We start from the raw sequence: 72,089 nt of genomic DNA, 5'->3' as shown, positions 1-72,089 counted from the left end.
CAACAAACATGACGACCTAACTTTGAACTGAACAAGAACAACAATAATAGACATGCAAAAGTGAATAGGAGAAAGTCCATGAGACCTCAACCCAACCCAAAGAACTCCAGGCAACTAAGAAATGCTGAGAGTGGGAGAGATACAGATCTCAGAGACAGCCCTGAAAACATACATACAAGGAACGTTGTACAGATTGACCAGGTTATATTTAGGAATAACAGTTAATGAAGAAAGAGACCATGAATTTGAACAAGAGCAAGTACAGGTGTATGGCATAAGTTATTTGGAGGAAGAAAAAGCAAAGGAGAAAAGTTATAATTAAACTATAATCTCAAAAATAAAAATGCCTTGATGAATTCCACCAAAAATGAAAAGCAAACCAAGATTTGTAATAATAAAACCACTGAAAAGGTAATCATAAAGAGCAAATAATAAGTTTATAAATTCAGCTATATGAATTGATAATATATCCCTGGGGGATATAAATGACCTTTAAATTTAATTAACAGTATAGCCAGAAATTTAATAAAGTACAAAAAGAAAATAACACCCTCAAAGATGAATTCATTATCCAGTGAAAATATCGTTCAGTGATAAATACAGAAGAGAGACAGTTTCATACAAAACAAACATAAGAGTATCACCAGCAAACCTCCACTTCAGGAAACAGCAGGTGCACTTCTCTGTACTGAAAGAAAATAAAACTACTGAAAAACCAAAAGCTATATGTAGAGCACTGGAGACGAACAACACTGGCAATGCCTAAAGACATTCCTTTGTTTGTTGTCTATGAAGATAACTACTTTTTAACTCAAAAATCACAATAGCATCTTGTAAATAATTTCACATATGAATAATTTTGTATATGAATAAATAGTCACATGACAATAAGAGCAAATAACAGAGATAATGGTACTCCATTTTTTAAATTCATTATAAAATGCAAGGAATAGTAAAAATATTTTTCTCAACCAACTGTTAAATTAAGGGTGCCTGGTGTAAATCTTAGACTATAGCAGAAATATTTTTCTTTTTTGTCATTTTTTTATTAAAAATTTCCATCTCCTCCCCTCCTCCTCCCCCTTCCCTCCCCTCCCTTCCACCCATACCCCCACTCCACCCCTCTCCAAGACAAAGAGCCATCAGAGTTCCCTTCACTATGTTAAGTCCAAGGTCCTCCCAGCTCCCCCTAAGTCCAGGAAGGTGAGCAACCAAACTGACAAGGCTCACAGTGAGCCCGTCCATGCTGTAGAGTTCATGCTCATCGCCGTTGTCCTTGGTTTCTCAGTCCTCCTCCACCGTCAGCCACATTCAGAGAGTCCGGTTTGGTCCCCTGTTCCATCAGTCCCATTCCAACTGGACTTGGTGGTCTCCCGTTAGATCTGTCCCACCGTCTCAATGGGTGAACGCACCCCACCACGGTCCTGACTTCCTTGCTCATGATCTCCCTCCTTTTGCTCCTCATCAGGACCTTGGGAGCTCAGTCCGGTGCTCCTATGTGGGGCTCTGTCATTTTCTCCATCCAATGACAGGTGACGGTTCTATGGTGATATGCAAGATATTCATGAGTATGGCAATAGGATCTGGACATTTCTGGCACCCTCTCCTCAGCTGCCCAAGGAACTAGCTGGGGGCGTCTTCCTGGACACCTGGGAACCGCTCTAGAGTCAAGTCTCTGCCAACCCTAGAATGTGCATGGTGGATCACACCTTTAAACTCAGCAATTGGTAGACTAAGATATCATTAGTTCAAGGCCAGCCTGAGCTGAGCTAAATAGTAATTTACAGGCTAGCCTGGTCTATACTGTAAGCCCCAAATATATATATACATATACATATACATATACATATACATATACATATACATATACATATACATATATATATGCCATTAACTGTGACCAATTTCAAAACTAAGAGATAATTATCTTTTTTAAAAAGTTTAAAGACAAGAAAAAAGGAAACAATATGATAAAGGAGAAAAGAAACAGTAACAATCATATTAATAACTACATTAAATGTAAATAAGCATGGCAAGAGGAGTCAAACATTAAATGTAATTTCATACTGTCTGTTTAAAATTTCTGTCAAATAGTAGAAATAGTAAGAGCAAAATGGTGCAAGAAAGTGTCAGCACAAATAAATGTAAGAAATTTGAATTAGCTCTTTTGAAATTATAAAAAATTACATACCACTAAAAACAGTCACACAAAGAATAAAGGTTTTCTAAGGAGAGAAATTCCAACTCATATGGCAATTTCAACACTGCTTTCAGTAACTGCTGGAAAATGTAGTCAGAAAGTCAGTAATGTTATAGAAGCTTTGGATAATATCAACCACTTTATTTTAATTGAACTACAGAGAACACTGCAACTTAGAACTGTTGAATACTGTTTCAAATGCATATGAAACATTTAGAAGTATAGACGACATGTTGTGCAAATTTTAAGTGGCCTTCATAAATTTGTAAGTTAAAAAATGCACACAGTATGTTATCTAATTATAATGGGCTTACATGAAAAATCAATTGCAGACTAATAACTCTTAAACCCCTGAATATTTAGAAAGTAAAACTCATTTATGTATCTTGGGAATTGAAAAAAGAAATGATAGGGAAAATTGTGAAATATTTTGAAACAATGATAATAAAAATACAGCATATCAAAATTTGTGGACTGTAACTTAAGCAAATCTTAAATAGAAATATATTGCTTTAAGTGCTTAAAATAAAAAGAAACATTTGAAAACAACTGCTTTGATTTCCAACCTGTAAGACTAAGATAAAAAAGAGTAATTTAAGCCCAGAGTGAGTAAAAAAGAAGGAAATAATAAAAATAAGATTGGAAATCAATGAGATATAAAATTAACAACCAATAAAAATCAACAATGTCAAAGCAGAACTGAAAAAGTTGTTTCTTTGACGTAATTAATGAAACAGATAAAATGCTTATAAGACTAGTTGAGTGGAAAGAAACCAACAACACAAATTGCAGCTATGGGTACTAAATAAGATACACATACAGACAGCACAGACAATAAGGAGATAATAAAAATGACTCTACTCCAATACAGTCAGTAACTGAGATGAATAGATCCAATTGTTTAAAGGCACGAGTATTTTTTTAAATATCACAAAGAAAATAAAAATATCAAGGAGACTATATGGACTTGAGAAATGGAATTTGTAACAAAATCCTTTCCTAGACTCATAAAGAAAATATCAAGCCTTCATACCTTTGAGCTTGTATTGTAAAAATTAAAAGAATGAAGAATATCAAGTTTACTCAAATTTATTTAGAAAAGCCAAAAGAGGGAAATGCTCATCAATGCTCCAAGATAATGATCCTTAAACAATTGCCAATGAAATATAACTGATATAGGCACCACTATTTTCATAAGCCTAATCAAAAGAAATATATAACATAATGTTATAGATTTCAATTCAAAAATATGCAAAAGAGCAACCCAATATGGGAAACTAGGATTTATTCTGAGCATACAAAGTTGATTTAAAGCATGTAAAACCAGCTAATGCAATTGATCATATTTATATAATTTCAAACATAGTTGTCTTAATTTCAATAAACAGAAAGTATGTGAAAATTACAATTTTTTTTAAAAATAGGAAACTAGATATGGATTAAATGCTTTCAACCAATGAGGGGATTTTTAAAGTTACATCATATTATTAATTAGAATTGAAATCTTCCTATAATAGGGAACAGCAGTAATATTTTCTTTACCACTCATATAATGAGTTTCTTGGTCTTCCTATCCAGTACAATATGACAATGAGAAATGTATAATTAAAGGCAAACAGATTGTAACTAAAAAAGTAAACCACTCATTTACAGAAAATTATGTGAAAACATAAGTGTGTGTGTGTGTGTGTGTGTGTGTGTGTGTGTGTGGTATGCATGTGTAAATGTCTCTGTGGTATGTACCTGTGTATAGAGGCCAGAGGTCATCTCATATGGTTTCCTCTGTCACCCTTCCCCTTGATGTTTCAGAAATCTCTCACTGAACCTGGAGATCACCAACCAGGTGATAGTAGCTGGCTGGGGAGCCTCGGAGCATCCTCCTATTACTCACTTGCCAGAGGTAGGATTATAGGCATATGCCACTGGGGCCAGCTTTTACATAGGTCTGAATTCAGGTCCTCATGCTTGCATGGCAGGTCCTTTATCAACTGAGTTGTTTTTCTAGTCTGAAACCTAAAAATCTTAAAAATCAATAAATTTAAGAAAGTTGAAGGATATAATATTAATAGTGAAAGATAAAATATGTTTCTATGTGTTAGCAATATACAACTGGAACTCCAAAAGTATCAATAAACATTAAGCATTAAGGATTAAATTTGTCTAATATATGAAAAATACGTGAAAGTATTAAGTATTTGTTATTAAAAATAAGTAAAACCAATTTTTTTTCAAGATGGGGTTTCTCTGTAGCTTTGGAGTCTGTCCTAGAACTAGCTCTTGTAAACCAGGCTGGCCTTGAACTCACAGAGATCTGACTGCCTCTGTCTCCCAAGTGCTGGGATTAAAGACGTGCACCACCACCGCCCGGAAAAATTGAATTTTTAAAGATATATTTAATCCCGCATGAAATATTCAGTATTAAAATATCAACTTATGCCATTAAAAGAGCCAGTATACTTCATAGAACACTGATATAAATGACTGCACATTTTCTTAGAATTTAATATACTTATTTTCAAGTCTATACAAAAAGCAAGGAATTTGGAATAATAAACACAATCACTTATTAAAAAGAACACAGTTGAATATATGCAAAATGAGTTCAAGGCTACAGTCAGCAAGATTTTATAATAGTTTTATCATTGACATATATGTGAATAGAAACAAATAGAGGAAAATAGATTTACACATATATAGCCAATTAGTTATCTAGTTTTTAACAAAATTGTCAAGGACATACGATGAAGAAAAACTCGTCCTTTAATCACATCATGTTGAAAATAACAGATGTTCATAGGAAATCAATAGTTAATCACACTACTTACTATACTTGGGAGTCAACAGTCTTCTTGCCAAGAAACCCTAATTAAATGAAAGTGAGTGACCTCATAGATACGTGTACATGAATATGTATGAGTTCAATTTATAATAAACCCAAACTAAAAAAATAAAAAAATCTGCAAAGGTTATCATTGGTGTTTTGGATTTTAGCCAATCTGACAGGTGTAAGATGATATCTCAAAGTTGTTTTGATTTGCATTTCCCTGATAGCTAAGGAGGTTGAGCATATTGTGGGGTAAGGGGTACACTCATCCATTGCTGGTGAGAATGCACACTTGTGCAACCACTTTGGAAAGCAGTGTGGCGGTTTCTCAGGAAATTCGGGATCAGCCTACCCCAGGACCCAGCAATTCCACTATTGGGAATTGTATCAATATCAAAAAAAGAGATGCCCAATCATACTACAAAAGCATTTGCTCAACTATGTTCATAGCAGCATTATTTGTAATAGCCAGATCCTGGAAACAACCTAGATGCCCTTCAGTGGAAGAATGGATGAAGAAACTGTGGAATATATACATGTTAGAGTACTACTCAGCGGTAAAAAACAATGACATCTTGAATTTTGCATGCAAATGGATGGAAATAGAAAACACTATTCTGAGTGAAGTAACCCAGACCCAAAAAGATGAACATGGGATGTACTCACTCATAATCGGTTTCTAGCCATAATTAAAGGACATCGAGCCTATAATTCGGGATCCTTGAGAAGATAATAAGAAGAACTTCCACCTGGCGATAGATGAAGAAAATGACTGAGCCACACATTGGAGCACCGGACTGAGCTCCCAAGGTCCTGATGAGGAGCAGAAGGAGAGAGAACATGAGAAAGAAAGTCAGGACCGTGAAGGGTGCGTTCACCCATGGAGATGGTGGGACAGAACTAACGGGAGATCACCAACTCCAGTTGGATTGGGACTGATGGAACATGAGACCAAACCAGACTCTCTGAATGTGGCCAACGGTGGAGGCTGACTGAGAAGCCAAGGACAAAGGCACTGAGCTTTGACTCTTCTGCATGGACAGGCTCTGTGGGAGCCTTCTCAGCTTGGTTGATCACCTTCCTGGACCTGGGGGGAGTTGGGAGGACCTTGGTCTTAACATAGAGTAGGGAACCCCGATGGCTCCTTGGCCTGAAGAGGGAGGGAGGGGGGTATGGGTGGAGGGGAGGGGAGGGAAGGGGGAGGAAGAGGGGAGGAGATGGAAATTTTTAAATATAAAAAATAAACCAAAAAAACAAAAAAAAACAAAAAAAAATGAAAGTGAGTGACCTCATAGATACGTGTACATGAATATATATAAGAGTTCAATTTATAATAAACCCAAACTAAAATAATTCAAAAATAAATCAATTATTATACAAATTATGGAATATATAATATATATAATCATAATTATAAATAATCCTATACAATGAAATAACATTTGGCAAATAAGAAGGAAGAAAACATTGAAACAGCCAATTGAAAATGATGAACATCAAAAGCAGTATGCTGCACAAAACTATACTGACAAACCAAAGATGTACTGTCCAATTCCAATTGAGTATATTCAGAAGTATAAAAATGATGCTATAATGATGAGAAGCATATAATTAGATGTTGAAAAGAATTAAATCTACAAGGACATGATGAAAAGCAGAGGGTAATGAAAATTCTCTGTATCATAGTAGTTAAACTAATGGATTAATTAATGGCATCAAACTGGGCATGGAAAATGAATTTACTTTGTAAATTATATAGCTTATAATTCAATAAAGATGATTTTGAATAGTATATATTTAAATATATTTAAATGATAGGAAGAAATTGGAAAACTCATACAGTGGTTTTTAGGGATACAAATGACACAATTCTTAAGAAGTATTGGGTAGTTTCTCAAAAAAATATGAAGTTGCTATATGCTGCAAATTGCTTACTTATGAATATATACTTGAATGAAAATATCTGCATGAAAAATAGCATGTTCATAATAGTATTATTAACAATAGAAAAATACAATGGCTCTCAATTAAGGATTTGAAAGACAATAGAAAATTTTCTGGAACAAAGCAAGACAAAATAACACCAAAAATGGTGTGATAAAAACCATTAAAGGGGACATAGGACAGAGTGGGCCTGAGAAAGCAAGCTCCATGTGAGCGGGATCTGGGAGCCAATCCAGTCCCAGGACACTGGTGGACCAGGATTGAGCCAGTGACCTGGTTAAGAGCAGACCTGAGACAGAAAACTCTGCCAGAACAGGTAGAAGGGAGTAACTGCTGAGCAAATGAGCCAAAGCCAGTGACCACTGAGGGTCCTGACATGAATCTGGGACCTTCAAGGAAATAGACATAAGCCAGAACCCCTGTGGGTGTGGGTGTGAGTTTAGGACCTCCTAGGAACAAGGCCTGAGCCAGGACCTCTGTGGGTCTGGGCATGAATCTTGAACCTCCAAGGGAGTAGGCAGGAACCAAAGATCTCTGCAGGTCCAGGAGTGAATCTGGGACCTCAGGAAATACAAAATAATTGAAATAACCCTATGTATCAGATCAGATCACCATGGTTTAAAACTATAAGTCAACATCAATACTAAATCCAGAAAACCCACAAACACATGGAAATTAAAGAATTCTCACCTGAATCATCAATGGGTCAAGGAAGAAATAAAGGAAGAGATTAAAAACTTCCTAAAATTCAATGAAAATAACCACACAACATACCCAAATTTATGGGACACAATGAAAGCAGAATTAAGATTAAAGTTCATAGCATTAAATGCCTACATAAAGAAGCTGGAAAAATTCCACACTAGTGAATTAACAGAACATTTGAAAACTTTAGTAATATTTATTTTAAAAATATGAGTGCCCTTGTATTTAGGGCATAGATGTTTAAAATTGAGACTTCATCTTGATGGATTTTTCCTTTTATCAGTATGAAATGTCCTCCATCTCCTTTGATTAATTTTAGTTTGAAGTATAGTATATTTTTTATATATTAGTATAGCTACACTGGCTTGCTTCTTACATCCATTTTATTGGAAATATTTTCCCTACCCTTTACTCTGAGGTAATATCTATCTTTGAAGTTGATGCGTGTTTCTTGTATGCAGCAGAAGGATGGATACTGTTTTCCTACCCATTCTATTATCCTGTGTCTCTTTTATTGGTGAACTGAGTACATTGATAATAAGATATTAGTGACTAATGATTTTCTTTTCTCTTTTTTATTTTTTTCTCTTTTTAAATAAATCTTATTTTACATACCAAAAAAAAAAAAACAACCAAACTCACCCAAGAGAACTAGATGGCAGGAAATAATCAAATTGAGAGCTGAAATCAATAAAATAGAAACAAAGAAAACAATACAAAGAATAAATGAAACAAAGAGTTGGTTCTTCAAGAAAATCAACAAAATAGACCTTTATCCAAACTAACCAAAAGGCAGAGAAGAGACTATCCAAATTAACAAATTCAGAAATGAAAAGGGGGACATAACAACAGACATGGAGGAAATACAGAGAATGATCAGGTCATATTTAGAAAATCTGTACTTCACAAAATTGGAAAACTTAAAGGAAATGGACAACTTTCTGAATAAATATCACTTAGACCAAAATTAAATCAACACCAGATAAGCAAATTAAATAGACTTATAATGACTGAAGAAATAGAAACAGTCATCAAAAGTCTCCCAACCAAAAAGAGCCTAGGACCAGATAGTTTCAGCTCAGAATTCTACAGGATTTTCAGAGAAGAACTAATACCAATACTCCTCAAATTATTCCACACAATAGAAACAGAAGGAACACTGCCAAACTCTTTTTATGAAGCTACAATTACCCTGATACCCAAGCCACAGAAAGACATTACTAAGAAAGAGAATTATAGACCAATCTCACTCATAAACAATGATGCAAAACTACTCAATAAAATACTGGCAAATCAAATCCAAGAACACAACAGAACCATCATCCACCATGATCAAGTTGGCTTCATCCCAGGAATGTAGGGATGGTTCAACATACAAAAATCTGTCAACATAATCCACAATATAAACAAACTGAAAAATACAAACCACATGATCATCTTATTATTTGCTGAAAAAGCTTGCAACAAAATACAACAACCTTTCATGATAAAGATCTTGGAGAGCGCAGGAATACAAGAAACATACCTAAACACAATAAAAGCAATATACAGCAAGCCAACCGCCAACACCAAACTAAATGGAGAGAAACTCCCAGCGATTCCACTGAAATCAGGAACAAGATAAGGTTTTCCACTCTCTCCATATCTATTCAACATAGTTCTTGAGGTCCTAGCTAGAGCAATAAGACACCAAAAGGAGATCAAGGGGACACAAATCAGAAAAGAAGTCAAACTCTCACTGTTTGCTGATAATATGATAGTTTACATAAGTGGTCCCAAAATTTCTACCAAGGAACTTCTGTAACTCATTAACACTTCCAGTAATGTAGCAGGATACAAGATTAACTCAAAAAAATGAGTAGCCCTCCTATACACAGATGAAAAAAGGGCTGGGGAAAGAAATAAGAGAAGCAACACCCTTCACAATATAGCATAAAATATCTCTGTGTAACTTTAACCAAACAAATGGAAGACTTGTATAAGAACTTTAAATCTTTGAAGAAAGAAGTTGAAAAAGATACCAGAAAGTAGAAAGATCTCCCATGCTCTTTGGTAAGTAGAATTAACATAGTAAAAATGGCAATCTACAGATTCAATGCAATGCCCATCAAAATCCCAGCAAAAGTCTTCACAGACCTTGAAAGAATGGTACTCAACTTCATATGGAAAAGCAAAAACCCAGGATACCCAAAACAATCCTGTGCAATAAAAGAACTTCTGGGTTACCTCATTCAAATTAATATTTTCTAGCTCTATCCATTTTCCTGTGAAATTCAAGATATAGTTATTTTTCTGCTGTGTAGTGCTCACTCATAGTTTTTAAAAATAAAGCAAAGAAAACCAGTTTACAAATCACAATCCCAGAGAAGTTAGACAACAATGAGGACACTGAGAGACACATAATAGTTCTAATCTACATGGGAAATAGAAAAAGACAAGATCTCCTTAGTAAATTGGGAGCATGGAGACCTTGGGAGAGAGCTGAAGGGAAGGGGAGAGGCAGGGAGAGGAGCAAACAGAGAAAAATGTAGAGCACAATAAAAATCAATAAAAATAGAATTTCTGGAGTCATCACAATCCCTGACTTCAAAATCTACTAAAGAGCTACAGTACTGAAAACTGCCTGGTATTGGCATAAGAAGAGACAGGAGGACCAAGGAAACCAAATCAAAGACCCAGATATTAAACCACATACCTTTGAACACCTGATTTTTAACAAAGAAGCAAAAAAATATCAACTGGAAAAAAACATATTTAACAAATGGTGCTGGCAAAACTGGCTATCAATATATAGAAGGATGAAAATAGACCCATATCTATGAGCATGCACAAAACTCAAGTCCAAATGAACCAAAGACCTCAACATAAAGTCAGTCACATTGAACCTTATAGAAGAGATGGTGTGGGATGTCCCTCTGTCCCTGTGCATCTTTCACTTGTTAATTAATAAAGAAACTGCCCTACCCTGTTGATAGGGCAGAACTTAGAAAGGCAAGGAAGATGGAACTGAATTCTGGAAGGAAGAAAGCAGAGTCAGGAAGACGCCATGGATCTGCCAGAGACAAATGCTGAGAATTTTACCTAGTAAGTCACTGCCATGTGGCGATACACAGATTAATAGAAATGGGTTAGATTAAGATGTAAGAATTAGCCAATAAGAAACTAGAGCTAGTGGGCCAAGCAGTGATTTAATTAGTACAGTTTCTGTGTGATTATATTGGGGCTAAGCTAGCCAGGTGTCCAGGATGAAGAAGCAGGCCCTACTCCTACAGAATGGTGTCCAATATGCGGACTACTGCATCCACATAAAGCCTGAGAGAGATTGGGAAGTAACTCTAGACAGAAAATAACAGCATTGTGCATTGTTTCTTGGTATCAGCAATTTCTCAGGTCTGCTCTGCTTGCTAGCATGCAGAGTGCTCTCATTTAAGAGATGCTTCCTGACTCAGCTTTAGCTACAAAATCTTGCCACTCTTTTAAAGAGGTCTTGCCATTAAACACTTAAATGGTGTTGATGAAAAGCCGACTGCATGATTTTTGGTTTTAGCAGAGACTTTGAATTGCCATAGAGTTGTAGCAATAAACAGGGCTCTATCCGGTACCTCTGCCATGAGGTTGGACTCTCAGAAAGCTAAAAAATGGGCTGGATCTACCTGTCAAAGTCATGGCTTTGACCCTACCCATATTGCTTAGCAAATTAAAGACTCATGTGGTCAGAAAAAGAAAGAAATATACAGTAAAGATAGATTCAAAGACTCAAAAAAAAAACCTCTAAATGATTTACTGTGTGTTTAAAAATATATGTAGGCTTGGGAGAGAAGAAAAGCATAAAGTCTCTAAAAGAAAAAAGAAAGTAGTTGGGTATGGTGGCACACACCTTTAATCCCAACACTTAGGAGGCAAAGGTAGATGGACCTCTGTGAGTTTAAGGTGTGGCAGCACACGCATTTAATCCCAGCACTTGGGAGGCAGAGGCAGACATACCTCTGTGAGTTCCAGGTGTGTTGACACACACCTTTAATCCCAGTCCTTTGGAGGCAGAGGCAGGTGGATCTCTGTGAGTTCAAGGACAGCCTGGTCTACAGAGTGAGTTCTAGGACAAAGATACACAGAGAAACACTGTCTCAAAAAGCCAAAAATTGAAAACAAAAATAAAAGAAATAGAGGTTAAAATAAAGCCATGTAAAGGTGAAAAATACACAGAGAATCTGGATACTGTATATTATTATGTTCTCTTTGAATTGTTTGAATTCTGAGGAAGGAACGGCAGCTGCCAAAAAATATTTGTTTATAAATGCTGCTTAATTAATCCAAAATAAGCATTTTAAAAATACTTTGACTTCAAAATTGAAGTCAAAAGGTATATTACTTTTGAGAAGAGGTTTTGTTTTTGTTTCTATAGTAAATGAGAGGCTGAGGATTCATTCTGAGTTAAGAAAATCAGGTTTCATCAAAGAAGACCACCTGGGAAATCTCTGGTAGGAGCAGATGGCTTCTACCAGATGTCTGAGTTCTACATCCAGAACAGATTCCAAACTGCTGCCTGAGATGATCAAGCCTCACAGGCTACTCTAGTCATGACTTGATGATAATTCTAAATTTTCTTTAGGTCTTCATATGATTATCAGCGCCCTGAACCAGCAGGAAGTAGCCTGGAAAACTACACCCACATTACCAAAAAATGAACTATGGATATTTTCTTTTGTTTAGAATGTTGGTTATAAGTTGTTATGGATAATGGTCAGGAGAAAAGCTAAATAGAGGATATTAGATTCAGAGTTCTTGTTACTTAAAAAAAAGGTGGGGGGAAGTGCTGTGGGAAAATGGATTGTACCCTGTCAATTATGTTTTAATAAAACACTAATTGGCCAGTAGCCAGGCAGGAAGTACAGGTGGGACAACCAGACAGAAAGTAGAGGTGGGTCAACGAGAACAGGAGAATTCTGGGAAGAAGGAAGTCCTAGTCTGAAGTCATGACCTAGCCTCAGAGGAAGTAAGATGTGACTGCCATGCTGAATAAGGCACCGAGCTATGTGGCTAACATAGGCAAGAATAATGAGCTAATATAAGTTCTAAGAGTTCATAAGAAGCTTGAGCTAATGGGCCAATCAGTTTATAGTTAATGTAGACCTCTGTGTGATTTCATTGGGACTTAATGACTTTGCGAACCAGGCAGGACAAAAACCTAAGTCAACAAAGAGAAAGTGAGAAGTACACTTGAACACATTGGCTCAGGAGATGACTTCCTAAATATAACCCTAGCAGTATAGACACTGAGAGAAACAACTAATAAATGGGACTTCCTAAAATTGAAAAGCTTCTTTAAAGAAAAGGACACAGTCAACAAGACAAAACAACAGTCTACAGAATGGGAAAAGATCTTCACTAACCCCACATCAGACAGAGGTCTGATCTCCAAAATATACAAAGAACTCAAGAAATTGGTCATCAAGAGAACAAATAATCCAATAAAAAATGGAGTACAGACCTAAACAGAGAACTCTCCACAGAAGAAACTAAAATGGTTGAAAGATACTCAAGGAAATGCTCAACATCCTTACTCATCAGAGAAATGCAAATCAAAACAACTCTGAGATTGTATCTTACACCTGTAAGAATGACCAAGATCAAAAGCACTGATAACAACTTATGCTGGAGAGGTTGTGGGGAAAAGGGAACACTTATGCATTGCTGGTGGGAATGCAAGCTGGTTCAGCTCCTTTGGATGTCAGTATGGCAATTTCTCGGAAAATTAGGAACCAACCTTCCTCAAGACCCAGTAATACCACTTTTGGGTATATATACAAAAGATTCTCAATCGTGCCACAAGGACATGTGCTCAGCTATGTTCATAGCAGCACTGTTTGTCATAGCCAAAATTGGAAACAACCTAAATGCTCCCATCCCTATGAATGGATAAGGAAAATGTAGTACAATTACACAATGGAGTAGTACACAGCAGAAAAAAATAACATCTTGAATTTTGCAGGAAAATGGATGGAGCTAGAAACATCATTTTGAGTGAGGTAACCCAGACACAGAAAGACAATTATCACGTGTACTCACTCATAAGTGGTTTTTAAACATAAAGCAAAGAAAACCAGACTAAAATTACAATCCCAGAGAACTTAGACAACAATGAGGACACTAAGAGAGACATACATTGATCTAATCTACATAGGAAGTAGAAAAAGACAAGATCTCCTAAGTAAATTGGGAGCATGGGGACCTTGGGGGAGAGTTGAAGGGGATGGGAGAGGCAGGGCGGGGAGCATAGAAAATGTAGAGAGCAATAAAAATCAATAAAAGAACATTTAAGGGTGCAAAATTTTGAGATTCTGTCACTCTCTAAAACTTAAACACTCCAGAGAGTTAGTTCCTACTGAAATTCATGATTTACATCATCTTTCTCCTCACTCTGTTGTCAACCCTGAATAATATGTCTTATGATCCTGAGTTAAGCAGATTTCTTAGCAATGTTATCAAAAAAAAAAAGATTCACAGAATTTTTAAATGATACAATAGACTTTACAGGGAAATTTAAATTCCACTTCTTAAAAGACACAAGAGAATGAAAGTTGAGTCACAAACTGGAAAGAATTATTCAGATTACACAAAAGTAATTGATACTCTGTTTAAAATGCCAGTTAAAATGACAGCAAAAGATTTGGACAGATACATTACCAAAGAATGGAGGAAAATATGAAGAATGTTAAGCATAATTATTTCTAGTTAAATGCAAATTAAACATGGAATAGCTATACAATGTAATATTAGTCAGTATTAAAAAGGAATGAAGTTCTGATTCAACATAGAGGAATATAGAAAATATGCTAACCGGAACGAAATCACTTACAGAAGATCATATACTACATGATTTTGCTATGGATGAAATACTTAATGGGCACTAGTAGAAAACAGAAAGTTTGGTAGTTACATAGACTTGTGAGTTGAGAAGAATGGGCAGTGGAACCTAATAAGTCCATGGATTCTTTTGGGGATGATGAGAGTAATTATTTTAAATTATAGGAATGTAAGTCTTCACATATTCTAAAACTTGAATTATACATTATAAATTGTATATTACAGAAATTACCTAAATATTTTTTAAATGTCCCCAAGGGAAAAAAATCATAAGAACGTTTCTTTATAAGTATTTCTATACTAAGTACTAAGTATAAGCCCTGCAAATAAGTGATAAATTAAGTGAGAGCTTTGAAAGATGGAAAAGGGTGTACCAGTTTTGGACCCTCCCCATCATGACTAGGTAAACAACACAGAAACAGAGCATCAGTGAGCTCCCATTCAACAGAAATCTGTAATCCAAGCCTTCCACTTTTTTAGCAATAGAAAGTGGCCCACCATAGCCTTATTACTCCTCTAGAACATGTGTGGCACATAGAATGGATGAAACAGTACTACAAATCAGTAACAGCAAAATGAGAGAAAGTACAAATGATGAGAAAATACTTGCATACTTAAGTAAGCACCTAAACAAACCATGGATCAATTACAATGTCTCAGAGGTAATAAAAAGGTATCATCAGAATAACAATGAAAAAAAAACAAATCAAAACACATGTTGCAATATACCAACAACCCTAAAGTAAACACATGAAGTATAAAATGCTTGCATAAGAAAAAAAACAAAAAAGGAACAAAGCTCTTGTCTAAAGAAACTAGAAAACAAAGAGGAAACAAAACTGGAACTAAGCAGAAAGAAGAAATAATAAAAAAACACAGAAATAAATAAAATAAAAACAGCAAGACAACAGAAATCATAATAAAACACTGTATTTTAAACAATGATAAATGTGAAAAAATCTTTAGGAAGACTGAAAACCAGAAAAGGAGAAGCCTATTGTTGATATTATTAGTGAAAGATGCTGTATCATAGAAAACCCTTTGGATATTTACAGGCTAATAAGGTGAAGCTATGAAAAACTTTATAGCTGTAAACTCTTCAACTTTGCAAACCTCATTCTTTGCAAACCAAAAAATTAAATGAAATGAAATGGATAATCTGAATATTTCTATCATCATTAAATTAATTAGATTCTTAATTTTAAGAAGTCGTACCCAGGTTCTGGTTATGACAAACAATGCTGCTATGAACATAGTTGAACACATGACCTTGTGACACGATTGAGCATTCGTTGGATATATACCCAAAAGTGGTATTACTGGGTCTTGAGGAAGGTTGGTTCCTAATCTTCTGAGAAATTGCCACACTGACATCCAAAGGGGCTATACCAGCTTGCATTCCCACCAACAATGCAGGAGTGTTTCCTTGTTTGTCATAGCCAGAACCTGGAAACAACCTAAATGCCCCTCAAACTAAGAGTTGAAAAGGAAAGTATGGTACGTTTACACAATGGAGTACTGCACAGCAGAAAAAAATAATGATATCTTGAATTTTACAGGCGAATAGATGGAGTCAGAGAATGGTGTGTGAATCTGTGTGCTGTGATTACCATTAATGAATAAAGAAAGTGCCTTAGTCTGTTGATAGGGCAGAACTTAGGTAGGCGAGGGAAACTGGACTGAATGCTGGGATGAGGAAGATGGAGAGATAGACACCATGGAACTGCCAGAGGCAGATGCAGAACCTTGCCAATAAACCACAACCATGTGGGGAAACACAGATTAGTAGAAATGGGTTAAACTAAAATGTAAGAGTTAGCCAATAAGAAGGTAGAGCTAATGGGCCAAGCAGTGATTTAATTAATACAGTTTCTGTGTGATTATTTCAGTTCTGGGCAGATGAGATGAACAAGCAGGCCCTCCTCTTACAAGAAAACATCATTTTGAGTGAGGTAATCTACACCCAGAAAGACAATTATCCCATGTACTCAGTCATAAGTGGTTTTTATGTCTCACTTTCCTGCCTTTTCTTAATCTGTCAGTCTAGCCTCTGGCATCTAGCTAGAGTCTCCCTGGGCAACTCTTTTTCTTTGTTCCCCCTAGCCTAAATTCCTTCTCTTACATACTCTGCCTCCCTGGAAGTCCCACCTATAACTTTTTAAATTGAACAATCGGGTGCCTTAAGCAGGCAAGGTAAAACAGCAATACATCTTTACATAAGCAAACAATACAACACATCTTTACATAGTTAAACAAATGTTCTGCAACATAAATGAATGTCATACCTTTTATATAGTTAAATAAATGCAACATATCTTTGCATAGATAAACATATATTCTGCAACATTTCACCCCTTTTGTCTAAATAAAAGGGAAAAAAATTAGCTTTAACATAGTACAAATGTATACAATAAGAACTTTTATCAAGTAAGAAGTGCATTTACAATATCCAGTTCATTTGTATTTGGCAAATTCAGAGAAAATACTTCATTGTCTACTCTATCTTGGTAAGTTCAAAGTTGTATACCTAATTTACTTTCTTTCCTAACTTGTATTACCAACCCCAAATTATGTTTTTAGACTATGACTACAAGTTTAATTGTTGTAAATTACTAAACACTAAGATACATTTCTTAATTATCCTAAACAGTTTGTAATAATAACTTGCAAGGACTAGAACTTCATATTAAATTTTTAAATGAGCTGCATAGGTAAAATACTTTAAACAAGAGTAAAACACATATATGGTATAACAAAAATAACCTTAAATTTGTATCAATATACAAAAGTCCATACCACTATAAAATATTTGAAATGGATAGTTGTCTTTTTACCCTGTATTCCTATATCCCAACCAAACGATGACAAATGTCCATAACCCACTGAATCACCAAAAACCACCTCTTGGGAATGTGGTCATTGCATTCTCTAGACTGCTTCCTGTTTTCTGGAGACAATAACATACCCAGGGGACCCTGAGAAAAAATGAAATAATTGTTAAGTCCTAAGAAAACCAGCTGTAACATTTGCTATCCAGTCTGTGTAATGGAAAAGTTCAGGGCTTACCTGTAGTCCTGGCTAGAAGAGTCTGTGAGGTTGAGCCAACTCAGCTAACAGTTTTGAGGTTGTTCTGAATGCAGAACTCTGAGGAAACTGAAACAGAAGCACTCTGAAGGTTGAATCACCTGGGCCACACATTTTCATTGGTATCTGGTCCCCTTTCTCTGAAAACACACAAACTTTCAAAGGTAACGTTATGTATCTGCACTCCATGATGACTAAGCACTCAAACATACCAATATATAGGGATCATTCTTATTCAAACAAAACAGCTATAAACTTACAATATTTGTGACATCGTGCAAAAGAGCAAGTAAAAATCAGATCACATTCCAGCATGGACTGGAGTTAAGAATGAAATACTCTGCCTTTACTATCTTCAGCCCAGAGAAGCTAGGTAACAAGGAAGACCCTAACAGAGATGAATGGATCTTCCTGGGAAGAGCAAATAGATGTGATGTCCAGTGTAAACTGGGGATGGGGATAGAGGGAACGGGATGGAGGGGTGGGAGCATGAGGGATCAGGATTGTTAAGTTGGGGGCTAGAGAAGGGAGGAGAGTAATGAAAGATATCTTGATAGAGAGGGGGCAATTATAAGGTTAGGGAGAAACCTGGTGTCAGGGAACTCGCACGAACTGACACAGATGACCCCAGATAAGGCTCCTAGAAATGTTGGAGAGGGTGCCTGAACTGGCTTTCCCCTATAATCAGATTAGCGACTACCCTAATTTTCACCATAGACTCTACATCCAGTAACTGATGGCAGCAGATACAGTGATCCACAGCCAGGCACTGGACTGAGCTCTGGGAGTTAGGTTAAAGTGGGCTGGAAGAGGGATTATATGAACAAAGTGGAGTAAGGATGATGACAGGGAAACCCACAGAGACAGTTGGCCTAAGCCTTTGGGAGCTCAAGGACGCTGGACCAACAGCTAGGGAAGCAGCATGGGAAGGACCTAGGCCCTTTGCATGTGGGTGACAGTTGTGTAGCTTGGTCTTTTGTGGGGCCCCTAGCATTGGGACCAGGATCTGTCCCTGGTACATGAGTTGACTCTTTGGAACCTATGCTCTATGGTGGGATGCCTTGCCCAGCCTTGATGTGATGGGGAGGAGGTTGGTCATGCCTCAACTTGATATAACATGCTTTGTTGGCTCCCATGGGAGGCCTTACCCATTCTGAATACCCCAGAGGAGAAGCAGATGGATGGGGTGGGGTAGGTAGAAGAGAGAGAGTGGGAGGGAACAGGAGGAGTGAAGGGAGGAGAAACTGGTTGGCCAGTAAAATAAATAAAGTAAATAATTCCCAAGAGTGGGATTGCTGGGTCCTGGGGTAGGTTGATCCCAAATTTCCTGAGAAACCTCCAAACTGCTTTCCAAAGTGGTTGCACAAGTTTGCATTCCCACCAGCAATGGATGAGTGTACCCCTTACTCCACATGCTCTCCAGCAAAGGCTATCATTGGTGTTTTTGATTTTAGCCATTCTGACAGGTGTAAGATGGTATCTCAACGTTGTTTTGATTTGCATTTCCCTGATTGCTAAGGAGGTCCCAGCAATCCCACTCTTGGGAATTTACCCAAGAGATGCCCAATCATATTACAAAAGCATTTATTCAACTATGTTTATAGCAGCATTATTTGTAATAGCCAGATCCTGGAAACAACCTAGATGCCCTTCAGTGGAAGAATGGACGAAGAAAGTGTGGAATATATACATATTAGAGTACTACTCGGCGGTAAAAAACAATGACATCTTGAATTTTGCATGCAAATGGATGGAAATAGAAAACACCATCCTGAGTGAGGTAACCCAGGCCCAAAAAGATGAACATGGGATGTACTCACTCATAATTGGTTTCTAGCCATAAATAAAGGACATCAAGCCTATAATTCGTAAAAAATCCTAGAGAAGCTATATAAGAAGGTGAACCCAAAGAAAAACATATAGTTATCCTCCTGGATACTGGAAGTAGACAAGATTGCCGGACAAAAAATGGGAACATGGGGGTGGGGTGGGATGGGGGAGGGGGGATGGGGAGAGAAAAGTGTGAAGTGGAGGATGGGAAGAGCTTGGGGGAATAGGATGGTTGGGATATAGGAAGGGTGGATATGGGAACAAGGAATTATATATCTTAGTTAAAGGGAGCCATTCTAGGGTTGGCAGAGACTTGACTCTAGAGGGGTTCCCAGGTGTCCAGGAAGACGCCCCCAGTTAGTTCCTTGGGCAGCTGAGGAGAGGGTGCCAGAAATGTCCAAATCCTATTGCCATACTCATGAATATCTTGCATATCACCATCGAACCTTCACCTGGCATTGGATGGAGAAAATGACAGAACCCCACATAGGAGCACCGGACTGAGCTCCCAAGGTCCTGATGAGGAGCAAAAGGAGGGAGATCATGAGCAAGGAAGTCAGGACCGTGAGGAGTGCATTTGCCCATTGAGACGGTGGGACAGATCTAACGGGAGACCACCAAGTCCAGTTGGAATGGGACTGATGGAACAGGGGACCAAACCGGACTCTCTGAATGTGGCTGACGGTGGAGGAGGACTGAGAAACCAAGGACAACGGCGATGAGCATGAACTCTACAGCATGGACGGGCTCACTGTGAGCCTTGTCAGTTTGGTTGCTCACCTTCCTGGACTTAGGGGGAGCTGGGAGGACCTTGGACTTAACATAGTGAAGGGAACCCTGATGGCTCTTTGTCTTGGAGAGGGGTGGAGTGGGGGTATGGGTGGAAGGGAGGGGAGGGAAGGGGAGGAGATGGAAATCTCTAATAAAAAAATGAGAAAAAATAAAGTAAATAAATTAATAATACATTTTTAAAAGAAAAGAGAAATTCTATGCCTTGCTATGAAGCTATTTGCAATTTTTCTCTGCTGGGAGTATAAGTGACAATTTTCTCTAATATCATATATTCAAGAATATTTGGGCCACAAAAAAGTGGTCTTGATGAATTAAAGGAAAAGGCTACAAATCTGAGTGGGTTGGGAATGGTTTGGAAACAGGAAAAGCTAAGTGGGGTGAATATCATCAAAATACATAAAAAACTCTCAGAGAATTAATAAAAAAGAAAGAACTGGAAACTAGGGATATATGAGCATGGGAGCACAGGGAATGGATAAAGGAGTAGAGGAGAAACAAAAATATAGCATAATAAAGTCATTATTTTATATTCTCATTAGAAATAAAAATATTGAAAAAAGTAACGTTTCCTGGATTCATTAGATATCTAAGGTACTAGTATAAACTACTAAACCACAACTGGAGGAAGAGATGCACTTAAAGTATACAGCAATTGCAATCTGCTTTACTAGGGTAGAAACCACTGGGGGCATAGGGTAGTAGAAATATTGAAATGGTAATTTTGGAACATTTATGAGATGAGTGTGTATTATGAGTATGGGAAACTAGGGGATGTCACAGCTTACGAATTCCCCACAGTTTTATAAACTTATAAACTTTCTGTCTTAGTTACATTATGTTGTTATGAAGAGACACCTTGACCAAAGCAACTTATAAAAGCAAGTATTTAACTGGGGCCTTGTTTGTAGTTTTGGAGACTGAATCCATGACCACCACAGCAGGAGCATGGTGGAGGCACAAGTTGGAGGCACGGAAGACAAGACTGATTGGGTATGGGATTTTAAGACCTCAAATGCTATCTCCAGTGACGTATCTCTTCCAAGGCCAGACCCCCACCTAACCCTTTCCCAACCAGTCACCAACTAAGGGCTAAGAATTCAAATATATGAAGTATAGAGGCTATTTTCATTCAAACAACGTTTTCCACTTAGGAATCCTACCAGGGTTTCACCGAGAGGTTACAGAATCCAAAGAAAAAATCTGATAACTATGGAAGAAAGACTAGAAAAGTCACCATTCTGAAATATATCTAGAACATTCTGTACAATAAATCTACTTTTCCAGGTTTCTTACAGCCATTTACAATAATTCTGAAACTTTGTCCCAGGACTCCTCAAATCTCCAGTGCCCTCTAACCTTCCTGTTTTACATAAAGGAATACCATTCCAAAGATACAAAGTTTAGCTTTTGATGTTTTGGAGATTTTATTGTTGTTGTGAAGACAGGATCGTAGTCTGTAGCCCAGGTTGATCTCTTATGTAACCTACAGTAGACTTGAATTCCCAGAAATCCTCCTACCTCCACTTTCAAAGTAGTGGGATGTTATAGGTATGATTTACCCACCACACCTGGCTGAAGGGTGAGAATTTTAAGGAAACTGATCAGAAACATTTTCAGGAAAGGAAATCAATAATGAACAGAATAGAAAAATCTCTTACTATAAAAACCCTTTGAAAAAGATCACATCTCAGAAGCACAGGTCCATTAAAAATAGATTTAATCAGAAGATTATAAATTACCTCCTGCAAGGATGAGAGGGAGCAATAAGGGGTGAATAAGAATAAAGTATGTTATACACACGCACAAAAAAATGTCACCATGAACCCCAATTTTTTGCATGATTAAGATGGGCTAAGTAAAATTTTAGCGCCCCCCTTCACACCTTAATACCATGTCAGACTTCAGTATATTAATGGATTCCAGCTGAAAGAGCTGGAAGATACAGACTATCCTTCACAGAAAAACTGAGCAAAGTACAACATCAACTTGGGAAATAAAAGCAAGACCACTAGAACAAGTGGAAGGTCAGGGCACCTATAATTATGGAAGGGATTAAATACAATCCAATTCCTGTAAGATGAATATGAATTCTCAACTAGAGGCTTAGTTACCTTAATTCCTAATACCAAATATATATTGAGTTTTCAACAAAAATTATAAAGTTCTCCAAAAGAAAAAGCACAGAAGCATAGACATCAGAACAAGACTTCTATGTACTATTGATTTAGGACTTTTCAGAGAGAAATTTTAAAACAAGTATATTACAGGATTTAATGAAAAAGCAAGCAACATGTAGGAGTAGATGAGTAATATAATCAGAGTGAAGGGAATTCGAATCAGGAATGTTTTAAATGCTCTTTAAAATGAAAAACACTAAAGAGAAAAGCAAATGCTATTAATAGGTTCATTAGTGCAATCAACAGAGCTCAGGAGCTGATAAGTAATCTTATAGGTAGGTCCAGAGACATTTTCCAAACCTTAGATCAAGGAGAGAAAGCAATAAAAGCTAAGAACATCAAGAACTGTGAGAAATATCCACAGGATAGGTTATATGTAAATGATTACCCAAAAAGATAAATAAAAAAGAATGAAGAAGAAATATTGGAAATACTCATAGCAGGTAACTTTCAAAAATCAACATTAGACACCAAGCCACGAATCTAGGAATCTCAGAATACAGTGAGCAAATCAAGTATTTAAAATATTCAAATAAATATATCATATTCATGTACAGAAAAGCACAGATAATAATATAGTTTTCTAAGAAGCCAGACGCAATGCCACTTTGTAAAAAAAAAAAAAAAACACAAGTAGGAATCACAGTGTTTTTTTTTATTTTTTATTCTTTTTTATTTTTTATTGATTTTTATTGAGCTCTACATTTTTCTCTTCTCCCTTCCCTGCCTCTTTCCTCCCTGCTTCAACCCTCTCCCAACATCCCCATGCTCCCATTTTACTCAGGAGATCTTGTCTTTCTACTTCCCATGTAGATTAGATCTATGTAAGTCTCTCTTAGTGTCTTCATCATTGTCTAAGTTCTCTGGGATTATGGTTTGTAGGCTGGTTTTCTTTGCTTTATGTTCAAAAACCACCTATGAAGGAAAAAGTGGTACATTTACACAATGGAGTACGACAAAGCAGAAAAAAATTAATGACATCTTGAATTTTGTAGGTAAATGGATGAAGCTAGAAAACATTATTTTGAGTGAGGTAATCCAGACCCAGAAACACAGTGGGCTTCTTATCAGAAGTTATGAAAGAGAGTGAGGGAAAGATCTGCCAACACTGAATTCAATACTTAATAAAATTATCTCTCCAAAGGAAAGGGAAAGAAGAGTTCCTAGGATGAAGCAGAGAAGCATTTTGTTCCAGGAGTACCTTTTTACATGAAATAGTTAAAGGTATCCTAAGATAGAAGAAAAATAATACAGTCAGAAATGCAACCTCCCCCTATTTTAAAAGAATGGTGGGTTAGTTTTGTTATCCTTAGATTATCTAAAATTTAACTTGTTTTTCTTTTTCTTTATTGTTTGGAAATTTCATACTTGAACACAGTATGTTTTGTTCATACCTACCATTATTACACTTTCTCTCACAACTTCAAATACTCTAACTTAAAAAAAAGATTTATTTTTATATTATGTGTATGAGTGTTTTGCCTGTATGTTTATATGTGTAACACATATATGCCTTCAGAACTTAGAAAAGGGTGTAGGATCCTTAAGAACCGGAGTTTCAGATGGCTGTGAACTTTCATGCCGGTGTTGGGAACTGCAAATACAGTAAGTGTGCTTTCCCACTGAGCTATCACTTCAGTCCCTACTCCTCTTAAAATTTTTATTAAATTATGCATAGTAATGACACATGAGGTAATATTAACATATGGATAATTAAAATAAAACAATATTGCATTAATGGACCAAAGGGAGGAATTTGAAAAAAATTTAAGTAGACATAAATTAATTAAAATCCACGTAGTAAGGTTTAGTACAATCTCTGAACGTTTTCTGAGATTATATATGTATAATTGATACTCTAATGGGTGAGCTAAAAATGAATCATGTAAAATGCTCCATTAAGAACAGAAAAGTACCTCTTACAACCAATAGAAAACAAAAATATGGTAAAAAAAAAAATAATCTAAATATAACAACAACAATCCTAAATGTCACTGATCAAAGTGCAGCACTAAAGACCAATAAGAACTGACTTGTGTTTAAGCAAAACTCTGCTGGTAAAGATAAGTAGGTTAAAAGAAGAAGATATGAGGACAGATATAACACTAGAACTGCTATACTTAAACAAGACTGATTCTGGAACAGGGAATGTCATTACTGATAAAGATAGATTAAGCAGACAGAAAATCAGTAAAGAAAAAATTTTCTCAATTGCACTATTAGTGAACTTGGCCTATTAGACACAATTCACATTCTTCTCAAATACACATGGAACATTTATCAAGATAAACCATATCTGGGGCATAAAACAAAGGTGTGCTTCTATAGATGAAAAGATAAATTGTGGTTCATCTAGACAGAAGAATATGATTGAATGTTAAAAGGAATTGAGCCATCAATCCATGAAAAGACCCGATGGAAATGTTTTTACTAAGTGAAAGAAACTATTCTAGAAAGGGCATATGCTGTATATTTTCAATAATATGGTTTTCTGACAAACTATGAAGATAAAAAAAGAAAAGCATCAGTGGAAATTAATAAGTACAAGGATTAAGAGATGGCAGAACACAAAGAAATTTTAAGGCTGTGAATACACCCTAGATAACACCATCATGAAGGATGCATGTTATTCATTAAATAATAGTCCAAACTCACAAAATGTATAATACCAAAAATAAGCAGTAATGTAAATAATAGCCTTTGAGTGGTAGTGATGGATCCACACAAGTTCATGCCTTACAACAAAATATACTACCCTGGTAGAAAATATTGATAATCGGAAAGGTTCTACACCCATGTGGTAAAAGGTATGTGAGAAATATCTGTAACTTCATTTCAATTTTGCTATCAACTTATGAGTGATATTAAAATGATTTTTAGACCAAAAACACCTTACCAAATTTAAAGTAATTGAAGTCACACACTTAGATGGTGATGGAATTAAACTAGAAATCCATAAAAAAAGATAGCCCAGAGTCTCAAATATTTGGAAATTGAAAATTCATTTTTGCATAACTAGTGGGCCAATAAACAAATCTTAAGATAATTTTAAACACTTTTAATTTATTAAAAAGGAAAATTCTATTTATAAAAACTTGTGACAAACAACAACAGCAAGCTAAAAGGAATACAGACCACACTAAACAGATACACTAGAAAACTATGCAGGTCCAAGATGAAGAGTGCAAGCTTCAACCTTAGGAAACTGTCAAATGAACAACTAAAGCAATCAGAAGAAATTAACTAATTTGAAAAATCAAATCAGAGGGAACTAAGAAGTTTAATGAAGATGGGAGGGAGATGATGCATGGAAAATAGAATAAGGTCACATGACTTGAGAAGGGGGCCTATTTGAGGGAACGAAGGGGACCAACATGAGGGGGAAAAGGTTGGTTGGGGGAGGGTAGTGAAGGGATATAAATAAGAACAAAGTAAAGCGATATGTGAATTTCAAAACATCATAATGAAACCCATTATTTTTCATACTAACTTAAAAATTAATTTTAATAATTGTGCACAAACTGACAGTAATAGTAGGGAAGTAAGAGAGAAAAATCAATTAAAACAAAGGCAGCTCTTTTTCATTGTTTTTATTTTGAAAGTTTTATTAGAATATAGAATGCTTTGCGATTACATGTATCTCCCACTATTTTCCCTCTGCTCCTCTTGATTACTCCCTTCTTCTTCCTGACTAGCTTTCCTCCGATTCCCAATGCCTTTTTCCATTTTTGCTACTGTTATAGAAGTCTGGTGCAGGTATCCAAATTGCTATATGTTTATGGCTGAAGCAGCAATGTGCTGTCTGGAACACAGGGTTTCATAGAGCTCCTCTCCAATCTCCAACTACTTTCTTTTTTCATTGTTTGCATTCATTGTGAATGATTCTGTGTTACATAAGCACATTTTCATTCAAGTATATAGAGCATATATATTGAGCATAGTCTCCCTCCCATTCTTCCTCCTTTTCAATTATCCCTCTCATTTGTCCCCTTTGTTTCCCTAGACAGTTTGTTTCTACTTTTATGTTATATGTGAATATATAATTTAATATAGATATGAAATCTTGGAGCCACGAATGAGAGCAAAAACATTCTTGCCTTTCAGAGGCTGGTCTAGTTCACGTAAAATCATTTGCCTACAAACAACATAGCTTTGTTCTTCATGGAAAAACAAAAAATTGTGGGTCTAAACCAAGTTTTCTTTATCCATTCCTCTACTGTTGGACATCTATGTTAATTCCATAACTCATCTATTTTTACAATTAGTTTTGTAACATTACACACACACACACACACAGAGAGAGAGAGAGAGAGAGAGAGAGAGAGAGAGAGAGAGAGAGAGAGAGAGAGAGAGAGAGAGAGAGAGAGAGAGAGAGAGAGAGACAAAGGTTGATTGGCTATTAGGATTCCTGTTCCTAGAAAATATTCTTCCTCACTTAGAAGCCTCTTTATCTAGGGGTGAGGCCTTATGAAGGTTCCTTTATCTACATCAGCTTGTCAACTGATGCTGTCATTATGCTGAGATTTCATGGTTGCTGCATCTCTGTAAAATGTCTAGAAGACACTATCTAGCAGGAGACAACCTGGTCTTCTGGCTCTTACAAACTTTCTCATTCCCTTTCCATGATTTTTCTTGAACCTTAGGTTTAGAGGTTGCATTGTAGATGGATCAGTTGGGGCTGCCAGCTGTTCTCTGCGTTTGACCAGTTGTAAATTTCTGTAATGGTCTCTGCTGCAGAAAGAAGTTTCTTCAATGAAGAGTAAGAGCTTTGCATTCTGGTGAGTATAAATGTTCGTATTTACAATTCAGTAAGAAATTATACACAGTTGGCAAATGATAGCAGTAGGGCATGAATTCCCTCCTATTGAGAAGACCATAAGTGCAATTAGATAGCTATTGTTTACTCCCAAGATAAAGATGACACTATTGAGCAATTAGAGATATCGTACCAGGCTGGTAGTTGCTATAGTATGTAGGATTTACAGTTGGGTAGGGCTTTTGACTGCTTTTCCCTCTTAGAAGCTTGCATAGCATCTTCTGATAGTATAAGAGGTAATCCTCAGAGAAGAGGCTTCCATTTCCAGGTCCGTACCAGTCCTATTCTTCCAAGCCCTGTTTCAGAATTTTGTGGTATTGTCAGCAGCAGAGTATTACCTTCAAATTCTAGGATGCACTAAGGGCAACAGTAACAGTCTTTCTTGTTTATGTAGCCTCTTGAACCCCACAAACCAACAACTTAAAAAGAGACTTCCCATGCCTGGCACTGGGTTTATTTTAGATAATTTGTGTCTTAGGGAGAGATTATAACCTCACACGGAATAAGGCATAACTACATTATAAAAACTAAACTTATAAAATAATGTTCTTTCCTCTGGCTTTCTCAAACATCCTTGGTGTTATTTGCAGCCCTCTCCGTCTATATTACACTTCCTCTACCATTTCCAGTTAATGCTGTCCCTATTTCCTTCATTCATTCCATTGTCCAAATCTTTGAAAACAAATAATAATGAAAATTCGGTAACAAAGCTCACCAACAATAAGATTAAATACACAAATTTCTAATATCAGAAATAAAATAGAAGTTACCATTGCTGGTTCCACGTTTAGTAATAGAATAACAAAGAAATAACTAAATTAAACTTGTACTAGCACATTTTATAACTTTACTAAAACTCAAAGAAAAAGAATATTGACTGAATAGAAGCCGATAGACCAAATATTCCTATATGTGTTAAGTTAATAACTTGAAGTCTTCTATAAATGACATATTGGTCTCTCTTAGTTTCACCTGTGAGTTCTTTCAGATATTTAAAGGATGATAATTATCAATTTGCCACAATCATTTCCCAGAAAACAGCAACCCAGATACCACTATTCTATAAGGCTAGAATTACTTTCATACCAAAATCAGAGTAGAATATTATCAGAAAGGAAACTGCAGAAAAAATATTTTATGAAAATGAACTACAAATTTGACAACAAAATCAAATTATATATAACAATGTATATAGAATAATTATACACCATTAATAAGCGCAATTGACCTCATATTAGCAAGGCTAGTTCAATACTTGAAAATGGGTTATTATAATCCTTCACATTCAAAGCTAAAGCAGAAAAATTATATGGTTTCATAAACAAATAATTTCTTAAGAAAACTAAATTCCCACTCATGGTCAAATCCATAAACTAAGAGTAGAAGGAAAGTCATTCAACATGAAAAAATCATAAAGAAAAATTCCATCCAATATCATATTTAAAAGTGTTAAACTACATGATTTCCCCCTAAAATAATCATTGTCTATATAGAAAACTCCAATAAACCTAACAAAAAGAGAAAAATTCAAAGAAAAAAGTCAAGAAAGACAAAGACTCCTTGAACAAACTAGTGTTTCAAATGTACAGAATAGACTGTCTATATACAGAAATTCACTGCTATCCTATATATTCTCAATGAACAAGTGGAGTTTTCATGTGCAACACCATTTCTAACAGCAGTAAAAAAAAAATAAATGTCTGGTGCACCGGACTGAGCTCCCAAGGTCCTGACGAGGAGCAGAAGGAGGGAGAACATGAGAAAGAAAGTCAGGACCGTGAGGGAACCTTCATCTGGCGATGGATGGAGATAGAGACAGAGCCCCACATTGGTACACCGGATGGAGTTCCCAAGGTCCAAATGAGGAGCAGAAGGAGGGAGAACATGAGCAAGGAAGTCAGGACCGCGGGGTGTACACCCACCGACTGAGATGGTGGGGCTGATCTAATGGGAGGTCACCAAGGCCAGTTGGACTGGGACTGAAAAAGCATGGGATAAAACCGGACTCCCTGAACATGGCGGACAATGAGGGCTGCTGAGAAGCCAAGGACAATGACACTGGATTTGGATCCTACTACGCATACTGGCTTTGGGGGGGGGGGGCTGGCCTGTTTGGATGCTCACCTTTGTTTGGACCTGGATGGAAGGTGGAGGAACTTTGACTTCCCACAGGGCAGGGAACCCTTACTGCTCTCTGGATAGGAGAGGGAGGAGGAGTGGAGGGGGAGGAGTGTAAATGGGAGGCGGGGAGGAGGCGGAAATTTTAATATAAATAAATAAATAAATAAATGTATAAATATGTGTGTGCAACAGAAATTGAGAGCACTGATAAAAGAAATGAATATAAGACCATGCAAATATGTGTTCATCAATTAGTGTGAGTGATACCAATTCTTCCCAACTTTATCTACTCATTCAGTGCTATCCCAAGCAAGCCAATCAAGATCTCAGCTGTTTGCATATTAACAAATAAACTAGTATTTCAAATATACAGAATAGAATGTCAACATACAGCAATTTGCTGCTTTCCTATATATTTTGTCAATGAACAATTGAAATTTCTTATATCGATTACAATGCGGCATTAAACATGAAGGACATGTATAAATGTAATTTATACACTTATTTATTCTGGAATGTGAATGAGCATTGAAATGACCAAGCCAATATTAAATATAAAGTCAGACAACTTGCACTGCTCAGTATAAAGGCACAGTGTAAAGCTACAACAAGCAACACAATATGTAGTTGGTAGAGCAGCAGGCACAGTACATTGGAATAAAAAATAAAGACAGTATCTCCAAAAGACTCAACTAACTGATTTTGTCAAATACACAAATATTAGAGAGTAAAATAAAGAGCAACAACATCAAATGCTGAAAATCTGCAGAGCAATCATATCACTCATGCATTGCTAGTTGGGATATAGAAAGTCATGTATTAGCTCTGAAAACCAATTGGCTGGCTGCTTATAGATTTTAACACCTTATTATCTAGGGCTTACAACTTTATATCTGAGCATTTATTCCAGAGAAATGAAAACACATTATCTGCTCAAAATCTCTATATGTCCTCAATGGTTTTCTGTTGTTATGATAAACATGACCAAAAACATCTTAAAAGAAGAAAGGGTTTATTTCAGCTTACAGGTTATAGATCTAGGAAGCCAGTGCAGGAACTCAAAGCAGGAACCTGGAAGCAGAAACAATGTTTCTTATTGTTTTACCCTGGTTTACTCACCTACATTTTTAACACAACCTGTAGGCTGAGCCTGCTCATTTGTTTCCTGGCTACACAAAAGAAAAAAAATCACGCAGAAACTATATTAATTCTAACTCTGCTTTTTCTATTAGCTCAGGCTTCCTATTAACTAACTCTTAAACTTAAATTAATTCATTTCTATTAATCCATGTAGCAGCACCAGGCTGTGGCTTACTGGTAAGGATCTGGCATCTGTCTCCTTTGGCAGCTACATGGTATCTCCCTGACTCTGCCTACTTTCTCTCTCTATCTCTATTCAGATTTCCTACCTGGCTATATACTGACCTGCCATTGACAAAAACAACTTTATTCATTAACCAATAAAAGCAACACATGTACAGAAGGAAATCCCATATCACTTCCCCTTTTCTGTCTAAATAAAAAGGAAGGTTTTAACTTTTTAAATTTTAACATAGTAAAATTACATATAAAAAACAGTTATCAAGCAAAAATTATAGTTGCAATATTTATTCCATTTACTATTTGGCAAATTAAGGAAAATACTCAATCATTTATTCTATCTTTGTGAGTCTAAAGTTTTTTTTTTGTTTGTTTGTTTTTCGAGACAGGGTTTCTCTGTAGCTTTGGAGCCTGTCCTGGAACTAGCTCTTGTAGACCAGGCTGGTCTCGAACTCACAGAGATCCGCCTGCCTCTGCCTCCCGAGTGCTGGGATTAAAGGCGTGCGCCACCGCCGCCCGGCGTAAGTCTAAAGTTTTATATCTAATTTATCTTTTATCATAACTAAGGAAAACTATAACTATCTGTCTTCAACTCTTGAAAGACCCCAGAAGGATATAATATTAACTAAGTAAACAGAACTGCATTGTAAGCAACTTCCAAAATTCTAGACTTGACAGAGACATCCTGCAGCCTGGACAGTCACCCAAAGTTCTTCTGTAACATTACAGCATCCATCTTCAGCCTATTGGCAGACTTTTCCATGAAGCAGGACATTTGAAAGGCTGTTTCACTTATATTGGCAGTTTGTCAGTCACTTTCTTCTGTGTCTTGCAGAATGTCTAGCAGACTATTTTATGAAGCAAAAACCCTGAAAGACTTTCTCACCTTCTTTAGGCAAGTTCAGTAGTCATTTTTCTGTGGGTCCTGCATGTCCAGTTCATACAGCATATCATCAAGCAGTCCAGGAAATAGCAGTTTTTTGCACAAGTGGCTAGCCTTGTCACATTGAAGGCAAATTCCATAATAAGTTTCTTCAATGCCCATCAACCTTTCTGAAGTAACTGGGCTGCCAGAAGCAAACATGTCTCACAGTCAAGAAAAGTCTAAGATCTTAAAATATTTTAAATGCCATATTCTCTAGGTCTTTGAAGTGTTGAAGATTATCTAACTGAAATATATTTCTTTATCTAAAAAAAATCTAACATGACTGCAAGTTTGACTATTATAAATGACTATTAATCTATAAGTTTTAATTATATATTACATTTCTAAATGAACTGTAAAATCATAATAACTTAAAGAAGAGCAAAAAATACACATACACAGTGCAAAAAAAGACCTTAAATTTGTCTCTATATCATACTCTCACCTCCACATTTTTCAGAGAGTTAGTATGACCATTAACCACTTATAATCAACACCCTTTAAATGAAAACAAACATTCATAAACAATCATTTTGGGAATGTTGTAGTAGTTTTCTCCAAACTGCTTCCTGCTGTTTGTTGAGTAAAGTATTTTTAGGATTCACAGAGACCTTTCAGGGGTCTTGTTCCATCAAACCACATTAGCTTAGAAGGACTCCACAGGTTCTCATCCTCCGTGGAAACAAAAGCAGAACCTCTTTTTCAAAGTAACATAACCTTCGACTCAAATTTTGAAGTCAAGATATCTTTAAAATATACGCTTGTTTTCCTTAGCAGCCCCCAGATTCAAATGTCTCTCTGAAATCAAAAGCTGAAAAAATACAATAACATGCATGATCCAGACTCTCTGTTTACATTCCATCTTTACGTGATATAATTGTTTACTCAATTATTTTTTAATATTTATTTTATTATCTTTACTCCTTTAATCTATGACTGTACTCTTTCTTCTCTTTCTCTTAAGCCCATATACATTTATCCAACACTGTGACTTATTCAGAGGTCTTTTTCATTGGAATCTTTCTTATTGTCAATCTGTGATCCTTTTCTGACCAGGAGAGTTCCCTTTTTTTCCTTTTTTGATATGCTAAGCAGGCATGGCTAAGAACAATGCTGTGGCTTTTCCTGTTGCCTCTGCCCAGTCCAACATGGTAGAGGTATGTTCACCACCTCTGCAAGTCATGTTCATCACCCCAGCCTGAGGGACACAGTAGGTCTATGTTGCCATAAAGCAATTTGTAGCACTCTGCTCACAAGCCTTATTTCAGTGCTCTGTAGCCAAACCTATCAAAAGGGCCAGAGTCCTTCATGATACCAGCATGAACCAGAAAGCTAGCTCTTAAAGAACCTGTACAGTTTTTGCTGCTAATGCTGAGTCAGAAAACCTGCTCTTGGCCGGGCGGTGGTGGCGCACGCCTTTAATCCCAGCACTCGGGAGGCAGAGGCAGGCGGATCTCTGTGAGTTTGAGACCAGCCTGGTCTACAAGAGCTAGTTCCAGGACAGGCTCCAAAGCCACAGAGAAACCCTGTCTCGAAAAACCAAATATATATATATATATATATATATATAATAAAAAATAAAAAATAAAAAACAGAAACCTGCTCTTAAAGGAGCCACACCTCTGCTTGCCTGTAGCAAACAGAGCCCACCCAAGAAAATGCTGCTAAGGAGAAGCTGTGTTTAACTACGTTCTTTTGTGTCTAGAAATCCTTCCCAAGCTCTCTCAGGTTTTATGTGGGTGCAGTTCTCCCACGTTGGTGCCATTTTTTAACCAGAGGCTCTACTTTATTTACCAGGCTGCCCAGACCTGAATAATTACACAGAAACTATATTAATTACAACACTGTTTGGCCAATGACATAGGCATATTCCTAGATAGCTCTTACATCTTAAATTAACCCATTTCTATTATTCTGCATTTTGCCATGAGGCTGTGGCTTACCAGTAAGGCATCTGTCTCCTTTGGCACCTACATGGGTTCTCCCTGACTCTGCCTTCTTTCCTCCTCTATCTCTCCTTGGAATTCCTGCCTTTCTATATTCTGCCCTCCCATAGACCAAAGCAGCTTCTTTATTAACCAATGGTAATAAAATATAGTTCAGCATACAGAGAGGAATGCCACATCAACCTCTAAATCGATTTTCCCCAAGATCCTGTTTAGATAGGAAATAAGTGAAAGAGGGGACATCGGGCCCCTGTGCTCCATATTCCATACCAAAAGCAAATGTTGGGGGACTCAAATATTGTTGGAAGACTTGGGTCTCAGAGGGATTGGAGCTCAGCTCATTAGAGGTACATCCATACCTAGAGGTTTCAAGTGACTGGGTATGGTTGAAATACTGAAATCTATAGATTGGAGAAGTCAAGGTATATGAGTGGTGTCTGTTATGCCACTCAGGTTGAGCACAGAATTTGGAATATCAAGGGAATCTGTGTGCTGGTCTTTATAATAAGGTTTATAAAAATGTCTATGTTTATGCCAATGCAGCTACAGTTCCTCAGTTAGTAGTCTGACAGGGAAGAACATAAGAAATCCTCATTTTAGGGAATTCAGAAAGTAAAGGGATTATATCAAAGTGATTTGCTTTTTTATTAATTATCTGGATATTTTTGATTGTTTGGTAGATTTTTCTTATTTGAGTAAGCAGTAACGCAAGTAAAAACTTTGTGAGTCATATCTTTACACCCACCAAGCTGTGGAATTGAGTCTTCTCCCCAGACTTCTGGCCTTGAGTAAGACAGCGTTGGTATTACCATTAACAAAACAGAAAGGTTGAGATAAATTAGTGTTAATATCTGTGGTACCTGGTGTTAGAAATAGCATTATTTTTGTTGAGCAGCTTATTCTATGTGGAGGGACATATTTGGGGAAAAAGAACCCAAAGATTACTTACTGAAATTGAGAAACCCCCCCCCCATTGCCTGGGCCAATAGAATCTAGTATTTAACCAACCCAGTTTGGAAGGTGGACTATACTTATACCTATGTATTTGGGCAGGTTATTTAACCTCTCTCTGTTTCAATTTTAGGAATATGGCAATAACGTGTATCACCTGGAATTAGTGTGACTATTAAGTTAAATAAATGCATGTAAAACTTGTAATGATACCAGATACTTTGGAATAATTCCACATGTATTAACTATCATTATAATTATTACAAAGTTTATTATTATACTAGAAATCCTTGTTACATGACTGTTGTCTATAAACCTCTATTAAAAGAAATAAATGACACTAAATAAACCTAACAGATCATGTGTGTGTGTATGTGTGCGTGTGCGTTTGTGTGTGTAACAATAATACTTAAAGAGGCCCTGGTTTTCAGAAGGAATTAATTGGATTTAAAAGTAATTGGGGAGTTCGAGACCAGCCTGGTCTACAAGAGCTAGTTCCAGGACAGGCTCCAAAGCTACAGAGAAACCCTGTCTCGAAAAACCAAAAAAAAAAAAAAAAAGTAATTGGGGAAAGGAGAAAGAGGGGGGATCCGAAGAGCAGTCAGGTTCCCTGCCCTGTAGGAAGTCCAAGGTCCTCCCCCCAATCCAGGTCTAGGAAGATGTGCATCCAAACTGACAAAGTTCCCACAGAGCCCATCCATGCAGTAGAATCAAAGCCCAGTGCGATTGTCCTTGGCTTCTCAGTCAGCCTCCACCGTCAGCCACATTCAAAGAGTCCAGTTTGATCACATGCTCCATCAGTCCCATTCCAACTGGTCTTGGTGATCTCCCATTAGATTTGTCCCACCATCTCAGTGGGTGAATGCACCCCTCGCGGTCCTGACTTCCTTGCTCATGTTATCCCTCCTTTGGCTCCTCTTTAGGACCTTGGGAGCTCAGTCCAGTGCTCCAATGTGGGTCTCTGTCTCTATCTCCATCCATCACCAGATGAAGGTTCTATGGTGATAGGCAAGATAATCATCAGTGTGGCTATAGGACAAGGCCAGTTCAGGCACTCTTTCCTCGGATGCCCAAGGAACAAGCTGGGGACATCTCCTTGGACACCTGGGATCCCCTCTAGAGTCCAGTCTCTTGCCAACTCTCACATGGCTCCCTTAATTAAGATATATACTTTTCTGCTCCCACATCCACCCTTCCTCCAACCCAAACATCCCATTCCCTCAAGCTCTCCCCATCCTCTCCTTCTCCCTTCTCTCCCCCATCTCCCCTTATCCCCATCCCTGTGCTCCCACCCCCTGCCCAGCAATTTTGTCAATTTCCAATATCCAGGATGATAACAATGTTTTTCTTTGGGTTCATCTTCTTATTTAGCTTCTCTAGGATCACAAATTATAGGCTCTATGTCCTTTATTTATGGCTAGAATCCACTTATGAATGAGTACATACCATATTCCTCTTTTGGGGTCTGGGTTACCTCACTCAGTAAAGTGTTTTCTATTTCCATACATTTGCATGCAAAATTCAAGATGTCATTGTTTTTTACCGCTGAGTAGAACTCTAAAGTGTATGTGTGCCATACCTTCTTTATCCATTCTTCTATTGAGGGGCACCTAGGTTCCAACTCCCCTCTTTATTCACAATCATCTCCCTCTTTTTCTCACATCATACCCTCATATTTACTCTACACTTCTCCCTCTTATCCCATGTCATCTCTTCTTCTTTTTTCTCCATTATTTCCCCCTTTGTTTAATCTTCTCTTCTTTAGTCATCATTATTCTTTCTCCTTAACTTGTGTCATCTCTTCTTTATTGCATCATTCTTCCTCATTATCCCACATCATCCCCTCCTCTTTATTTCACATTACCCTCTTTTGTCATGCCATCCCTTAATCTGTATGCATAATCACCCCTCCCCCTTATCCTATGTCACCCTCTCCTCTTTTCCCCATCTTCCTTTTCTTATGCCATCACCCCCTCTTCCTTATTCCTGATCACCCCATTGCCCCATGTCAACCCATCTTATTTTCCATCACCTCTCCTTTTTACCCTATATCATCCTGTCTTCTTTACCCACCATCATGTGTGGGAGAGTCTTCTGTTTGAGTTGATTTCATTGGCCAATAAAGAAACTGCCTGGCCCATTTGATAGACCGCCCCTTAGGTGGGTGGAGTAGACAGAACAGGAAGAGGAAGTGAGGTAGAAGGATCAGTAAGATGCTACGCCTCTCCTAAGTTAGACAGACCACCGTGCCTCTCCTCAGAGAGAAGCCAGACGCGATGAAGCTCCAGCCCAAGATGGATGTATGCTAGAAACTAAACGGTAAGGCACCACTTCATGGTGCTACACAGATTATTAGATATGGGTTAATCAAGATGTGAGTAAGAGGCTGAAAATAATGGGCAAGGCAGTATTTAAAAGAATACAATTTGTGAGTTGTGATTTCGGGGGCTAGCTGGTGGCTGGGAGCCTGGCGGCAGGAAGCCGGCCCGCAGCCCCTCCACTACAATCATGCCTCCCCTTTATCCCATACCATCTCCCTTCTGTTCCCCACCACCCTTCCACCTTATCCTATATCATTCCCTTCTCTTCATACACTATTATCTATTCCCTTTATCCCATGCTGTACCCTCCTTATGCCCCCTTAACCCATTTCATCCCTTTCTCTTTATCAACCATCTTTTCTTTTTAGCCCATGCCATAGTCTCATCTTTATCAACCCTCCCCAGTATCCTGTCATCCCCTCTCCTTTGTTGCCAGTCTTCCTTCCATTTTATTCCCCACCATCCTTCCCTTTTATGTCCCTCTTCCTTATTCCTGATCACCCCAATCCCATGTCATTCCATCTTCTTTTTTAATCTTCTTTCCTCCTTACCCATATCATACCCTCTTCCTTATCCACTGTCATCTATCCCCTTTATCCCATGCCATTCCTTTCTTTTTATCTACAATCATCCCTTCCACTTATACCATGTCATCCCCTCCTTTTTATTATCCATCATCCTTCCCTATTATGCCATGTCATCCCCTCTTCTTTATTCTTCACCACCTCTGAGTCTTTATCCCATACAATCCCTTCTTCTTTATTAACCATTCTCTCTCCCCTTTATTTCATGCCATCTCCTCTTTATTCCCCATCACCCATCTCCCTTATCCCATATCATTCCTCCTCTTCATCCAACATCATCTTTCCCTTTATTTCATGTCATACCCTGTTTATCTCCCATCGTTCTCTTTATCCCATGTCATCTTCTCTTCCTTATTTCCCATCACCCCTTCTCCTTCCCATATCATTCACTCCTCCTTTTTATTCCCTATCCTCTCTCCTTTTTATATTGTCATCTCCTTGTTTTTATTTCATATCAACCCCTCCCCTTTATTGCTCTTCTTTATCTTATTTTTCCATTTAGATCACCACTTAGAGCTTCCCACCTCATCCCCAAAATTCTAAGAGATAAAAACACACTGTACACAATGAATATGCTGCTGACACAATACAGATGTTTATTAATGATGAAATGCCAGAGAAGTTTTAACAATCACAAATCTTCGAGCTCTGTGGTTGTTATCCATTGTGTGATCAGTTTCTATCCCTCAATACAAGACATTCTTCATTCTAAGGACCTTAGCAGTTGTTAGCCATAAATATCAGTTATAATTTGGATGTCATACATAACCCATATCTGTGTTTTACTAGAGCAAGTCCCCAAATTTGTACCGTCTTGCATAGAGGAAATACAGAGACGATAGGTAAGAAAGTTTGTAATCAGGTGACATTGACTACTTGGAACTATGTGTCTGTGCCTAGCTAGCTGTTTTACTGACAACGAGGGTGTGAACACTTGCTGTCTTTAAAACATGTCCAGGACTAAAATCTATTTTTTTTTCCTCTAACTTTTGACCCAGGAAAAGCTAGTTAGGCTTACACTTGAGGTTTCCCATATCATGAGCAACACTGCACAGAATTGTGAGAGTGGCTGTTTGACGAGCCATTGGTCTAAATAATTTGAGGGGGGAAATCCTGAGGTGGTGGAGAGTTGCTGTGGAGACACGGCTATGAGTTGGTGTGACACAGTTTAACATTAATTGTTTGTCAGCTGTCTGTAGGCTGACCTAACGCTCCAACACACCTCTTGAGGGCCTTTCCAGTGAGCTCTGGGGAAGAGGGTAGGAAAGTCAGGAAAAACATGCAATCCCCTGGGGTGGGGGTAGGGAAAGCACCTCGAGATTTGTGAGCTTCTCTGGGACAGATGTTTATCACAAATGTAACATCAATTAAAGGAGGGGGGTGTAGTGAGGGAAAGCCTGGATCAGGGGTAAAAGAGAAGTTAGGTAGCCCCAGGGAGCCTGGGCATGACACAGAACTATCTCTGCTTTTACCAGCTGAAGATACCAAGCATCCCCAGAAATGGGGCTGGCAGTGTATTTGGAATTCCCATCCTGACCCGAGCATCAGGTGGAACTCCTTCTTATCCTCAAGGCTTTGTCTTCAAGACTCCCGAATGTTTCCTGTGGCATTCCAGGTCTACCCCCTCCCCTTTCCCCTGTCCGGCACCTTAAGGGATGGAAAACATCTAAGGAAAGAAGCCTTTGCCAGATTTGCCCCTCTTCTCCCGGGACCCACGGCCTTTCTTCGCCTTGGGGGGTTTACCCGCTCCTTCCTCATTGTCATGGGAACTGGCAGTGGTGGGAGGCACAGTGGGATCCACAGAGGAACCTGGAAAATAGTAGTAATGTTAACTTCTTATGTTTCTGGACTTCATACTTTGCACACAACCTAACGCACCAACACCTAGTTTTGAATTTGAAATACGATAGAAGGCAAAAAGGCAGAGCAAGTAAATTCACTCTCATTTAACATGTTCATCATTACTTGGGGCATTTATATTATCTGGGACTTCATTACTGTCTGGGGTTTCATCATTACCTGGGATTTCATCAGCGTCTGATTTGGCATCTTCCTCGTTTGGAATTACATCAAGATAGGGAACCTCTGCAAGGTCCAGATAGTAGTTGTAATATGGTCCATAATCAAAGTCATAGTCCAGGTTCTCTCCAGAGTTCAAGACATCCTGCACATCTGGGGCTTCTTGAGGATCTGGAACCACATCAAAACAAGGTAATTCTTCAAAGTTTGGGATCTCAATGAGTTCTGGGATTTCATCAAGTTCTAGAATATCAATGGGAGGTAGGCCATCAAAATTTAGGATGTCTTCATCATCCTTACCAGCACCTTCCTCATCCTCACCATCATCTTCTTCATCAAGCTCTCATATGCCCTCAAGATGTGGGCCATGAATATCTAGGTAATGTGGGATTTCAAGACCTAGAACTTTCCCCCAAACTACTCCCTCCCTGAAATATTCAAATACTAACTTTTCATTTACAGACATATTATTCTCAGAGGATTCACTTTCCTTCCTCAAGGGGCTCATCTTCAGCAAGGACCTGGTCCTCTGGAAGGGCCTAGCCTTCTGCAAGGGACTGACCATTGGGAAGGGCATGACTTTTTGAAGAGATCTGATCTCTAGAAGGAAACTGACCTTCATCAAAGGGCTGGCTCTGGGCAAGGACAGCAGCCAGGGCTTCAGTAGCATTTTCCACTGGATCAGAAAGCATAGCATCCTCTTCCTTCTTTATGCGAGCGCTCCTAAATGGGAAGAAATTTGAAAAAGTTAGTATGTTGGTCCCAAAGTTGATTAAAATCAAGATGGTATGGTGCTGTAAGTCCTATAGGCTAAACATAAACAACCCAGAAGTTAAAACCACACTCACTGGATCTTCCTCAGATTCCGGCGTCTGATAAAATCCAGTGCTTCAGGGCTGAACTTCCACACACGCCTAGCAACCTGTTTCTGAATATGGGGGGGCACCTGGAGGTAAAAATAGTAACCTTAACTGCATATTCCTTCTCATTTTTACTCATCTTTATTAGGTGTTTGGGACTGAAGGCAATGTGATAAGCAAATGTGGAAGGAATTTCTGGAATAGAGGGCTTAGTTATACATATAGAACTCTCCCTTATCCTGTGAATAGAAGAGGAATATGTAGAATAAGTATATTTTAAAACTCTGCTTACCTGGAAGAGGATATCCCAGTGATCAATCATGGCACGGACCACATGGACAGATGCAACATAGTCACTAATCCCCAGCTTTATCTTCCTGGATTCCGCCATGGCCAGCTTCCCCTTCTTCAGGAGAGTAGTTGCAAACACCAAGGCCAAGTTGGTGGAAGTCATTCGGTTACCTGGAACCTAGGTAAGGAAGTGTGATCAACCTTGTGGTAGCACTAGAAGCTGCCCGGATAATGTATATTTTTATTGTTGGTTTTCTCTCTTTACCCACTTTACAACCAATTATTTCACTATCCTTTCCAACAAATTTTTACCAGCTGTCCATCAGCGCCAATGGAGTCTTCAGAGTGCTCAGTGATTTTGTGCAGTGCCTTCAGTAGACGTTCAAGGGTATCGCTGTGGCAGGGCGGCATCAGGTAAACCAGCAGTTGCAGGGCAGAAATCTGATCCTGGGGCTTCAGAGCTATAGGAAAGAAAATGAGGGTGGCTCAGTGGGCTAGTCTTGGCAGCAGCCTGATATCAAAAGTGACACATTTCTGCCTCATGGTTGTTGGTGATTGTGGAGGCAGTACCCAGGAAACATGCTTTTGCTTCCTTCCAAGACATCTGACTGAGATCAGGGTCTCTGAAAATAAGTGCCCTTCTCAACCTGAAAGTCAAACACAAATCTCTATAGAGCCTGGTTCTTCTTTGCCCTGAGAGGGCACAATTAACAACTTCCAGAAGCTTAAGAGAAATTTCCAAGCAATAGATTCGTAAGGGAACAGCAACAGGCACAGAAAAAAAAAACTTGAGAGGGTTTTTTATTTACTTTTATTTTCATTAACAAATAATGAATGTGTATTCTGGAGAGGTATGTATATTCTGATGTTCATTCTACCCTAGATTCACGAAGCTCCTATAGACTGAGTTCTCTTATTATGCTCCCTAGATTTGTGTATTGCTTCTTTTACTTGCACCAGCAATGGAAGGGGGGCAGAAGACTCACTTGCAGTCAGGAGGAAGGACACGTACAGATCTTCAGGCAGCAGGGAGTCCTTCATTTCATAGAAAAAATCCTTGAGGAGTGCAGCCACATCATGCACATTCACGCTGGCATTCAGCTCAATATCCAGACCATTGTCAAATAACTCTCGGAGCTAAAGGGGGGAAAGACGATGTGAAAAGTCTGCCTTGCCCACCATAGGCTTGGTCTTGGACAGTTATTCAAGAAGTGAAAGGCTTCAGCGAAGACAGCTGGCAATGTCGTGTATCTAGGGCTCTGTAAAGAAGATCTTACTCCCCCTGTCAACCATGCCACTACCCTATGTCTATGAGAGAGCCCTTATTCCTCTCTTCCTTTTCTTACCTAAAGAACAAACATGCAAATACAGTCAGTTTACCTCAAGCACTTTTTGCACAGAGAACTCAACGGTGAAAATCCCCACAGCGTTTAATCCTGAAAGAAAAGATCAGAGTTCTAAGCATCTATGACCTCTGTTTTCCAATTGCTTCCCTTTTTCTCCTTTAGCAGTTGCTGCCCAACTTTCAGTGACATGAGGGGAAGGCTATTCAAGCCCTCCATCCTTTTGCTTCTCTCTCTCCCTTTCTAGAACATTCTTCCCTTTTCCTTTAGTTGTCGCCTTCCTTGATTTAACTGTGTATGGCTTCCTTACCATGTTCCTCAATGAACCTGCAGCAAGTCTCAACAACCTGGGGGACTTGTTGAACAATTGGGTTGAGGCTCATCTTCCTTTTGGATCCCAGAAGGCGCTGCCCGATAGGAAATGAAAGATTGGAGAGCTGTAGAGTCCGCATCAGCAAGGCCCCGTCCTGCAGTTCAGCCAGGCTATCCACAGACATTGCACCCTGTGGGAAAATCCAGATTATCTTAAAATGGAGGAGAAGCGCCATTCATTGGGACCTTCCTGAGTGCTGCCTGTCATTCAGAACCTGATAATCTCTCTGTGGTAAGACAAGCCCACCCCTTCTATTTCTGTTCAGTCTACACACCATGAGGACACAAGCTTTTGACTCCTCTCCACAATGGGCCCCTGCCTGAAACCTCTAAGATTGAACTCACTCGACGACCACGGCGAGTAAACGCTATAGGCAGGGTGGGCGCATTCCTCCTGCCATTGAAAATGCGCCGCATGCGTCCAAACATCCTTTGCACCACGTCTCCCCGATGATGGCGGGAACCTGTGGCATTTTCAGCCTCCATTGCAGCCATCAGTTCAAGGTGCTTGCGGCGGGTAATTTCATTGACCAGCGTCTCTTCCAGGCGGATGCCAAAGGTCTTGAGAGACGCGGCTGGGAAAGAATGAGAAACGTCAAAGACCCGCAGCAGTTGTATTGGGTGGGCTACATGGGCTTATAGTACTCTTCCTACCACTCATCAATAATCAACCCCTCCCCCGAGGCCCACAGCGCCCCTCCCTAGGAAGCAAGACTCTGAAATAGTTAAAGATGACTCAACATTACTCAGCTACCCCTACGTAGCTGAAGGTCTCATCCTTGCCTATATCTTGCCAGTGTTTGACCACCTTGAAGCAATGAGGGAGATCTATCTGGGGGTACATCCACAGGGAAGCTAAGGCAGGAGCTAGCAGCTATTCCTCCATTTCCTGATGTAACCCTCTGGGGGGGGGGGGGTTCTGGGACGAAAAGGGAAGAGTCTTCAGAAGCAATGAGCATCAGCAAGAATACAGTATGCAGGTACACACGACCGGGGGGGGGGCGGATTTGTCTTTTATTTATTTCCTAAGGAAAAGAAAAAAAGCCCCCTCACCCCTCTCCTGTCCTCTCAGAAGCAGAAGCCACTTCTCCAGGGTGTTTGGATGGTCAGTGGGTAGAGCTATGAAAAGGAAAAAAAGAAAAGACATATACATTCACATCATATAGGAAGTGATAAGTAACTAAAACATCGCAATGAATTGATCTGCAGTGTGGGGAGGTGGAGTGGGAAGCTGTCCAGCCCAATAAAAGTGTTTTTCCTTTCACCCAGCCTGTTTCCCCTCTTGACAACATGACTTGTCCTACCTAGCACATGTAAGATTGCAAAATTTTAACCTAAACAGTTTAATGAGCTGGATGCATCGTGTTATGAACTAATAATTTCTCAGCACAACACTTAAAACGTAAATTCAAAAGCTCAGAGGCGCTCAGATCATGCAACAGGCGAGGGGAGGGGCTCTGCCTGCAGCGCCACCACGGGTGAGGGTCGCCAAGTTACTGCGGAAGCGCTCACGCGCAAATTTGCCATTGACTCCTTGTGCTGCCTTGAGAGAATCGGCGATACCTGGCTGTTTCTCTGCTCCAAACCCCCGCAGTGATGACTACCAGCGGGGTCTCCTTGCCTTTTTGCTTCACCCAGTTCAGGCTGCGCCAGAGGTGCGCGCCGCGCCTGGCTAACCTGACTCACACCCCTGCACTTCCCAGTCTTAACGGAGAGCCCCTTGAGCATCGCGAACATCTCCCACATCTCCCACCTCCCCTATAGCCTGCAGTCAAATCTGAGCGCACCCCTGAGATCTCCCAAGCGCTAGGATCCGGTCCTGTGCCTGGTCCCCTGACTTCCCCGCAGCCAGCAGAGCTGGTTTGCGCTCAGAGCGCACCGCCGCCAATCCCAAGCCCGCAGCGCCTTCCAGCTCTTTGCCGGGGTTGGCGCGTGTCTCTCTCTGCCTCTTTCCCACTGTCTCTGTCTCTGTCTCTCTCCACCGTGCAGTCTCTTCTCGTCCCAGTCCTCTTTTAAAGTCTCCTCTTTGAGCCTAGGTCCCTTTTTGCCCGATTTTCCCACTACACCTGGTGAGCCCAGTGTCTTCACCTGTCCTCGGTCTTACCGGGCTTACCGTCCCCCTCAAAACCCCGGGCTTTGACTCTACTTAACTAATTTTTGGGTTCTCTTCTGAAATTCAACGAATAGTTTTGAACTCATTTTTCTCCTTTCCTGGGGGGTCAGGAGACTTGTCCCGTTATGAGATACCCCCCCCTACCCTCCAGGAAGGACCTCCAACCCGCGCCATCCCGCCCGGGGGTCTACTCGCCGAAAGCGAGGACGCCACAATCCGGGTGTAGCTCACCTCTATCCGGCTTGAATTCAGAGAGGAAATTTCTGGCCAGGAGTTCATGGTAAGCAGTCTCTTGCAGCTTCAGGCGCTCCAGCTCGGAGAGGCTGTGTATGGATACCATGTCCATTTTGCGGTCCCGGTTCTGTCCTGGGGCTCCTCCCAGGACGCTCACTAAATAAATGAATACAGACAGCAACAGCAAAAAAAGAATGATTTTGGGGCAGTGCGCCCTTGCTACCTTCAGAAAAGAGATGCAGCCACCCATTCTGGGATCGGTTGAAAACCAAGACTGTATCATGCAACTGTCACTGGACCTAGTGAAGAGAACTGTGAGGGGGAGGTAAAGAGGGAGGGAAAACTGGGAGGCGGCTTCACATTCAAGCAGGGCTGTCTCTAGTAGCTTATTCAGAGGGAGCAGAAGAAAAAGCAACTTGAAAAAAAAAAACCAGCTCTGAGCTGATAGGCAGTCCAGAAAAGAGGAAAAAAACTAACAAAAATAAAGAAAACAGGTTTTTAAAAACCAAGTAATCTTGTATTTTTTTCAAAGCACTTTGATACAACAATAAAACATGATATTTTCTATTAACTAATTAGAGCACTGCTAATTTTCTTTTTATAATGATGCATAAAGCTGTCTGGGTTAGATATAGAGGAGGCATCTACCCAAGCTGGGAGCATTTTAAGTTTAAATAACTCTTTCAGAAGACAAACTGGATCTGAAGCCAAATTTTCTCCCCAAACCTTTTGACCTAGTGATTTCCCTTCTAGGAATCTATTCTAATGAAATCTTGCTACAGACAGGAAACATCATATACAAATGAACCATCCAATAAAAGAAAACTAGCCCAGTAATGAGATTAGTTATATAGGTTATGTAATAAATAGTATGGAAAATGATGTAACCATATATTGATGCTTATAAAGAGATTTTCAACAACAAATACAAAATGCAGAAGTTATTATCACTTCTATGTAAATAAAAACATGCATAAAACACTAAAACAAACACCCCTAAATTCTAACAAATAGTCTTTAGTGGCAGTATTTTGTTTGCTTTTACTTTTTCTCATTTAATAAATCTGATTGTGTTGCATTCCCTGGGGGAGGGGAATCAAATTTTATGAAAACAAACTTCATCTCTAGATCATCTCTAGTGAGACTCTAGACAGAATTACTGATCACAGTGAAGTTTGTCTTAATGTAATGACAAAAATGTTTGTAGATGCCCTTCCTCCATGGCCCTAACTGATGCTATACTCAGGCTTCACACCCCTCAGTGGAGCCCTCCCTGGACCCTACATAGCATCTTTTCTCACATCCTCTGTTACCCATTTTTTTCTTTCAGTCATTTATTAAAACAAAAAAACAAATCTGTATTTACTGCCCACTGTAATACTGCTCCTTTCATAAAAGATTGTACAGTGCAGTAAAAGCTATAGACAGGCTAGCAACAGTTTATAAAACCTTTTGATAAGGCAGCTGGCAAAAGGTATAAACAAAGAACTGTGAGAACAGAAAGGAGAAAATACCTAAGTCTGCCTGGAGACAGGGTCAAGGGGAGGGGGAAGAAAACAGAAAGACAGAGACAGAGAGAGACAGAGACAGAAAGATAACAGTTTGTGCAAAGACAAAGAGATGAAAGAAAGATTGATATCTACTTAAAGCAATATACAGAAGCTGGAAGAAGATAAATCATGAAAGGCCCTATAATGCCATGTTAAAAAGGTGGACTTTTTTTCTCCAGGTAATAGGGTACCACTATAGGGTTTTAAGCAGGAAGTGACAGAGTCATATCTGTAACTGAAAAATCACAAAGAGCCATGAAACCTTTAGTTTGAGTAGAAAGCCTGAAGCAAGTAAATCAGCTAAGGGGCAAAGGATTGGTTACATATATCAGATATCCTGCATGGAAATGACAAGATTTGGGGCAAAATTAATTTGAATGGAAAGGGAAAGTTTAAAATAGCTTCCACATTTATGGTTTGTGTGGATGCGTTTAAGGCTAATTTCAGTCAGAGAAAGTAATTTGGGACATGGGGAACTAAGCCTTTTGACAAAAGAAAGTAACCTCATACCATTTTTCTAAGCTTTCTTCTCATATGGGGGTTTACAAATATGTTCTATATATTATCCTGAGGGCAACTTAAAATTCAAAGATCAGATTACATGACTGTTGACAGAGTAGAGTATTTATCATACAGTAGTCTAAATAAATGACCTATAGAGTCTATGAAGAAAACATACTTCTTAAGTTTTATCAACAAAATTCTCTTTTACCCACTTACCTTAATAGCAAGCCATAGATACCAGAAATGTCTGCTGGATAACTGAGATCCAGCCTGAGAAAGAATGAAGGCTGTTTCTTGGCTTTGAGATGAAGCCAAGATGAAAGCCCACAGATTCTAAAGCTCCTTCAACTACAAAGCACATACCCTGAACCCAAGGTATGAACCTAAGCTGGACCACCAAATAACAATCCAAAGTGACCATTTAAACCAAAGGCACTTGCATTTAAGTGCAATTCAGACTGAACTTCTAGCAAGCCCCACCAACAACAACAAACCTAAACACTATGAAATGAGAGTCTCATCTTGTCACACTGTCTAGCTTTGGTTTCAAATTTCTAACATCCCAGTCCCCCCCACACCCTTATTCCAGTCCAAACATCTTTGTACCTCTCTTAGAGTTGCAGCTATTTCTTCCTGATGCTTACCAGAGCTGTTCACGCAAAGAGCAGAGCTGGTTCTTTCCCCAAAAAATACAAGATGAAAATAAATCCCTCCCATCCTCAAAAAAAGGTGAGAACAAACAGTGAAACCTCAAATCATCATCAACCTGAAAAGGAGAGGGAGAGAGAGAGAGAGGGAGAGCCTTGGAGAGATGAGTCAGCCTAGATGCTTACAATTCCAAAGGAAATCAAAGGCCTTACAATAAACCGTTTGTCATTGCCTCTCTGCTTGAGCATACAGGGCTGAACTTAACAACAGTCATAGTCTGCCGTATTGCCAACAAAACTGACTCCATCTTATGTACCCTCAACCCTCTCAGATTCCAAGTAAGCCCAGAGACTGTAGCAGAGCTAGCAAGACCAGAATGCCCCCAAAAGAAGCAAAGAGGAAACACAAGAAAGAGATAAACAGGCTTTAGCACTAAGAAACGGGCATGAAAACAAGGGGGGGGTTGTTTGTTTGTTTTTTATTGTTTTTTTTTTTTGGTTTAACCAATCTACTTGCCCTCAATCCTGACTTGCCAAGCTGAACACAAAAGGAGACTCACCACAGGGAACAAAGTACCAAGAGATCTCTCTTGCATAGTGTCTTCTCCTCCCCCCTTTCAGCATGCCATTTTGAACTCATAGTCATTGAAACAACCATGAGATCAAAAAGATACCCAATGAAGAATTTGAAAGCAAAGAATCCAAGATATTTGCAAAAATAATTTCTTAACACAAACACCTGTAGTAGGCAATAAAGTAAGAGCCAACGCCAAGCTTTCTTATTCCTTAGCTGTATAAGCATAGGAAAGCCAGTTGGATTCTGAGCCTTGGTGATCTGCTCTGTAAAATGGGGAAATAATATAGATTGCTTTTCAACAGTTACATGTTAAATTAATAGTGTGTCTGTGGTTAGTAGCAGTAATTTTTTAAATAAACATGTAGTATAAAAGATTCATTGCAGAGGGCTCGAATCTGTCTAAAACTATCAGGCTGCAAAAATGATTACATAAAATAAGAATTTGTATTGATGCATTGACTAATCTACTCTGCTCAATTTCTATTAAGTTTGAATTAAATTAGCACAGATAAAGAGATATAGGGATCTATTAGAAAAAGCTCTGTCTTCTTCACTCTTCAACCTTAAGCATTTTTAATCATCTTACAAGAGTCAGAGAAAATAACTGCATAATTAAATATTACAAATGCTGTTATTCAGATGAGTAAACTACAACCATGTCCTCAAATGTATTTCTCTTTCAGACCATCCAGTTTAACCATGTTATCAACAAAAGACCATATAATATCATTTACATCAGTGAAGGAATTCAGAAATTAGCAGATATCAAGCAGGAGATTCTGAACAGAGTACAGAGGGAGAAATCAAGTATTGAGCAATACAAATGGTGGGGGAAGCACCCTTGGGTGGCATCAAAACTGTTCTCTATGTCCTCCTGAAAAGCATGGCACAGATGGAGAAACAAATTAACATTGGAAAGGTCAACCACTTCAACACAGAGAGGACAGAAATGCTTTCAGCTAACCATAAATCCACAGCCTTCACAACTTGGGAGCCTAATTTACTCCATTGCTCCCATCAAATAGTTAGGATTTGTCTAGCTCTCACTAGTAAACATGGATGGAAAATAAAAACAGGGATCACACTGACTCTGTGGTCCGAATCTCTATTAATTAAGCACCTTGTGGCATCATTAGAATTTTGCTCCTTGGAGTTTGAGAAATTGATAGAGCATGGGGCTGGGTGCCCAGAAGGTATTGCATTTACGTTATTCAAATGTGGACAGGCAGTGACAATGGGAAAAAAATCCCCCGTTATTACATCACAACCCTGGGAAAGAGATACAGAGCTCTAGCTGAACAGATCTGGGTACCAATTTGGTCTGCTGACACATTACCTCATTCATCTCAAGCATTAATGAGTTAGCCTTTAAGTTGTTATCCCATAACCTCCATTTCAGCAAAGGCTGCAGATGCAGTGAACAAAATGACTCATTTTAGCCCATGAGGTGGTGATGCCCCAAGATAATGAAATCTGAGGACAGCACCCTTCAGTCCATGTAGTTGGCCCATCATGCCACGACAGAAGCTCATAAACTGAAGAGAATATTGTTAAATATCTCAAGAAAAGCTCTGTATTTAAAAATCTGTTTTAAGCATAGTGTACTATGAGAACTGTAGTGAAACTTAGCTGCCACCTCGTCCAAAACCTCTTTTCTGCATTTCAAAAAGCTGAGACTTAGAGACTGAACATGAACCCATTTCTTAGTCTCAGGACATTTTCTACTAGCCCATCTAACAATCCTCTCAACGGCTGCAAGATTTTGCCTTGCTAGATAATGAACTCTCAAGAATGCATACATAATCAAAGGCTAATTCCAAAAAGCCAGAGGAAATCATATAGAAGGCAGGCAGCCGCCAGAAATTACAGCATCTTTGTACAATAAGTACAATCGTCATTCCATAGAATGTGGAATGTCCTTTTAAAATTTTATGGACTTTAAAGGAACAATTCCAGCTCAGGGTGGTGAAGGGCAATCTTTATGCTATGAACATCCCAAAGGATAGTGTAAACAAGGCAATGCGCCATCAAATACAACAAGATGCAGATTTTCTCACTATTATCTGCAGTGTGTGTCAGGGTGCAGAATAGTGCTGCCATACAAGCTGTGCCATCCCCCCCCCTTCTAGTTGCTATTTCTATTAAATGGTAGCAGAAGAGGCAAAAAAATAAGATGTTCTATCAATGGGTCGTAAAAAATAATGAATGCTTAATTTGCCTCATGCTTCTCATTTTCTCAAAAGCTTTCTAAGTGTCATTTATGTCTAGACCCTGGCACACAGTAGGTGTTCAATAAGTGTTCATTGGGTGAATCATGGGATTATAAAGTCTAAGGGTTTGCAAGAACATAAAGCTCATAATTAAGACAGGTATCTATGATTCGTGAACAAATGAATCACGTCATTTTCCTCTTACAACAACCCCTGGAAAGGAGGTGGGTTGGGATTATCCCCTCTTTATGAAGGACAACAAACAAGAGTTCTTTCTTGACAGCTTGCGGCCAAAGCTGGCATTATTTATCATTGTCTTGTTTACCTAACCAGCACTGTAGAGATAGAGCCCTCTGATTCCAGAGTCCTTGATTATTCTAAGTAAGGACTTAATGAACTCCAGGACAGAGGGTCGCAGTGCGGATGCCATACCTCCTACTCAAAAGAGAGCTCCCCTCCACTCCTCAGTGTATTCCTGGCGCCTATAGATAGGGGTATTATATTGGTCTCCTTCGTTGTCTTATGCAAGCTGGGTCCCAGCTGCAGCGGGGGCGGGGAGGAGGGGCGGGCGGGTGGAAGGTCAGCGCAAACTCTGTACCCTCAAAGCAAGGAATCAAGGGGTTATCCTCAGCCTGTGGGAGCCACTGCGCAGGAGAGCAAGGCCTTCAGAGTGAGTTTGACTTCGCAGCGCGTGTCCCGCCCCCATGTAGCTCGTGGGAGCGCTTATTCTGAAAAGTTAAACCAAGACCCTCCGGCGCCCAAAACTACTTTCCGCTGCCCCACCACCGTCACCTACCCAGTGAGAACTGAAAAAAAATTCCTCTTTCCGCAGAACTCCCCTCGTGCCCTTACCGAAGAATGTTGGCAACAGGTTCAACGTTCTCTGCTCTCCTCTCCCTCCCACACGTCGGACCCTCCAGTGAAAGGACCCTCACCCCCCCCCCCTCGCCATCCCTCATAAGGCCCCACTCAGGCACCTAATGTCGAGCCCCTGCTCTACCTCTTGGCGACTCTTCTGGTCCGGCCAAGGAATAAGAGACTTGGAGACCTGCTAGTCAGCCTGGCAAAGCGACCGCTGCTAGTCCTGAGAGGAGCTGCAGGCGCTGTGAGCGCTCCGCTCTGCCACTCCGATTCCCCCACTCTGTGTACAGCTTTCAGCGGTGGGATAGGGGCTGATTCATAGCAATTTTCTACACAGCAGCCAGCTTTGTGCCTTAGGCATACCTGTTTGCTGAATTCCCTGGGCTACTCCCACTGTTTTTCCACATACCCCACAATCTTTTCTCCTCTTATTTAAAACAATCTCATCTTTACTACTCAGCCCTACGAGACCCCCGAGCTTTCCAAAAACCCCCTCTCCTGGTCATGCTTCACAGTCTCACATTACAGATGAAGGAAAGGCAGAAGTGGGGTTTAGACGGTTAATAAATGTACTTCCAAACACTGAGCTAATTAGTTCTAGAGCCAAGGTGAGGGTCCATACCTCTTGGTTCCCTCCCAGTTTGGCACCCTACTTGATAATGTACATTTATTCCTTTTTTACCTTACTTCTGTGAACAGGGAACATCCTTTGTGGTCTCTTTGCATGCCAGGGCTGTGTAAAGACCACCACCCACCACACCTTGCCTCACTTTGCCAGCTCCATGTTTCCCACTCCTGTCCAAGGTCCCCACTCTAAAAAGGTCAGTTTGTCCAAAGTTCAGTGAGCAACTGAAGCAAACAGTAGTGGTTTTCTCAAAGTCCTCTGCCTACCTGGATGGCAATGATCTCAGTAACTTTCCCCACCACATTACTATTATCTTCATTCCTTCTTATTGTTTTTGCATGTCTATACACCCTGGAAAGCTACAAGACCATGCATCTAAAACGTCTTCCAAAACTGCCCTTTTCTAATCTGTAGCCAACCAATCACATCTACAAATCAACATTATATCAGGCAACAACTTATAGAAAATGATAGGATGGTGTATCTCCAATATTCTCCTCTGATATTTGCACTATGGTGCAAACTCTCAAATGAGAGGAACTTCCAGTGCACATTGTCTTCCCCTAGCAACTGAATTTCTTGCTCTCTTGGGTCAAGTCAACGGAGAATGGGAGAACATGGTTTTTAAAAGGTAAAAGAATAGAGAAGGTGAGCATCCATAATGTTAAAGACTATATAGGAGCCCAGCAAGAAAAGAAACAAAAGGAGGCAGAAACAGAATCCAGGCAAAAGAAAGAAGAATGAAAGGAGGAAGGAAAAGTTAGCAGCTGCGCATTCTGGGTATACCATGGCTACAAAGAATGTCGAGGAAGATGTAGTCTTACTTCCCCAAAGGCTAAATAAGACACATGACTCTGAAGAATGCAGATTAGAAGAGAAATCCAGAAGCTTGGTGGAAAATTTCTCTTCAGAAAGGGGGCAAGGAAGAGGGGGATGCAAGAGGATACAGTAGAGCACTGGAGAGAGAGAGAGAGAGAGAGAGAGAGAGAGAGAGAGAGAGAGAGAGAGAGAACAAGCTTCTGGTTTTGGATGTATGTGTTGCTGTTTGGGGTTCAAGTACCACCATCACTACCACCAGAATGATCTTGAACTCTCCCCCTGCTCCCCCTAAAATTAAATAAATCTTACCCCACTCAGAAGTATAATTGGAAGGCTCAGGATGAGTTTGCTTTCCATTGAAGGAGAGGCTGCCTCCCTCTCTTGGAAATGGGCTTGGTGCCTCCCCTTTATACATTCTAGAGCATCAGACCAGGAGATGGAGAAAAGGAGGGAGGGAGCACTTGAGGCTGGTCCAATTGTCCCTGGCATATTCATCCTCATTCTCATTCTCTCTCTGTCTCCCTCTCTAGAGTTTTCTACAGCCCCTCCTTCTGGCCCTGGCAGCATTATCCCTCATCCTCACTGCAGCATCCTGCAGACAATTCCTTTCTTCCTTGTGATAAGGGGCTGATATTGGGGTATATCTTTCTACTAGTGTTTGCTTTGGGTAGTACTGGGGACTTGTCGGGGGGGGGGTCTTGAGGAAGTTAGGCCATTGTATCACCACCAATGTAGACCTCTGCTAATGGTGCTTGCCTTTTAAGGTGGAAGTTTAGACTGGCATGATAGAGAAAGACTAGTATTTGGGAAGGAGGGGATATTATCAGAGAGGGAAAGAAAGCAACACTTAAGTGACCAGCAACATATTAGTTTTGGAAGGCAGCAGGAAGGCTTGCTTTGAACCTGAATTCATAGGAAGCCAATTTCAGCAGAGGACTGGCAAGTTGCTGGTGTAAATTACAATGATTGCTGTGGTAACATCAGTACACAGAGACCATCTGAAGTATTAAATAGGTACAGCAGTGGATGTTACTAGGCCTGGCCTCCACTTTCTCAAGTGCAAAAGAGGAGAGAATACAGGTTTACCCTCACAGTGCTTTGTAGAAAATTGAGCAAAGAACATCTGCAAATCCTGAGCACTTACCTTAGTACGGAAGCCCTGAGAGGAAAAAGAGCTTGCCCAAGATCACCAGATAGTAGAATCAGATGTGAACCCTGCTCTTCCTCACACACCCCTGGCCCTAGATGAGTGCTTTACATTCTATTTTCTTCTCTAAAAAACGCTGTCAGAACTATCCTTGGGGATTTCTTGGAGAGTAGGGAGGCTAGTTAGGAGTTGACTCTGTGCATACAAATGTAGTTCCTCTATCACTTAGTCTCAGCCTCGGGGGACTGAGGCTCAGGCTCCTGTCTGATCGCCCCTTCTCATCACTATTCGGATAATCGCTGTGTGTTATCTTGGACTGATTCATTGCCAGTTCAGCACCAACTCTGCTGCCCAACTCCTAGGTGGTGACTCACCCTTTGGCTAGCTAAGGCCTCTGCCCTCCAGGAAAGAGGCTTTCTCCTTAATTGATTGCAGAAGCCTCCACTGCATTGAAGAAAAAACCCTTCCAGTCAGACTTAAGAGATGAAGGGCTTTAAGGAGGAATAGAATAACCCCTTGCCCAAAGTCACTACCCTCTATCTCTACCGTGCCTGTAGTGCCAATATTAGAGGACCGCTTCTGTGTTCTCTATAATATTTTTTGAACCTCCAAGTCTGTTGCCATGTCTCTTCTGCATTAGAGGGGGCTGTGTTCCTAGCACTGTGCTAGGCAATGAGAGATATCCCTAGCACCCAGTGAGTGTTCACTACAAATTTATGAATTTTAATGTACCTCTTGGGGGGGAGTATGCAAGAGGGGTAGGAAGTTCCCGTGACAGGGCAACGGGCAACGTCAAGAACTGGAGCTGTGACTAGGAGTTTCTTATGGTTGGGGAGTGACATCAGTAAGTCATCCATGCCGGCATTTCCCTTCAACACAGACCACTGCTTAAGAAATTGGAAGTTGGCTGAACCCCTGTCCACCACCCACTGCCCTTCTGACCTGGCTGAAGGGCATCAACTGGTGGCCAAGTCCCACAAAACTGTTCTGATTCCTGTCCTCAAGTCCACATATCTTTATATTTTTGATAAGGGTCCCAGAAGGAAGAAGACGTCTTTTATATGTTAAGGCCCCAACTACCCTGCTTCTTAAGCCAGCGACTTGCAAAGTAGTCATCTACAAAGTGGCAGCTTGAGAGTTCGAACTATTGGCCACTTGGAAACCCCGCCAGCTTTGCACAGAACTTTATGCAGCTCGGCTCTGGGTATCGCGTATTGGGAAGGGAAAACTTTGTCTTCCTCCATTTCCCTTGCCTGTGGTCCATCTCCACAGAAAGAGCACGCAAGCAAAAAACGGGAGCCTAAGCAGTCCGTGGAAAGCTGTGAAATGACCTCGTTAGCCTGCTGACAACAGCAGGATGGGACCTTGGAGTTCCCCACGGAGACTAAGATGCAGGAAAGTGAAAACCACCTTCAGCCACTCGGCTGCCCCCTGCCGCCAGTTGTTCCAAGTCCGAGGTTGCTATGTGTAGGGAGCACAAAGCTTGAGTGCTAAGAAGAGAGAAAGAGAGAGGGGGGGAGGGAGAGAGAGGGAGGGAGGGAGGGAGGGGAGGAAGGGAGAGAGGAGAGGAAGGAAGGGGAGGAGGGGAAGGGAGGGAGAGAGAGAGGGAGAGAGGAGGGGAAATGAGGGAGGAGGGAGAGAGGGAGGGAGGAGGGGAAAGGAGGGAGGAGGGAGAGAGGGAGAGAGGAGGGGAAAGGAGGGGGGAGGGAGGGAAAGAGGGAGGGAGGGAGGGAGGGAGAGAGAGAGAGAGAGAGAGAGAGAGAGAGAGAGAGAGAGAGAGAGAGAGAGAGAGAGAGAGCGCGAGCGAGCCCTGGCTGCATGACTGCAGACACAGGCTCGCTGGTGCTAGGCTGCAAATAGCCCTGCCTGATTTGCTGACATTAAAGGGGGGGGGGGGTCTTTTACAGATTCCTACTGTGTGTCCAGCACGGAGTCAGTGTTTTCTAATTGCCATTGCCTTTTGTGTAGTAAATCTGTTGCTATGCGAAATAATGAGCTCTCCATTAAGAGAAGTCTTCGAGCTAGAAGCTAGGGGTTTCGGAAAAAAAAGCTTCTATGCAAATCTCAACTCTTTACTTTTTGAAACCAATAAAGTCCCACACTCCTAAGAAGTCCGCTCCTAGATGTTAAAAAAAAGAAGTAGCACACCCTGGGGGAGGGGCAGAGGTCAAGTAGATGGGACAGGGGGAGGGTCCTGGGAGGAGGAGCCTCCAGCAGGGTCGACCACTATCTGAGTCAGGGTCCTCGCAGAGTGATCGCGCCTGCTGGCGAAATCCCGGGACTTTCCTGTTTTCCTGGGTTCCGACTGGACCATACCTGGACCCAACTCACTGTCTTGACCTGGGACAGAGGGGCAACACCCTCAGGTCAAAGGGAAAAGAGCCTCTGTGCCCGCTCCGCCTTGCAAGCCCATCCTCCCTCCTTTCTTCCCCGCCTCCATTCCTCGCCCCCTTCTCTTCCGCCCTGAGAGAAGGAGGGGGCGCGGGCTGTATGTGTATGTATGTATGCATGTACGCGTGTGTGCGCGCACCGGTCTGTGTATGTGTTCGCGTGTGTCCAGGCGTATGTGTGCAGGGGATGGGGTGAGGTGCATGTTTTAACCCAAGTGTTTGGTGTGTCTTTGCTCTCTGACAGAAGGAGGCATGTGGTTGTGCTGTTTGTGTGTGCATGCTTATAGGATGTATGATTTTGCCTGACTGTCGAGTGACTATGAGGGTGCGGTCTGGATATAGGTGTGTTCCCTGTGTAATCCTGCCGGGGTCTGTGGCTCTGCTGTGGTGAGTGTATGTAGGTTAACAGTGTGTGTCTCTGCAGAACCTTGTGTGCATGTGTATATTTGGTGTGTGCTTACTTAGATGTACTATGTCAGTGTGGTTTTACAGGTAGTCTTTATTGTGGTGTGCAGAGTGTGCATTTGTGATCAAGGAACCTCTAAGTGTACTGAGGTGCTTGTGTTCAAAGAATTGTGCATGTGGGGGTTTTTATTGTGTATTTTAATTGACATGTTCAAGTATGTGGTTTGAACGTGTGTGTCCAGTTAATATGCTTGCACAGAGGGTTGAATACGGTGTGTCTTGGAGAGAGATCATGGGAGTGTATGGGTGCAGTGTGTGAAAGGACAAGGTTATTTAAAAGAACCCTGGTGATCTTTTGCATGGTGGTGGTGGTGGTGGTGTGTATGTGTGTGTGTGTGTGTGTGTGTGTGTGTGTGTGTGTACATTGCACCAAGATTGGGACAAGAAAGGAGATATGGGCTGGCGACCCCAGCAGGGGCGCCCACGGGCTTGGTCTCCTCCGTGGAGGTCAGCTTTGCCATCGCTGTGCCTGACAGGTCCCGGTCCGCTGAGGCAGGATGTGAACTTACCTGCTGCTTAGAGAACGAGGAGGAGGGCTTCGCAGGAGCACGAGATTTGGCCAGGTAGGGCGCCTAATGCGCGGTGCAGGGGCTGGTGGGAGTAATCTGGAAAGATTGTTGGTCACTGACCCATGTCACCATCACCCCACCAGGAGGTCCCAGTTTGTCTCCAGCTGAGCACAACTATTTGTTCAAGGCCTGGCTGTTTCACACCTCTTTGACTTTGTGTGGGCAGATTCAGTTGCCTGGAAGCCCTTTCCCCCTGGGCCTAATGACAAACACCTACTTATTTTTTTAAGACTTAACTCAAGAATCACAAAAGTTTCTCTGTTTTTTTTCTACCCCTCCCTCCTAGTTGAGGGCTTCCTCCTCTGTGCTATCACAATTAAACTCTTCATGGGCATACCTAACTGCATTTATTAGACACTTTCAAGTGTGGGGTTGCTACAGAGACTACCTGGTATATAAAAGGAATGATAATAATCATCATTATAGTGTTTTAATTTATTAACCACTTCCTGTGTAGCAGGCATGAGTGTTATTATTGTATTATCTCCTACAGTCCTCACAATGAGGCTGTGAGGTAAATAGAGCTATAATTATCACTATTTTATACTTCAGAAATCAGACTCAGAGTAGTTAAGTCATTTCCCCCAACGTCATGCAGATCATAGGATGCACAGGAGGTATTTGAACTCAGGTCTGCCCTGCTCCCTGAAATCATTCGACTCTAGCAGGCAACTTCAATAAAACGTACTCTGCTAGAGTCTTTGTCAAATGTCTTTATCAAACAGCATCATTTCCTAGGGCTTCTTTCTTTTGAGTTTTGTGATAGTACCAAGAGCATAAGTACTTTGTCTCTCAGACCGCTGAATCCTTCTCCACCTAATTGGACCTCACCAGCTCTGGTTCTAGGAGCTCTCCTTAGGTTGGTGCTGAAAGAAAACCGAGAATGAGCGTTTTTTTCCCCCTTGGTCATTGCATGGCAGAATTGAAAATGAGGGGGGAATGGAGGTGAGGGATGAGGAAGAAGTATGGGACTCTTTCATGACTCCCTAGACTTGTTCTTATGGCAACCTCAACAGAAGCTTCTATGCAGCCAATTCCAAGCATACTCCATATCAAACTGCACATAGAAAAACAAGTAGAACCCCCCCAAATGGTTACTGAATGGGCCCTATTATGTTTTATTCATGCTTGGGGGACACTGTACTTGCCTAACGAGGCTCATGCTGCTCTACTGCCTTCCAATTGGCTTCATCTGAGAAATTCTAATTAAAACAATACATTGCATTTGGGAGAACACATTTATGGGGGGGGGGGTGTCAGCCTAGTCCCAGTCAAAGGATAGCTGGAAGCACTGGCTCCCAACCGAGCCCCCAGGGAACCATCCAGGACTGCTGCAAAGAGGTCAGGGGGTGGAGAGGGAGGGACAATTCAATGGTGGTGAGTCACTTTGCCACTTTTCAGGGGGGAAAGTGAGAAGCACGATTTAAATTGCCACTGTTATTATTGTGCCCTTTCAACTGGCACAAATGAGCCTTGTGTGTGGATGAAAAGCAGTAGGAACATCCATAAAGCTGCCTCCCAGCTGGGCCTGGGTCAGCACCTCATCCTGGGTAGGGCGGGGCAGGAAAAGCATTGCTTAAAGTATTAGGTATACAGAAAGGCTTCTTTGGGGGTAGAAAAAGACTAGAGGTAGAAGGTCTGAGATAACCAGGACAGAGACCACCTGAAACCTTTGATTTCACTACACTTACACTACACTTACTTGTACCATTGTACAAGAAGCTCCAACAAATTTCATCTCTCTCAGCACCTGATCTTAGGCATTCAACCCTGTACAGGACAGTCTGGCACCCTTCTCTCCCCTTCTGAACACACCAGCTTTGTTTCTGCTTCCTCACTGCCAACCAGCTGTGTCCTCTTCTTTCTAGAAGATTCTCTTCCTGTGTCCCATTCCTAATACACACACACACACACACACACACACACACACACTGTATGGCATGTCTAAATCCAGGTAAACCACTTGCATCCACACAGACCTTTTTGGCTCAGTGTTTATGCCTATGAAATGGGAACAAACTCTGAAGAAGCTAAAGGCTGCAGGTTTAGGGGGGTTCTAAGATGTACTTCTGGGTCAAAGGGTATTAAATAATGAGATAAGATGGGGCTACCAGAACCACTGCCACCATTGTTGAAACACACACACACACACCACACCACACCACACCAATTTCTTTCTATTTCCTCTATCTTAAATATAGCTACTTTGGAGGATGGGAAGTGTGTCCCTACAGAATGGGGACTAAATGGACTATTGTAAAGATGAAAGTGCCTTAGTGCCTCCAGATTTTAACAGAAACTGAGATTTGTTTGCCTTCATTCTAAAAAATAAGGATCTACAGACTGAAGGCAATAAAATGTGAATCTTACTGAGGATAGAAATCTTAATTTCCTCCATGAAAACAATGCCATTGAGCATCGGGACTTTTGTCTTTTCTGTGGGAGCTGAGGAAAAAAAAATCACAGATATTGGAGTAAGAGAGTTTTGAAGTTGGATTCCAGCTAGGTCACATTTGTTGTGTGGTCTTGGGAGGGTTACTTTGTCCCGCTAAGCCTCAGTTTCCCCACTTGCAAAGGCTGCCTTAGAATTGCTTAGACGACAAAAGGAGCTGGACCATAGAGAGTACCTGCCAAAAGCCTGCCTCTCTAAACCAGTGTTCAAGAACAGGTTAATGAACTCCCTTCTCCAACCCCCACATTCTCATGGAGCACAGACTATCTCAACCAGGAGGTTCAGGGTGCAGTGTCACTGACTAAGCTGACAATGTTTCTCATTACACACTTGAAACGCCCCCTCTTCTTTAAGAATGATGTCTTGAATGCAGCCCCATTAAGTCCTATTCTCACTCTGCACCTTCTCCTGGCAGGGTTAATGAGACCTAGGTTTGAGACATCATGCTCGTCTGAAACCTTTTGCTACATGTTCAGACTTCCCCAACCCCCTAGCCCCAATCTTCCCTCCCAAATAGGAGAGAGAGAGGGGGGGGGAGAGAATTTCTTACCAAGAGTGCCTTACAATTTTTTTCATATTTTTCCCTCATCTCTACCCTGAAAATCAAGAAGAGTTCCTAAGTTCTAGCAAACCTCAAGGGTAAGAGGAAGTTGGGGGGATCGTGTTCTCTGAGAGATATGGCAGAATCAAAATTAAGTCTGTATTAAGTATTTGTTTCCAGTTAAAGGAAAACTAACTCTCCCCTTTGTCAAAAGTGGTGACATGGGACAAGACCTTATTCTGTGCCCCATTCCTCCCTGATGCTATTGCCTCCCTCTAGAGACCAAAGCAAGTTACAACAAGCTAAAGTTAGCTACACTTGAGTGGAAAGTAAGGTTAAGAGATGGGGGTGGGGATGGCCTGGGTGAGCATCATTCTAGGGAGAGACCAAAACTACAAAAGATGAGAAAAGTACTACTATTCATGGGGGCCAGAGCTCCGAGTGGCCAGGCTCTTGATGGCCTTTGTCTTTGAACGATGCTTTAAATCCCACCCTCTCCTTTACCCAAGTGTCCTGCATGTTCCCTCCATAGAGTTGCATGGGTTTTCTTATTAAGCAGGGACCTATGGGTTACTGGGTACTGCCTGCCCGTCTGAGGAAGCTGCGGCTTCTCAAGAGGTGTATCTGAGACGTGACATGCTCTGCCAAGGCTCATCAAACAGCCCATCTACCACTTCTGCGCACGCATGTGAGAACAAATGCTACTGCCAAAAGGCAACAGAAATCGTGTCCTGGTGACTCACAGCCCCAGCTCGCAGGACACAGGTGGCTTTTGGACTGCATCTCCCCATTGAAATGGACACTTTTGCACAGAAAAGAATCCATAAGCCATCAGATAGTTCAAAGCCCAGAATTTGGACGCTAGGCAAGGCATCACCAATGACATAATACTTTGAACATATCTGCTATATGTCAGCTTTTGTAATTACAACCTCTTCTACTTTCACTCAATTTTTTAGTTAGACCAAAAGAGATTGTAATTTTTTCTCAGTCATTGTGTTAAAATGAGTAAATTATAGAACTTTCCTGGCTTTTTCTTTTAACTAGGGATAATACTACCTTGGAGAGTTGTTCTGGAGATAAAAAGAGGTAGTTTATGTAAAGTGCCTGCTTGTTGATAAATATTTGGAGAAGAAACAAAGCATATATCTTTTGATACCTGAAGCATAAAAATCATTTAATGTAATTTCATGAGCAACAATACTGATAAGTATTACTGTCATTAATAACCCAATGATGTAGGCCTGTCACTTTAAGAGAAGTAAAGTAACAGACTTGTGCCAACACTGTAGGATCAGGCCTAGGATGCCTAGGACTCCAACCAGCTGTGCCTTTTTCTCACCCAGCGATAGGGGACATTTCACAATCACCAGGAAGATAATGATCAGCTGATTTGATGTAGTCATTATATTTAAGCAAAACTACGAAGGGAAAAATGTTTAGATTGAGCTATTTATAATGGAATTTAAGTTTAGTGTATAAATTGATTGCATCTCTTAGCTCTTTGATTACCCATTTGTATAACCTTTTAAAAGTTAAAGAATAATGTAAGGATAAATTTTATGCAGATTTAAGAAAACAGTGGAAAAAAAAACCCAAGTACTCTTTTGCTACTGGTATGGAATCTCCCAGTTTACCTGCTGTGAATTTTCTTCTCGTTTTTCCCAAACGTACTTGTGACAGCTTTGATTGTTCTGTTTTCCATGTTATTATGTGTTCTTCACAGACCCAATTTTATGGTTCTATACTAACAGGTAGATATGTCATGAAGTTTATTTAGCCATTGCGCTATTGTTGGTCATTTAGGTTGTCTTACTAGCTAAGTGTGAAAACAAAGGAACGATGTTGATTTCACAGTTGCCATAATCACCCTCAGGGACCTGGTGTCCTGATCTCCCAACGTTCAATGTGCTCTTCTGTCATTTGATATTTAAGCTTGATGAATGTCAGCTCTGCTGCTGGAGCCTGGGGTACATTTGCAAACGGATTATTTCTGCCAGCTTTCATCACACAAATTCTGCAATTCATCCTCATGGTAACTAGTATGTGGTTCGACCTGGTAAGCTTAGCTCTAGCCTCATACTTTTTTCCCCTATGGGAAAACATCTTGAGGTGTAAAGAAGTCCTTCACAAAGGAATTTGGGGAAGTCATGTCCTTAGGGAGTTGCATATTTATCTGATCCCCTGGCCGGAGGAGTGGACTATCTCATTGAGAATTGCTCAGGAAAATAATCTTGCTATAGCCCAATTAGGCCTGGCTTCAACAAACCAATTAGGTATTATCTCTAAGAAAAGATTAAATTTGTACGTGAAGTGGACCTCGGGATCTGTCCAGTTTCAGAGTTTTGACTGCTGTATGGAAATCCCATTGCTTAAGGCCAAATCTTAAGCCAAGAGTGAACTGGGAAGAGAAATTCAAATGGGACAATGATGTTGTCCCTTTCCCCCTTTTTTCATAAAGAAGGCCTTTCTGTCCCCACCCCATGCCTCCCAGATCTTAGCGACATCCTTTCCAAAGGCCTTCACATAATTGTCCACTGACACGGCCAACCTCAGAATATTGCTCTGACAAAGGAACTGTTTAGAATACATCCTGCCTTCTGCTCGATCTCTGGGCATCTCTGATGTCTACGGATTTTTAAAAGGCATTTGGAAAGAGGAGCCCAGGGCAATTATAATGCCATAGAATGTCAACAGTTATTCCACTCCCAAATAACTCCTCAGTTACAGTTGCTGCTGCAGTTTTTCCCAGTGGGGGTGCAATAGAATATACTCTTACCTGGTCAAAATTTGTACCCTAACCTTTATTTTATATTTAAAAGTGATGTTGTGTGACTAAGTGAGAGCATGCATGTAAAGCTGAGCTCAAAGGCCCAGCATTTAGGTAGCACTTTACATATATTAACTGTTATTGTGTAGGTAATAGACCTGGCGTAGGCAACGCTGTGCTGTGGGAGCATTTGATGGACAGACCTCAACAGTTGGAAATGCAGCAGCAAACAGAAAGTCTTGTACTTGTGTTTAAACACTGACTAAACAGAGAATGGGCACTGTGAAAAGAATTTGCGTTTCCTTAATTTTTTAAAGTAGCTTTACTTGAAAATCATGGCAGTATGAATAGTCTTTCTATCAACTGGGTAGAATTTGCATGGGATGTGTGGATGGCGCATGTGTGCATGATGTGAGTAGTATTATGTTGTATGGGAATTATGCAATCCATGTATAGGGCATTTATGTTTGTTCATGCTTTGTGCGGGGGTATGCGTGGATTTGGGATATGTACACACATATATGTTTATGGCTATGTACATGTGTGCTTTGGGTGCAGTGTAGGCTTCCAGAAGAGGGTGAGTCAGCCATGCAGGGCTATATTTCAGGCCACAGCTAGAAATCCTCTTTTTGTCTGGTTGTTGACATTTATAACTTGGTGCATGTTCCAAGAGGAGCAGCTAGAGGTGGACCCTGTCAATGTTAAACCAATGAAGAAATTGGGGGTATTCGAACAAGATGAGAACGGGACTAAGTGGTAGGGTGGAGAGGGCTGACAATGTTCCATTCCAGAGTCCCGAGTAGAAACCCCCAAGACATAAATTACTCTTTGATTATGAGAGACCTTGTTGTATGATGGGAGTGGAATTTCTTGTGTGAAACTGACCTCTTCCCATAAAAAGGAGCCTTCATAACCTTGATGCCATTGAAGTTACACAACAGCCTTCGAGGGTGTTCAAGACTTAAGGCTTAAGGTATAAGTCTCCTTCCTTCCCTCCCTCGTGCCCTCCTTCCTTCCCCCTCTTTCTATTTTTCCCCTTCTCCATTCTTCCCTCATCTTATTATAGCCTACACTGGCCTCGAACTTACTGCTTAGCCTAGGTGGACCTTGAACTCTCAATCCTCCTACTTCAGCATTTCTAGTTCTGGCTTTAACAAGCTAATGCCACTACACCCAGATTCTTTCTTTTCTTCTTTCTTTCTTTCTTTCTTCCTTCCTTCCTTCCTTCCTTCCTTCCTTCCTTCCTTCCTTCCTTCTTTCTTTCTTTTTTTCTTTCACCAGGATTGCACACTTTAAAGACACAGAAAAGAAAAACTTTAACCTTCAGTGGATGCAGATCCATTCTTAGTTCAGAGAACTTATGACCTGTCAGAGGCTGTACTTGAACTGGCTAAGATGTTTGAATCTCCTAGCAGGAAACTAGACTACTGGGATGGTTGTCAGCAGGCTGCTGGGGTTGGCAAGAACTAAAATCAGATCTCTGATGAATTAAGTTTCTTTGGCCCCTCCTCTTGCTGCCTTCCCTCCCTTGCTGTGAGGGGGCAGAGCAAAGAGACAACTCCAGGTTTGGTCTATGGCTGGTGACCAATGACGCATTCTCACCAATATAGATTTTGGAGTTGGAGACTATGGAAAAACAGGTGGCCGAGGGGGCAGGTGGCAGCATGAAGTGGGTGGGGCTTGTCAAAGGGAAGTGAAGGACAGTGTGGATTGGGGAGGACGATTCCTAGGAAATCTCCAAAATAACGCATCAGCCTCCTGAAACTTTCAAAAAGAAAAGAAATTTGCCAAATCTACTTTGTAGACGGCATTTCCGGAAGAATGAAATGGGACCCACAGCTTACACAGGAGCTGTCAAGTTTGCATATTTATGCCCTCCATTCCATGGGGGTAAGAGAACCCAAGGAAAGACCCAGAATAAAGGCCCCAGGCCTCCTCGACTGAGCACTCTGGGGCAATAAGCAGTTAGCAGAGCCTAAACTGTTCCAGATTGGCTGCCACTCTGTGGATGACCTTGGGCAGGCCTTTCCCTTGTCTGGGCTTCAATGTCATCATCTCTTAAATGAAGGGGTTGAATTAGACGACTTGAAGGGGCCAGGGCTGCTATTCTTTAATTGATATTGGGGCAATGGAGTCAAGCTTTAAGGCAAAAGGAAACCCTACCTCTAAGTCAGGGTCCCTGGATTCTGGCTTCCCTGCAAGAGAAGGTCTTCCTGGGACCTTTAAAGTCCTGAGTTGCGGGACGGCTTGCTGGCCCTGAGCGTAGAGCCAGGGACTCCTCCCCCATGCTCGCCCCGCGTCCTGCTAGCCATTAGTGCGATTGCTCTGAGTTCCCGGCAAAGCTGGTGATTTATGCGGGTCCTCGACGGGGCAGTCCCTTGAGCCAAGAACAATTAGCTAAAAGCAAGAGGGAAAGGAGGCAAGAGGGGGTGGGGAACCAAGCCCTAGGGCACCCAGCCGGGGCTGCAGCCCCCGGCAGCCCCCTGCTGAACGCCCCAGCCCTGCCACAAGGTGGGCCTCACTCACCACGGCGGGGGCGGGGCTCAAAGGCCGATGCGAAAAGGCAGTCCAGCATCCACGCCATAATCGGTGCTGAGTGCCCGGCAGCCTCGCAGCTAACCTCCGTGCAGTCTCCCCGAAAGGACTGCTCTAAGTAGCCCCCGGTGACCACGCCCTGGCCGCACCCTGCACCCAGCTCTGAGAATCTTGGTCACCGGACACCTCAAACATGTCACAAAAGGGGCAGGGCCTCATGGGAGGCCCCCTCCCGCCAGAGGGGAGGGCCTCTGGCCCTGCAGCCCCCTTCCCCCACGCAGAGAGAGTCCAAGACACATCTCCTGTCCAGAGAAGCTGTGACTCTGAGGACAGTACCGTGCCCCTACCGTCTGGGAGCTCACATTTTGAGGGGTAAAGGCATCTTAGCCCCGATGAGCCCCAAATCTGAGAAGGAGTGAACGTCTTTCCTGGACCCCCAGGTGTCCTTGGTGGAACATTTAAAATCAGGCCTGTTTCCAGAAGCTCCGTTTGAGGACAACATGGTGCACCTGTCCCAGGGAACCTCAGATCTGAGGGTGAGACTTTATCCCAGCCCCTAGAAACCCATGTTTTAGTGAAGGTCATCTCGGCTGTCAGGAAGCCCAGTCTCAGAGGAAATTAGCACTGCCCTCTCCCCAATCTGGAATTTAAATGAGGTCCTAATTCTTGGGAACATTTCCCGCTCCTGTCTACCACTCCCCTCACCCATTTTGGGAGAATCCTAGCCTCAGCTAGTGTAGCACCAGATCCTAGAGAGATTTTAAAGCACATATAGAAGACCCAGAATGTAAATAGGAGAGATGTTTTGTTTTGTTTTGTTTTGTTTTGTTTTGTTTCCCCCAGGAAGAATCTGAGAGGAATATTATAGTCCTGGTCTTGAGATTTTTCCCAGGAAAGGAAGCAATGTTTCACTGCGAAATTTTGTTTTAAGGAATTTGATTCCTACCTGCCTTAAATGTCGAGTACTAATAAATGTGGGGTACCTTCAGTTGCCTCTAACTTACAACGGTGGCCTATGCTTTTGTTAGAGCACTGACATAGGAGGGGCACCAACATTTATTTTTAGGAAGAATTTGATATATGATATTTCCGTGAGGGGTGGTACTATATTAGATTTCTTTGCACTTTTCTTAAGGCTTTGTATTTAATTTTTATATACATATGCAAGGCATGTGCTGCAGGGGGCTCGATATTTCGAACTCCTGGTGGAGGTAAACCAGTTCTACCCCACCCCAATCCTGAGGTGGACATTGCCACCAGAGATGGACCATGTTGCAGAATACACAGGGCAAGAAGAATTTCTAACGCCAGCTTCCATTTTCCCTTCAAGCCCAAAGACCCACGTTAATTTCTAAGCTCTGTTCTTCATTGCCAGATGGACAGATGTGACCCTGCACCCAGGATTCCCACCCCCCTGGGAAAATGGTGCTCTGTCAGTCAAAATGCAGGGAGACGGTGTTAAGAAATAAAAATCCTATTCCAACAGTTAGTTTATGGGCCTGAAGAGTGGGAGCTGCAATCACAGGTTCTTTGAGGAGGGTAGTTATTACATTTGCTTGGCTAACCACTGATATTAGTGTTAATGTGCCCAAAGGGTGCATAAAATGGAAAGATCACCTGTACTCAGTCATGCAATTCCTAGCAAAGTAGAGCTCTAGCTACAATTTAAAGGGCCTCAGCTCATTTTTCTTTCTTTCTGGGAAACATGGCACCCCTCATCCTTTGCACCGTTTTCTAAATGATTTCCAGTGTCTGATATCTTTTCAAGGTAATCAAAGACAGCAAACATTCACCATATCTGCCCCTTTACCAATTTCTACTGTGCAAATACTCACTCACCCTAAGCCAAACACGTCTGCCACCTAGAGAAGTTCACCTTCAGGTTCTGGATTTTGACCTGACCTCCTCTCTGAGCTCATCCAGCAGCAGCCTCTTTAATGGCCCCAACAGATTCCCTCCTTAAAAAAAATTCAACTAAATGAAATTTTGTTTGACTCGCTCATGGCAAAAAGGCTACCTGCCTACCTGTTCCCATTCTAGTCTTTGGAAACTGAATGTCTTGCTTTCAGAATATCTCAAACTGAAGTCTAAACCCAGAAAGTGATCCTTCTCTCTGGTTATTTTTGGTTTGTTTGTGTTCTGTTTAATTTTTTGTTTCGTTGTTGTTTTTTAAGAAGTGTGATGTGGTCAAGGAAAAAATGCCAGCGTAATCACAAACCTCGATGGGAAATGCAGCTGGTATGTGCTAGGTATGTAATCTTGAGAGAGTTGTTCAACATCTTGCTTTGGTCATATGTAAAGAGTGGATATTGATAATTATTAACAAGCCCCAGGCAAATCAAAGCATCTCCACATTTAAGGGTAAAGGGAGAAAGGGAAAGATGGAGTTCATGATTCTAAAAAGAAAATAATAAAGTTCCATCTGAAAACATTTATCTTTAGCTAACTGTCACATAATAGGGCGGTGTATTCATCCATCAATCTCCTAATTTATTCAACAAATATTTACCAAATGTCCTCTAGGTGCCAGATACTTAGCTGGGCAAATAATTCTGGTTCAATGGATGAATTATTACACAATTATTTTTAAATATATAATTTGAAAGCTTATATAATATCTGAAAATACATTTATGATATTTTGAGTGAAAATAAGTCAGGATACAAAATGTGTGAACACTATAATCCAGACAGTGCAAATAAATAATATGTCTATATGTAGAAAAAAAAGCCAAGAGGTAGCACATGAGAATCTTAATCATGATTGTATTTAGGGAATGCAATTATGGACAATTTTAACTGTTTTATTATTTTCATATTGCAGAATTTTCCAATTTTTCTTTAATAAACAACATTATTTTCTAGAGTTAGAGAACTCTGCTCAAAAAAACCAGACAATAATATCTCTGCTGAACAAAGGACTAAGCCAGTTATACTAATGACTTGGGACTGTAGTTTGGGGTTGTCCTAGTGGTACTGGTCACTTTGGGGACTGGGAAAAAGCTGAAGAAATTGGTTTATGAGTAAAATGCAGGACTCACTTCCTGTTTGGGGGCACATATCCAGTCAGGGCATCTTTTCTTGTGCACAGGAGTTCTTAAAAACCCCATGAAGGAGTCAGGAGCCTACTGGCAAGGACCTGCAACTCCTCATTCCTAAGTGTATGCTAATGAAGGACACACTGGGCATCTCTGTCCAGTTCAAGGCATAAAGCTTGACTGTTAGCTGTCTCGGCCATGAACGCTGCTCCTAAAGTAGGTCATAGTCTACTGTAAGATCTTTAGCCACAGTGATGAAGTCATTCTGGGGACTTCTTGACCTGGGAAACTTCAGACATTTCTTCCCTGGAGTACAAAAGAACTTGTTACTCGGGCGAGCAATTATACAACCGTAATACTCAAAGGCCTTTACAGCTTGTCATTGGTCATTGCTTCTCAGGGTATGGTGTTGTGGCAAAGAAGCATCAATTGGAAGGTGCCATAACACTGCACACTCATTCCTTGCTAGCCCTCCAGTTCTGCTGAATAAGAATTCCTGGCCCAAGCATGGTGACACACACCTCTATCCCAGCTACTCAGGAAATCGAAACATGGAGTCACAAATTCCAGGCCAGTATAGGCAGCTAAATGAGACTCTATCACAAAATAATAATGTTCTAGTCCTGTGAGACACCCTTTATTCTATTAATCCCCAGGAAATCTACCTTGCAAAACAAATGAACAAACAAACAAACAAAAATATTCTGGGCATAACAACCAGAAAATATATATTTCGCAAGTTACTCATTGGAGTTTTTTTTATGGTCACTAAAATTGGAAAATGTGTAGTACCAAGGAAAAAGATCTTCCCCTGCATAGCCTCTACCACTCTCTTCCCATTGCACCAAAGCTGCAAGAAACCTTTGGGTAGCGATCTGGGGACACTGATCACTTTAACTTAACTCCTTTTGGGGAAAATGGATAAATATATACTATAAAAAATTGGACTTATGCTTAAAACTTAACTTTATAGTCAGGGTATATTCAAAATGAGCACACTCCACACAGATCATCTATCTGAAATTTCTGAGAATCCTCATGTATTCTGGTCAGGTTTTTCATTTGAACATCCTATGTGCTGGGTTCTTTGGACTAAGGAAGAGGGAGGTGAAGCATCGTAGAAAGAATGGAATGTCTGAAGTTCAAACATCAGGAGTGAGGCTGAAATACCATGCTACATAATCAGGTGAATAAATGTGACCTTCTATGAAATGGGGTGAGTCCTACCACCACCCTCTCCCATTGAATCCTGCTGGGGAGATAACGAAGTCTTCTTTCTACCTATGGACTTATGGAAAGGATGGTGGATTAGAAACTCTGCTTCCCAACACATCCTGTTTGGAGAAGACTTACCAGAATGTCCATATGGCAATCATACATACTCAATGAAGGAGACCCCAGTACCAAGGACTTCAAGATTGTGCCTCCCTGCTTTTCTGCATAGGAAGTCTATCTGAGTGCATGATTACTCTGTCCATGAAATCACAAGGAAATTCTGTGGAACCTGAGCCTCAGATTGTCTTGTCTTTCTTATCCATTAGGTAGAATTGTACAAGGAAAACTGAATCTTTCTTTCCAGCCTTTTCATTGCATTCTAGAATATACCGCTTCCATGGAATTCCCACCCTATTGTTTTATCACTGCCTGACAAAGTCCACTACTAACCTTTGTAATATAGAAATGGAGCGATTTGTTCTTGTGTTTTTAAGTTATGAAAGGGTGGTAAACTAAGTAATCTAAAGTCACCCCGGAGAAGAAAGATGAGCTAAGACCAGTCTCCAGTTCTCTTGCCCCCTCCCACCTGTTCTTTGCCAGTATGCCTTGCTAGATCCCAGGAGCTGTCTGTCAGTGTGCTGACACCACTCAAGAAAATGCAAGTTTCATCCTGACATCAGAAAGACAGAGCCACGATTACGCCTCAGTCCCCAAGGAGGCAGAGAAATTGCTTTTAGTTGACAAGTGCATCTCCCACACACATACCCCTCAGGTTGAATGAAAAGATAAAATCAAGTTAAAAATCCCAAATGTTCACTTAATTTTTTAAAGCATTTTGTTCTTTAAGTGAGGGGGTAGGCAGGATGAAAGAATTCTGACTCTGTAAGTTTCAATAGGGTAGGGCAGGAAGAATAGTACAAACTGGGGAGACATAGAACTTTGTCACAAAGAAGAAAAAGTGGGGAGGTGATTGTTTATTTTTTTGCCACAATCAATAAGAGCAAATGGCATTACATAAAAAGAACTAGGTTGAACTACAATGTATGCTCACACCCTTGAAAGACTGTAAAAGATACAAACTACAGAGGTTTTTTTTCATCTAGAAAATTCTGTGGCTTCTAGTTACAAGTGTTTTGGGGATGAGCAAGGGAAGTATCCACTTCAGTGTACCAGAGTCCTCCAGACCTGTGGCCAGAGAAGCGCCTTACCCCCACTAACTCTGAAGCTCATCTCCGCAAATCAATGGCCCTTATGTGCTTCAGCAGCTTACACAGTGCTCTCGGCTCTGTTTTTGCACCTGAGTCTCATACAGCTTTTGGGAAGTTTGGAAAGCTGGTGAAGGAGAGATTAACATAACCCCTGATGTACAGATGAAGAAACTATAAATCAAGTAAGATAGACTTGTCCAAGACAAAGCCTTTTATTTTAAACTTATACTTGGGCTGTTGACTGTGTCTCCTTCTCATATGCTATTCATATGCAAACCTAAATCTACATATTATATACTGACTGTCTTTCCACTGTATATACCTCCAGTGTCAGAGACTGGAGACATTCCCCTTTCTGAGAGTTCAAAAGCCCTTAGGAAGCCTGACAGTCTTCCCAACTACAAATTTCCTTATTCTTAGATGCATTCCAAAATGTTTAGGAGCATAATTCAAGTGCAATATACTTCCCAATGGGGGACAGTTATTAATATGGAGGTATGCACAAGCATTTTTCAGTTTCAATTTGCCTTTGACTGGTACACAGTAATATTAAAACATGTACTTATTGGTAGGGTACCACGTGATATTTTGAAATACACATGCACTGTAATATTTAATCCCAGCCTCTGGTAACACCACTTTGCTTTCAGTTTCCATGAAATCAACACTTTAATATTCCAAACAATTATTTATTGTGCCATTATTTCGACATAAAAATATATGAAAGTACAGAGCTGAAGGAACCTTTCTTTTAGGCAGCTGCCTCACCAACCTAAGTTCCAGTCTTAGCTCATCCCCCACCCAGAGCACTCCATTAGGATGGTCCAGCCCCAAAGGCAGAATTGGCTCAACAGGAGGAAAAAGGTTGGACCTAATCTATGAGGACTCTGCTTCTTAGGAGGAACTTGAATGCAAGGTTAACAAGCACTAAGTGATCATTTGGGAGTGAGAGATTTGATGGCAAGTCAGCAAAATTGAAGAGAAGGAATCCCAAAAGAAATTCTAAATCTAGAGATAGAGATTTTTTTTTCAGTTTCAGGATTTATTAATGCTGAGAGTGTCTTTAGAGATAATCTAGTATAACCTCACACCACAGGGGGCAGCACAGAAATCTAGAAAAGGGAAGTGACTTACCCAACTTCATCTAGCAATTTCGTAGATAAAATGAAACTAGAAGCCAGCTGTCCAACCTTCTAGCCATTGGCTCCTTTTCTAACAGCACACTGCCATCCCACCTTGAGTTCCCGAGTTCTCCAAAGGTCATTTCCCCACCTCAGGACTCGCTCTCAGACAAGCACAGCACTTGGGGAATTTGCCGGCAGCAACAGTCC

General features: G+C 40.6%; 1 protein-coding gene across 1 annotated transcript; it reads right to left on the bottom strand.

Moving 5' to 3' along the window:
- Nucleotides 1-39,070: 39,070 nt before the first annotated feature.
- Nucleotides 39,071-65,347, bottom strand: Arhgap36 (Rho GTPase activating protein 36). Its single transcript, XM_038315868.1, has 13 exons — nucleotides 65,290-65,347; nucleotides 44,634-44,792; nucleotides 43,343-43,408; nucleotides 42,635-42,864; nucleotides 42,228-42,420; nucleotides 41,955-42,010; nucleotides 41,561-41,711; nucleotides 40,887-41,035; nucleotides 40,576-40,752; nucleotides 40,272-40,369; nucleotides 40,040-40,146; nucleotides 39,424-39,594; nucleotides 39,071-39,213 (listed from the first exon to the last, which is right to left on the bottom strand). Exons 1-13 carry the CDS (start codon nucleotides 65,345-65,347, stop codon nucleotides 39,071-39,073), a joined length of 1,758 nt encoding a protein of 585 aa, XP_038171796.1.
- Nucleotides 65,348-72,089: the final 6,742 nt, after the last annotated feature.

This window comes from Arvicola amphibius, chromosome X (assembly GCF_903992535.2).
Source record: "Arvicola amphibius chromosome X, mArvAmp1.2, whole genome shotgun sequence".
In the NCBI taxonomy this organism is placed as follows: domain Eukaryota; kingdom Metazoa; phylum Chordata; class Mammalia; order Rodentia; family Cricetidae; genus Arvicola; species Arvicola amphibius.
The sequence above is the reverse complement of the archived record's forward strand: the minus strand, read 5'-3'. Positions and strand labels throughout refer to the sequence as shown.

What these genes read in the sequence shown, in the direction of transcription:
- Arhgap36 (XM_038315868.1), bottom strand. Translation starts at nt 65,347, where the DNA reads ATGGCGTGGATGCTGGACTGCCTTTTCGCATCGGCCTTTGAGCCCCGC. An exon ending in TGAGCCCCGCCCCCGCCGTG is followed by an intron (nt 44,793 to 65,289) that starts GTGAGTGAGGCC and finishes TCATTTATTTAG; the next exon opens with TGAGCGTCCTGGGAGGAGCC. An exon ending in ACTGGGATATCCTCTTCCAG is followed by an intron (nt 40,370 to 40,575) that starts GTAAGCAGAGTT and finishes TTTTACCTCCAG; the next exon opens with GTGCCCCCCCATATTCAGAA.